General features: G+C 44.5%; 3 protein-coding genes across 4 annotated transcripts; 2 read left to right on the top strand and 1 right to left on the bottom strand.

The window, feature by feature from the left end:
* The first annotated feature begins 7,717 nt into the window (after nucleotides 1–7,717).
* Nucleotides 7,718–11,945, top strand: FABP1 (fatty acid binding protein 1, liver). The gene is made up of 4 exons (XM_010184037.1): nucleotides 7,718–7,815; nucleotides 8,728–8,900; nucleotides 11,112–11,204; nucleotides 11,790–11,945. The coding sequence occupies exons 1-4, from the start codon at nucleotides 7,749–7,751 to the stop codon at nucleotides 11,838–11,840; spliced, it is 384 nt and encodes a 127-aa protein (XP_010182339.1). The 5' UTR covers nucleotides 7,718–7,748; the 3' UTR covers nucleotides 11,841–11,945.
* A 1,382-nt stretch (nucleotides 11,946–13,327) lies between these two features.
* SMYD1 (SET and MYND domain containing 1) lies at nucleotides 13,328–38,168 on the bottom strand. Of its 2 annotated transcripts, XM_010184033.1 has the most exons (10): nucleotides 38,027–38,168; nucleotides 27,667–27,843; nucleotides 26,768–26,981; nucleotides 25,398–25,528; nucleotides 23,260–23,298; nucleotides 20,407–20,599; nucleotides 17,840–17,932; nucleotides 16,507–16,670; nucleotides 15,050–15,218; nucleotides 13,328–13,855 (listed from the first exon to the last, which is right to left on the bottom strand). In XM_010184033.1, exons 1-10 carry the CDS (start codon nucleotides 38,161–38,163, stop codon nucleotides 13,697–13,699), a joined length of 1,476 nt encoding a protein of 491 aa, XP_010182335.1. In that variant the 5' UTR covers nucleotides 38,164–38,168; the 3' UTR covers nucleotides 13,328–13,696. The 2 variants fall into 2 exon arrangements, with proteins under 2 accessions (XP_010182335.1, XP_010182338.1); XM_010184036.1 differs by lacking the exon at nucleotides 23,260–23,298.
* A 3,576-nt stretch (nucleotides 38,169–41,744) lies between these two features.
* On the top strand, nucleotides 41,745–59,290 carry LOC104540270 (zinc finger matrin-type protein 1-like). Its single transcript, XM_010184039.1, has 7 exons — nucleotides 41,745–41,811; nucleotides 52,443–52,549; nucleotides 54,043–54,147; nucleotides 54,238–54,412; nucleotides 55,155–55,400; nucleotides 56,916–57,030; nucleotides 58,504–59,290. The coding sequence occupies exons 1-7, from the start codon at nucleotides 41,745–41,747 to the stop codon at nucleotides 59,288–59,290; spliced, it is 1,602 nt and encodes a 533-aa protein (XP_010182341.1).
* The last annotated feature ends 11,372 nt before the right edge of the window (nucleotides 59,291–70,662 follow it).

The raw sequence follows: 70,662 nt of genomic DNA, 5'->3' as shown, positions 1-70,662 counted from the left end.
GCCATTTATTTAATGGTATTTTAAATTTTAGAAGAAAGGAGAGGAAGAGCATGCCTGTGCTGCTGCACACTAGCCCACCAGGGCTTACTCACTGCAGCAACAGACCAAGAGCTGGAAAATGCAACTGCTTTTAATTAACCTGGTCTTATCCCGTGCCTCCATATTCCTGCTTGGATTTGCACTTCCACTTTAGACCTTATCTGCCCTGAGCAGCTCATGCTCTTTGAACTCCCCTGTCAGAAATCAGCTGTATTTGCAAACCCCAGCTGAGGCGGCTGTCAGACATTTCCAACTTTTTTCTGTCCTGCATCGTTTTTCATCCCTCCAGACAGAATTTCCTCAGCCTCTCCACCCACCAAAGCACGGTGAGAAACAAGGAAGCAGAAGAGCACACACAGCAGTTGAGAGGCCAATTTTTTCCTCCACAAGTCCCCTCAGAATTTCAAATCTCACCTCAGAGCATCTTAGCACTCTGAGGAAAGCACCGCACCACTCTCAGCTTCATCTTTGCTGGGCAGCTTTCCATCCTCTCCATCACTGGGCCCTTCTGTGTGTCCCAAACACAAGCAAGGCGTTGGGTTTGGGTCCCCTTTCCATACACTTAAGGAGCATTCAGGTTCTGCCAGAGCCACCAGTGAGCCCTCATGTCACTAGATGGCGGCAGTGCCTCGCATCCAGGGAGGAGACGCAGGACAGCAGCCTCGGAGGAGCCTTGTCCTGCTTGCAGCCAGCCTTTCCCACCCTCCGGGCCACGGACACGCAGCCTTCCCGTCCCGCAGGGATCTGAAGGAACAGCCAGGAAACACCTCTCCAAAAATCTCATTAATGCTGATGAATATCTAAAGGGTGGGTGTCAAGAGGATGGAATCAAACTCTTCTCGGTTGTGTCCAGCGACAGGACAAGGGACAATGGTCACAAGGTAGTACACAGGAGGTTCAACTTAAACATCAGGAAAAACTTTACTGTGAGGGTACCAGAGCACTGGACCAGGCTGCCCAGAGAGGTTGTGGAGTCTCCTCTGGAACCATTCAAAACCCACCTGGATAAAAGTACAAAAATCTCCCCCTAGTCTCCCAGTGCTGCCTCTGCCTGTGATATGGCTGGTGTCTGCAAACCACACACAGAAAAAAAGCTTTCAGACCTGTAAGTGACCCAGGCCACACCAGGCAGGTCCAGAAGCATGAACTTTCACAGAGAAAACAGGGAAGTTCCAGGTAAAAACTGTAAGGTTTTGCACAGAAATCGAATTATTTTAGTTCTGCCTTTCTCAGAGGCAGACCCACACATGGGTGAGATTCAGGGACTCATAGCAGGAAGGAGCCTAGGAAGCGTGCAAAGAGGGTCTGCAGCTGCACAGGCAAATGCACACCCACAATAATTTTGTTCTCCATGTCCAGGAGATATAAGGCAGAAGTGTACAGTCATAAATGAATCAAAGTACATGAAGCTGCCTCTTTATTATGGCAATGTAGCTCTTCTCCTCTCTTTCTAAATCTGATATAAATTGCAGGTATCTCAGGTGACATGAGGTAGGACTTCCATGTGAGTGAACACCTCTTCTCACCTACAGATGTGCACAGACACGCAGTTTCCCATCTCCACCTCTGGTGACTTTGCCGGGCAAGGAGCTGCCAGCACATCAGCCCTTTCCCCATGGCTGGTTGCAGCGCTCTTTCCTCACCGTGTGGTGTTTCACAATAGGCTCAAGGACATCCGTGTTGTGGTTTGGGTCTCGTAAACCAAAGTGCAGGACCTGCTCATAAAGGCAGAGCAGAAAAGGAGAGTGAGGATGTGATTGTGCAATGCTGGCTCCCACGGTGGGACCTTTAAGATGCTGTCACCTGGAGAAGATTGTGTAATCTGGTCCTACTAAACCAAATATTATATTAAATCCCAGGGCCAAATTTTACCTCAGAATCTGCAACCCAGAAGGATATGGGCTCCATGGCTACCTACAAGTGACTTGACAAGGAAGATGTGGAGGCTGAGCAGTTACAGCACATTTGCTTTACCAGCTTCTCCAGATGGCTTTGGAAAGGTCACTCAGTCTCTGTGCACTCCATCATGTACAAAATGGGGATACCTGTGCACACAGAGGTACCATGGCAAACATGGCAGCACCAAGCAGTGCATCCACAGGGCAACCCTGGACTTTGTCCACAGCTCTGGCCTGGCTGGCACTGTGGTCATTTCCCATGGAGCATCTCACTGGCCATGAACCTGGTGAAAACTCAGGTGCTCTCAGATCCCATGCAGCCTCTCACTCTGTCCTCATCATGACAGTGCTCTGTCTCACCACTAAGAAACTAGTTTGTGCATCACTCTTGTGTCATTGCTTTCCTTGGCTGAGGAGCACCACCTGCTAAGGAAGGTCATCATAGGGGCTTTTGTTTGGACTTTCATTTATATTTAATACAAACTGCAGTTGTATATTTGACTCAGACAGGAACACTGGTCTTTGACATAGCACATCTGCACGTTCCCTCTGGAGTGGTGAAGATACCAGGGTGATTGTCACCACAGAGCATGAGGCTCTGTTAGATATCAAGGGTGTGGGACACCAAGTCAACTGCTTTTACAGTGTTATTATATTTATGAAAAGCCGTTTCATGAAACAGGACATTCATATGGTGCATCGGTGTGGTAAGATGGGTAGTACATCCAAACTCACATGCAAATTGTAGGGCACGCAGATGCACAGACTCCTCCTCATGCCAGTATGGGCCTGAGTACCTCTCTTTGACTAATTAGATGCGACCCACTGTGAGCAGTCATTAAGCGAACCACTGTGCTTGATGAATCAGGATGGAGGAGAGCACAGACCACCTGGAGCAGTGAACACAGGCCCAGAACAACAGCCAGGTGTCCCTCCAGGGCTGGAGTTTATCTGGCCACCTGAAGGCACTTGGAGGCTGCTGCTTTTTGCATCCCAACATACAAGTTTCCACCTACTCAGATGAAGGTTTTGTTACCCCTACTGTGTCTCAGGGGATCTCCATGCAGATGGAGACATCTGCACCACAGTAAGGCAAGACCCCAGCAGCAAAGGTCAGCTCTTCTGTAAGCTCTGCTCCCCGGGTGATCATTGGCAAGCAAAGCTAAGCCAAAGCAGTGGTAGGTCTCATGCTATCAATCAGGGAAACTGCTGCCTTGCCCTTGGAGAAGCAATACTGAGCCTTTGCTCCCATTGAGACCTTCGTAATAAGATGACAAGTCCTGGAGGCTGCCCTTTGCTGAATTTCTGCATTAATGAGAAGGTTTATCAAGCGGCAGCAGTCTGTACAAGCTGTTGCTTTTGGCAGTCTTATCAAGCCTCTGATAATGGCATATCTAATCTAAATACGAACGGCGCTTGCATGTCTATGGCTTCGAAGTTACGGCTTGGAGGCAGCCAGCCTCCAGGAGACTGCCATGGTTGTTTTAAAAAGAGTAAAAGCTGGGAAAGGTGCTGTATTTAATCTCAGCGCTGTCTTGGTAATGCGGCAGAACAAAAATCCCGTGGAAACTGAGAGAGGCAGAGAGTTCACAGCAGCAGCAGCATCTTTCCCATCTCATCCAACCCTTCAAAGCAATGCAGCTGTGTGGCCTGCTGAAGAAACCTTTGTTCCTCAAGGTTAAAAATAATCAGAACAAAGATGTGAAAACTGGGTAGCAGATCAAGTTCCCAGGTACAAGCACAGCAGAAATGGGAATGACCCAAGCAATAATATGGGTTGAGACAGACAGAAGGCCACCTGGGGATCTGTGATTGGCAAGCTTGAGACCAGGCTCTTTAAAACATGGCTAGAGGTTTTGGGGTGTCCAACTGAACCTGCACTGGAGAAATCCATGTGGAATCAGCAAAAGCCCTGGCTTGTAGCCTTTCACATTTGGGCTAAGAAAATCCTAGTGTAGAGCCCAGTCCCATCTTCCCAAAGCACTGAGGTGAAACCAAAGGCTTTCACAAAGTCTGCGGATGGATAAGAAGAGCAAGAGAGGAGATAGAGGCAAGGCGCATGAAGACATTCCCAGGCCTCCACAAGGCTGCCACGTACCCCATCGTGGGCTATGGCAAAGTGCCTCTCCCTGCACAGTGCTCTGGCTGTAAAGTCCTTTTTGGAGTCCAGAGCTTGAATAAGAGTTTTAGTTCAAACTGGAGGAGGCAGAGAAGCATTTTTGCTGCAGGAGCCCTGAGACTCAAAATCCTGTTCCCCACCATAGCGTTCAAATCATCAAGAAGCAGTGCATGTAGGAGGATGCTTTCCCAGTGCCCTGGTAGACATTGAGTGAAAGAGATGAATTCATGGGATCCAGGACTAGGAATCACAGTGAAGGGTTGAGGGAAAGTGATAAGAGACTGCAGCTGCTCCATGAGCAGTTCCAGATATGATGGGCCAAACACTTCTTGGTTATGGCAGATGTTATAACATGCAGCACTGTCCACAAATTGCGTTTTGGGAGGTATGGGATGAGCACCTCTTCCTCGAGAGGTGGGTGGTGCAGCCCCAGGATAGGTACCCAGAGAGGCGAAGGAGGTTTTTGAGACTTGGCCAAAGTCATGGCTGAGTTGATCTATTGCTGGTGATGTTCTTGCTTTGAGCAGGACATTGAACCAGAGACCTTCAGAGGTCCCTCCCAACTGACTTTTCTCTAATGCATCACCTTGGGACACAGGGCACTTGGATACCTCCATGGCTAGGAGTGAGCTGAGAAGTTTTGCATATCCATACCTTCGCTTCAGGTGCAAGAGGCAGAAATGAGACACTTGTGTCTTTTTTTTTGACAAGCTTCTAAGATCCTACACTTTGTTTTCAAAGCAACTTAAACACAAAAGTACCTGCTGGCTTCCCACAAGATGTAGTCCCCTCAGTAATTTTTGAAAATGATCCATGTCTTTTCTATTTCTACAAACCAGGTCTAGGTTTTGGGTATGGATTTAGTTTTAATCAAATGGTCAACTGACTTGGCCTCATGTTAAGGCAATTCAGGTGCACTTTCTTGTCCCTGGAAAGTTAAAGTGTTTTAAAACATGTTTTAAAAACATCCGGTATTCTGGTGGGGAGATGTACAAGTGTTCTGAACTTTGCTATTGAGATTAAGTTTATCTCACCTGCCGTTTGCTCAGCAGGCCTAGCTAGATAATAATTACCCTGGCCAAATTTCATTCTGTAAGGATTTCTTCTTTCTTTACAGTAACTTTTCTTTACTAGGTGAAATAAAAGAACACAAGTCCAACAGAACCCTTGCAGGGAAAACAAAGAGATTTTCTTTTTAATCACTGATCAAAAATCAGTTGACTGCATTTCCAAGCTTGCCATCAGTGATCCATAGTTCACATTATCCAGTGGAAGTTGTGAGCATAAATATATTATATCTATCCACAGAAAGTGAGAAAAGAAGAGGACACCTGCAGAAAGCAACTTGGGTCTGAAGTGAGATGAATACTCTTTTGAGTTACCCATTTCTGCCAGCTACTAATTGAGTCCTGAACAATTATGTTTTCCTCTTAGCATTTGGTGGGTCACATCCAGAATTTAGGAGCCTTGTCTGCCCAGGTGGAGTTCTCACCCTGCATCTCATTTCAAGCTGGTATGGGTCTCTCAGGCATAGCATGGGCCTGGGAAGTCTGCAGTGGCTGAGATGTCAGCCTTCCTCAGAAGCCAGGGAAAATGAAGTGCTCCTTCAAGCACCTAAGATTGGGTTAATCTTGGCTAATAAGAAATGTTTATAAATGCCCTAGACATGTAAGCTTCTTTTGGAAAGGCTGGAGGGGGATAGGCATCCTGAGACACTACTGGTGATGTGTTTCTCCTATTTCTCTCCTTCAGCTCATCTAGACATCAGCTCAGAGGTCACCATTGCACTGGAGGTGGCTGGGGTTACCTGAAAAAGGTCTCTCAATACTGACTTAGCGACCACCCCCTCTTCCTAGCCTGCTTGAGGAAATGGGTGAGAACTGGACTTCCATCCCAGCAGTGAGATGTGGTCAGACGTGGCTGGTCCATGAGTGCATCTCAACTCCAGGCTGCTCCAGTCAATGACAGAGGGGTAAAAGTGAGCTCTGCAGAGCAGGACCTTTCCCATGGTGATCAACCCATGGTGCTTTGGAAGTACTGGGCTCCAAAATGTGTTGGATAGAAAAATATTCAGGTGCATTTTCAAGTCTGAATCTCTCTCCCCATCACACAAAGAGAGGGGATGTGAATTGCCTGGAGGAGCAGCCAGAGGTCCAGGGCATGAATAGGTGTGAGGCACACATGTGCCTACAGGTGGCCACGGGCAGAGGACATTACCTGGTGGGACACAGGGAGCTGCCAGCTCCAGCTGCTGCCAGGACCCCTCTGGAGAGGTCAGTCACCACTGTCCCCATGGAGAAGACACTGAAAAGGGACACGTGGCAGTGCAGTGTGACCTCGGGTATTCACCTGAGGTGGGGGAAGAAATGAAATGCAGTTCCTAAGGTGATGTCTTTCCTGTTGGGAAGCCCAGGATAAAAAAGAAAAAAGCTGAGAAGCTGTTTGGGGAAATTGCTGAATCAACCCACCCCCTGTGAGTGCTCTCTGAACCTGCCTGGCTGCCTCTGAGGTGCAGAGGGGTGATGTCCCCTACGGACACCCACCCCCAGCCAACTTCACCTACTGCCTGCCCCACCAGCAGAGGTTTTCCCTTCCTGCCTCATCAGGCAGACACTGCCTGTACTAATTAACCAGAAACAGAGGCTGAATTTGGCCTGGGAAGTGTCACTGTGCACCACTGCAGCGCAGAGAGCAGAGGCAGGCAGCAGCCCTGGGCTGAGCCTGCAGTGTCTCCAGATTGGGAGACAGGGTTTATTTCACACTGAGACATGATCTCACTTGAAAAATGGTCAAAGATGATGACAAGGAAGAATGGAAGCATTCTGAAGAGGATAATTGCAAAGAGAAGGCGGCATGTGAGTAAAAAGAGGGAAAATCCCTCAGCTTGTGGCTTTGGGAGCGAGCAGGAATTCATTGGGGATGAGATGGAAGCAAGAAGCTGAGCCTGGGAGCCCAGATCCAGAGGATGAATGCTCAGATGCTGTGCAGTAACCTGGGATGCTCAGCCAAGGGGATCACACTGGGAGTGGAGTCTGAATTAAACTGCAGTTTTCAGAGTGGGCCAGTTCAAGGTCAAGATTTGATTTTGAATTGCATTCTTTCCTTAGAGGACGATGATGATTTTGTGACCACTGCTACATCTGACTTATGCCAAAACCAACCATCACAGAGGACCCTGAGGCATCTACAGGAGCGAGCAAGTTAGACACTGGCAGTGTGCAGCCACCACTCTTCACACTAGTGCAAATAAACCAGCATGCACACATCAGTGAGTAGAAGCCCCATCGGTGTCAGCTCCAGGGGACACCATAATCTTTCACCACTTTCTCCTCTTCCAGATGTGCACTTCCAGACTGCAAGCTGATTGGATGATTTGACTTGTTCCTCTGATAATTAATCTCTTTGTACAATTATTTTTTTATCATTTTGTTTATGGATGCCACGTTGCTACCTCCATAAAATGGGTTTATGGGATTTTCCCTGCCCCCACGTTGTAAATTGAGGTCCGTAAAATAGAGTAATTTATCACTGACCATTGCCCAGTTTTATGTTAATGTTTGAACATGGCTATAAAAGAATTACATCATCTTACCTCTGACCAACTTTTAAGGCAGCAGGACCTTATAAAACCAAGCTCTGCTTACCAGCAAGACACCTTCTCTTGTGGTGGGAGCACAGAGAGCCTTTCCATCATGAGCTTCACTGGAAAGTACGAGCTCCAGTCCCACGAAAATTTTGAGCCTTTTATGAAAGCCCTTGGTAAGTGTCTGCATGCGCTTTGTGCTGCTTTTTCTCCTCTACTTGATATTTGGGAGTCCAGCGGTGCTGATGTACTGATGATGTAGATTGAAAACATCTCTCAGATTTCCTATTTCTGTCTGTCATCTTGCAAGTGTTGGGGTTTTTTAAATGCACGTGTATGGAGATGTGGTATCAAAACAGAAGTGGAAGCATCTCTTTGGATGGTCAAGGAAAATGGTCCCAGCAGGCTTTGCAGCCACAGGTCAGCGCAGCAGAGTGCTGCACACGTGCTAAACCAGTGGGACCTTGGTGACATCGGGCAACCACAGATCTGCTCCGTCAGGCTGTGAAATTGGAGGGTGGGCAGGACTTCTCTCATCCCACCATGCTGCTGCTTGGTGATGCTGAAAAGCCCCAGATTCCACCATTCATCAGAAAAATAGTCAGGGTTGTCAGCCCTGCCAGAGGGGCTCTGCCTGTCAGATCAGCTTCAGGCTTTGGGGGAAGACTTTAGCAAGACAGTCCTGAGGGACTCTGAATCTCATTGAAAAACCCACTTGGTTCCCTCCTTCTGCCTCGATTTATTCTATCTCTCCACTTGCCTCTCAGGGAGGGAAGGAAAACAGGGTTTCTTCTTTCCCTCTGAGGGTTGACCATGGACATAGCTGTTCTGCTCTCAGTCAGGTTGGTGGGACAAGGGAGAATTCTAGTTCCCATAAAAACCCAGGATGACAGTATTTGTTATCCTTCCTGCCCAGTAGACTCAGGACTGTGTTGCCCTTGAGGAACCATCATCCTTGCGAGCCTTTTCCACACTAGAATAGAAATCCTCCCAGCTGTGGGTCCCCAAATCCCACCACATTCATTTGGCAGCAGCGATCTGCCCACCAATGTCTCCAAGGTCTACCTAAAGCTCTTGTTCCTGGGCAGGGCTTCCTGATGAACAGATTCAGAAGGGCAAGGACATCAAGAGCATCTCGGAAATTGTGCAGGATGGGAAAAAGTTCAAGATTACTGTGACCACTGGCACCAAAGTGCTGCACAATGAGTTCACCGTCGGGGAGGAGTGCGAGATGGAGACGCTGTTGGGAGAGAAAGTCAAGGTGAGTGATCAGCTCCTCCTCTGCCAGGGCTGCAGATACTCAGGGACATTAAATTTCCTTTCCAGCCATTCCCTTTGCGCTTGAGCTGAGGAGGGAAAAGCTGACACAGGGAAAAGACGTGTGTAATTCTCCAGCCTGGTTCTGTCTCTCACAATTTACATGCATGGTTTAATATAATGAGAAGGGGCTAATTGCTGAAAGCAAGTCTGCAGATGTGACTTTACTGCCCTGCTCTCTGCAGATCCTCAGCAAGTCCCATAGGGACACATTTCGAAAAATTACCCTCCATTTCTGAGCCACCTTCCTGAGAAACTCAGAGCCCAAGACTCTGAAGTTCCCACCTTCCCTTACTGCTTTTACAAACCAAGCACTTCTGCAGATGAAGCCTTGCATTTCTAAAGCTACTTTAATAACCGGTTTGGAGAACACTGGAAGCCAGTGTTTTAATAGCCCATTTGGAAAAGGTGTATAGAGATGCTTTGGTAAGTTTTTTCTGACAGCAAAAGGTCTTAAAGATTTGAGGTGGAAAAGGGTTGACTTTTTGTCATGTTTCAACATGAACCATACCCCCATCTTCGTTTTGTTGACTTAAAGGTAGTGCAGGAAAGTCAGCCAATGAATCATAAACCAATAAATCTCTCCTTTTAAGTCCCAGTGGCTGTTACCTTCTCTGCTAACCTTTTCCACTGCTTCTGTTTACGCTGGGTGAGATGATTTGGCAAGGGGAAGATTTATCACCCTTGAAATTGGGTCAGCTCCCGTTCCCGGTCATTAGTTTACAATGGTTCATGAAATGTCAAGGCAGCGCCACTGGCAGATATTGCCTCTCACTTCTACTTCAGGAGAAGATGATATTGAAGGGACCTTCAAAAGCAGGAGGGATGACCACCAAAGAAATGCCCCAGTGAATCAGGCTCTAAGAGCTGTAACTGCTGTATCACGATTTCCAGCATCCCTGAAGTCCCTTGCGCGCCACTGGCAGATATTGCCTCTCACTTCTACCTCAGGAGAAGATGATCTTGCAGGGACCTTCAAAAGCAAGAGGGATGATCACCAAGGAAATGCCCCAGTGAATCAGGCTATAAGAGCCGTACCTGCTGTATCACGATTTCCAGCATCCCTGAAATCCCTTGCACATAAAGTAGGGGGAAATGGCTATTAGAATAGTTTTACCCTTCATAAATTGGCAAGTAGAGGGCAGAAGAACATGTCTTATAGGTGGACAGACAGACGCAAGTAGAGGGCAGAAGAACATGTCTTATAGCTGAACAGACAGATGAACAGAGATGTTTTTAGCTGGGTTCTTTCTTTGAGTAATTTCAATGATCAGTGATAGCTGCCCTGGAGGTGTTGGTGCTGTCTAGAGCCTTTTTAGATGTGCAGCTCCGTAGGGGGTCAGAGACTCAGCAGATGTGCACACCCCCCTGAGAGCTTTCCAGTCATGACGTAGGGGGTCAGAGACTCAGCAGATGTGCACATCCCCCTGAGAGTTTTCCGGCCATGATTGAGTTTTTGAAAGCTCCATAAAGAGTTTTCCACCTTGACCAAGACTCCCCCCTAGCCCCACACTGTTGCCCAGCTCCCCATGGTCCCATCCCATAGGAAGTTGCTACAGCAAAGTGCAATAGGTAGGTTGTGGAGAGGACACAATGTACCACGTCTTGGCCCAGCTCAGGTAGCTCTACAGTCCTCTCTTTGGAGGTCTGCAGGTCCTCTTGGTCTGGGTGCTGCATGAGGAGCCTCAGAGCTGCACAGAGAGGTGGGGTGAAGAGCCTTCCTTCTTCTCCCCCAAAACTCATGTTGGTGTCATGCCAAGGAGCCCTGCTCTCATGTCTAACAGTGCAGGAGCTGTGAACGAGTCTTAATTTGGAGGGGAGAGAGGGTAGCTAGGCCAGCAAACCTGCCCCCCTGTAGAGCCAAAAGTAAACATTCATACCCTTGCCATGTTGTAGTCACCACCTCTCTCTCCTCCACCTCCCAGGAAAGCCAAAATCACTGGGGGAGCAGCTTTCTCCCTTGCAGAGGGAACAGTGGCAACTCAGTCCAGAAGGGGAAGGACAAAATGCAGGGTTTGATATGTTCTCCAGTGATAATATGCATTTGCAGAGGGAACAGTGGCAACTCAGTCCAGAAAGGGAGGAACAAAATGCAGAGGATGATATGGTCTCCAGTGATAATATGAATGCCTCTGTCTTCTCCCCTCTCTACCAGGCTATTGTTCATCTGGAGGGTAACAACAAACTGGTCGCAAACCTGAAAGGGCTGAAATCCGTCACCGAACTCAACGGAGACATCATCACCAACGTAAGTGCAGATGAGAGGGCCAATGGCTGGAGTAACAGTGCATACAGCTGACTTCAGGGTTCTGGCTCTACAAAGCCTGCAGGATGCTGGGGACCTTAGAGGGGTGCTGGAGATGAGCACATACTCACACTCAGGCTCTGCTACAAAGCCTGCAGGATGCTGGGGACCTTAGAAGGGTGCTGGAGACGAGCACATACTCACACTCAGGCTCTGTAGCCAAACCTGGTCAGTTGGCTGGGCACTGAACACAGCTTTTTGTTATAGTCTGATCCAAAAAGTATTTGAAACCCCAGTAGGCACTTCTGATCAACATTTCATACAACCAGGGCATGTTCTCACCCACCTAGATGTATGTCCTGGCATTTTTAAAGATGAGAGGTGCAGCAGACTGATCCCAATTGAGGGATGAGAGATTATCCCTACCTACTTTGGGGTATTCATGAAGACATTCAACGCCTTAATGATTCAGTTTATAGGAGACAGACTGGTGACCAGTCCTGTTTTGATTTGCAAGATCAGATGCTTTCCAGGTAGCATTTGTAGCCCAGTCTCATGAAAAGCTACTGCTTTCCATTTGTTTTTCAGACGATGACACTGGGAGACCTCACCTACAAGAGAATCAGCAAGAGAATCTAGAGACCCTGCACACGCCAATCATTTTACTGTGTAAAATGTGTCCATTAAAGTAAAATTTGTATTAAATGCCTCTTCATTATTATCATCAACTTCTTCATTGTTGCTATAAAGAGATGTAAGCCTCCAAAACCCATGCAAGCCCTGGTAGAAACTGGGCAACAGACTGAGCCAAGGCTGTGCTATCTCAGTGAACGGAGCCAGGCCACGGTGCAGGCTCAGAGCCATGGAGTGACCCTCTGTGATGTGCTCCATGCCAGTGAGGCCTCTTCCAGCCCCTTCCTGGGGACAGGTGCCAGCATCCTGCTGGGGATGTCCCAGCCATGCACCCACAGCTGCCCTGACTGGGTGGATGGAGGAGCACTGGGCAGGGAAAGGGCTCTGTTCCCTTTCCTTACAAACATGGCCAAAATGACCACAAGGTGACTGGCAGGGCCAAAGGATGGGGAGGTTTAGGTGCGCTCAAGGAAATGGCAGTGATCCTGCCTAGGATGCTACCTTGGGTGAACAACCAGCATTGGGGGCAGTTTGAGTGTCCCAGTTGCCATCCCCATCCTCACATCTCTGCAACAGGATTCAGCCCTACAGGCTCTGGCCACCCCATTCCCATCTCCTCTCCATCCCTTCCCACCAGCAGGAGGCTCCCAGAGAGTCTGCAGGTGTCCAGTGTGTTTCATCCTGAACTGCGCCTGCTAAATTGGGTTGAACTGGAATTGAACCCTCCTTCCAGGGTGAAATACAGGTTCAGGTTTTCTCTCCTGCCAGGTCATGGACACTGGCTGTTCACAATGTAGACACAGAAGGAGCACCACAGTAATCTCCCATGCTCTTGCTTGGTGCTGCAGGCTGGATGGGTTTTTGGACACACACAGGAGAGGAAACTTCTTAGCTGCCTTTTCTACCTTTTTGTGGGATTTTGAGATAGATGGGCAGACAGCAAAGACCTTTTTTTTTTAAATCAAGAAATCCAACCACTGCCTTTAGACTTTTCATTGGCTCTGTTAGCTGCCCACTGGCATGTGATCCATTGTCTATCCCTTTTTTGCTCAGTCCAAAATTGATTAAGCACCTGTCTAAGCTGAAAGGCAGATGCTGAAAGGCATCAGATTCCCCAGCTCACCCTGACACAACCAGTGTACCTCACCAGTGTAACTGGCTTCTGGCACAGCATCATCTCATATCCATCTGCTGCCATCACTGCAGGCATGTTCTGATTTTTAACTAAGGAGCCTAATTTACCCTAATTAATGTATAACTATGTAGGAACTCCACTTAATCTCATCTGCAAAGTGCCCACTGTCATCTGCAGAATAATTTTTCATCAGTTTTTCATCAGCAAAATGCCACTTTACACAAAACACCACCTTTGGGTCTTATTCAGTTAGCAGTCAATGCCCACAGGCACACATGACACTTTTTGGAATCAGCTTCCCACTTCTGCTGTCCCTTGGTCAACCACTTACAGGCATCATTGGAAAGAAATCATGATGACAAGGAGTGAAGGGAAAAAACACTTAGGAAAGAATCAGTTAAAATTTAACCAAGGACTTCAGGATCAGGACTCGAGTAGACACAAACAGGCTTCCAATAAGAATGTAAATCATTTTATAACACGTTTTTTTGCTTTGATTTTTAATCATAGTGGTAGAAAAAAGGATGTTGCTTCTGCCAAGATCTCCTCTGCTTTCAGCCTTCAGAAGATTTTTCAGGACTCTTCCTCCTCAGGTCCATGCTGTCAGCCTGGTGCCACTGGAAACAATCTTTATGGATATATCACATTCCTATATCACATTTCCCATGTTTGGAGGTGCCACAGGTGATGTTATCCCATAAGCATGAATTTGTGTCAAGCTCGGGGTTTATTCCTTCTTGTGGAAGAGGCTTGGTGCGGCCTCATTGCTGGGTTCAGGCATGACTTGAATCTTTTGGTTTTTGAGGGCGGCTTCCCTCATCTTGTAATACATTAATTCATTCTGCTGGAACATGCGCAGCTCCATCTCCGTCTGGACACGCATGACCTGAGGGACACAACAGGTATGAAGCGGTGATGCAGGGGGTCTTTAAGCAAGTGAATAAAGCAGGGACACCCTGAGCCTGACCTTTGCTGTGACCCATCACCAGGGTGGGGGTCACCTCAGTGGGTGGAGGCAGGAGAGGAGGAGGGGGATGCTCAGCCCCTCTTTGACCAAATCACAGTTGCACCCCTGCATCTCAGGATGCACCACAAGCAGAGTCATTCCCAGGGTTGCACTATGGCAGAAGCTCAGAAGGGATTTTAGGAAATCTTTTCAGACCCATCTGTGAGTTTCTGCAACCCCTGGCTTAGGAACACAGAGATAAGCATGTGCCATATATCCACTGTTTTTCTCCTGAAGTGGGAAGGGAGATACAGAAATGGAGGTACTGGGGCCTCACCCCCTGCTATATGTAGGCAAACAGTCAATAGATAGGTTGGCTATAGGTACTAGATACTAATTTTTCTGATAAAACATTGTACTAATAAAGGTTATAACTCTATAACAGGGACTAAGACATCAATAAAGAATTCAATTTCACATGTAATTTTTTTGGCTAATAAAGGAGGATACTGTAAAGCCAACAGGCCACATCAGGTGAGTTAAAGGTGAAAGAAATTGTAGAACCCCAGCTGCAATTGTAAATAGTTCAACACAGCCGAGCAGATGTAATTCTCTGGGATCTGTAGCTCTTGACCCTAAACTAGGAAATACACCTATCAGGCATTTGGGAAAAAATACATTGCAGCTCAGAAGGACTGGGGAGTAGTAAATAAAGAAGAATGAACACCAATAAAGGAAATGGGTTGGTAAATTGGGAACATCTGCCATGTATAATGTGATATAGTCAAATTGTAATGCCATTCATCTGAAAGCAGCGAAATCAGGTTTTGGGAGGAATGAGAGGCTCTGTCCTTGGGCACAGTGATTTCAAATAAGATTCAGGGACTCAGTTGCCATTTTTAGTGGATGTCCTGGTGCAGAATAAAAGCTATTTTTTCAGGGATGAAAATTTCCCATAGGAAGGGACATGCATTTCCCAGAAGACTGTAAAATAATCTAGATAAAACCATGGCACTAGTAAGAAGCAGTCAGTACTTGATCCACCTCTCAGCTGTTATGGATGGATTATTTCTACAGCTTGAATGTAATTTTGCCCTGAGAGGCAGCAAAGACAACACAGGAGATGACCCCTACCTCCAGGTCTTTGGTAATTGGGTGGGAAGGTCCATGGGTTATCAGGAGAATGGCATAGGCTTTACAGATCAAGCCATGCCCAGCCTCGATGAGACCAGCATGCCAGTGAGTCACTCCTGCCCGCATCACGGCCATCCCCAGCTGTGCGTTGTTGGGATGGTATATTTTCCTGGGAAAAAACATTGAGTAATTTTAGCTCAGGAAAGATCAGACTTCCCAAATGTTTGTCAGTGACGTGATATGTTTGCCAAAAAGCAGACTGTTTACTCAAGTGAAGATCCTATCGCATTCAGTGCAGTAAAACGTGCAGCCCTGCTTAGAAAACAGCAAGTGTGAGTTACACGAGGACATGAGTTATACAAGGACATGACCTAGTCTAGGTGATCCTGCTCTGGCAGGGGGATTGGACTGGATGATCTTTCGAGATCCCTTCCAACTCCTAATATTCTATGATTCTGTGATTCTGTGATGAGCTGCTGGAAAAGAGGATGAACAACCTGCGAAAGGGGAAGGTTGGACACCTGGGCTGGAGAACACCAAGTTTTGTCATTCCACATTACTTTGGCACAAAAAGAACTCAGATGGCACCAACTTAACCTCAGATACGTAAATGAAGTGCCTAAATTGAGAATGCACCACCAGCTTCTCATTCAAAGTGGGAGAAGAAACAGGTGGTTCCAGAAACTCCAGAAACGTTCATCTCATCCCCTGGAGACTGTCAGATCACTCCCCTATGCTCAGTGCCCAAGGTGAGAAAAAGGAAACCTGGCCTCTGCATCCAACTTTTGAAGTCAAGGTAGAGTTAGAAGCTGCTTGCACTTAACTGAAAACCTGCTGTTAAGGGCTTATTTGGCATATTGAATTGGCAAGTCTTAAAGCAAGGAAGGAAATGACTGCAGTCCTCGCTCTGGACTGAGAAGCTGAGGAACAAGGAGGGGAAGCAATTTCCTCTATGTCATTCAATTAGCTCAGTGGCAGGGTTGGGACATGAAGTGGCTTTTCAGGCCTGCAAGCCAGGGAGGTTCCCTCTAGACTCTGTCACTCCTTTGAAAAAGAACAAAATATCACAGGCCTTTGGGACAGAACTGACCAAAAAGGCAAGGCAAGGAAATGTGAATGGGATGCTCTCAGCAGAAGGGTGAACGAGATGACAAGATAGGCTGTCCTGCACCCAGGCTCTGTGTCTTGCTACCAGGGCAGCCCTGAGATGCTTCTGAGACAAAACGAAGAGGCTAATGAAAGATGTACCCAAATTAGTAATTACAGTTAAGTAAATCAAGGTGTTTGGAAGCTCTTGTGCATTTAGGAAGGGGCACATCTCTGGTGGTATAATCAGGTCTCAATCTGAATGCCACACCACTGTCCTGATGGGAGCAAACTAAGAAAATTATTGCTATAACCCACTGTCTAACATTGTGTAATCACAGAGAGCTCTCAGAAATAGGGGGCAGACATACATGTAGCCGTCCACCATCCTCTTGGCATACTCAGCTGCTTCCTCAAACATCTGGAGGTAGGAGAGCACCTCGGAGGCAATGCTGAGGATCCTCAGGAGGTAGATGTTCGTGTCCCCCAGCACAGGCTCCTGTTTCTTCAGGCACTCGCGGCACAGCTTCACGACCTGCACCCAGGGGAAGCAGGGGGAGGAAGGGAAAGTCAGAGCACCTTTGGCCCCAAAGCTGCCACACCAAAACCCTGTGGGTCGCATGGTCCATACCAGTCCTAGAAGCCAAGTCAGCCTCCATAAAGGTTGAGGAAGATAGGATATGCCTTTATTTGTAGAAAAATATTGGTCTATCAAAATGATTGGTGCTCAGATCTTCCTCTATCAGGGTTACATTCATAGAAATGGTAAGGAAGAAGTGGTGCCTGACATTCACGAGAGGAAAGACCCCAGCAGGTTGGGTTTTATCGGAGACCAAGTGTCTTCAGGACTCTTAAACCCCAGTGCCATCCACCCAACCTCCTACAAGCACTTGATGCAATGAATGCTCTTCATGACCCCATGAGGGTGCAGACACGGAGCTGCACTGTCCCATGCCTGTCTGCTCAGCTGTGTCCCACTGCACCTCACCATGACCCAACATCCAGATCTCTGCTCTAGGGGCTTTACCCTTTTCCCAGAGTAAGGTCAAACCCAAAGGCTGTTGCTTAACTGGAGTGTTTTCCTGGAGCTGTTACACTCTGAAAAGAACAATTAAATATTTCCTGGGTCAGCAAAAAGGGAGAAAGGAAGAAGTAACTTGAGCTTTCTCCTTTTTCACCTGTGCTTCAGGTGGAATATGGGTCTCCCATATCACACACCCATCCTCGGAACCTGATAAATGACCAACATGCAGGAGCCAGGAAGTGAAAAGGAGACACAGGCAAACATAGCCCACAGCTTAATGTGACAAGTCCCCTGACTGCCATGTCCCTCTCCTAAATCCACTGAGGCTACCTGGCAGAACTGACTCATTGCACTTGCCCTGCAACTCATGTTTTTTGCCCAGGAGGCCCTTGGTTCAGCACCTGTGTCAATCAGAGATGCTGGAAGCCACTTACATCTCCTAGTATCATCACAACAAAAGAGACCAGGCTGTGATGTCTCAAACACGGTCATGCTTTACAGAGAGGAAAACCCAGTGTCAGCTTTTGCAATTTGAGCTGCCGAGAGGGCAGGAAACACATGGGGATATTCAGGTTGCAGCAACAGGGGTTTGTTTCATCCTTAAATCATTGATGTAGAGACAAGACCTGCTTTTCCTGGCAGCGCATGTACAGCAAGAGAGCAAAAGCAGCAGGACTCACTTCATGGTAAAGTCCTTCCATGCGGGCCTTGCTGATCTTCTCCAGGGTGTCCTTGGAGAACTGGACAACCTCCTTCACTGTCTCTGCAGAAGGCTGGGGAAAACATTAGGAAAATGTGAGGAATATGCGCTGTCTGACACATGCCAAAATATCCTGGTTGAATGGATGCTTGTTCCACAGTCTGGGAACCCAAATCAGCTCAGCGAGATCCCACATAATTCGTTACCTTCCTACCACAGGCTGTATATCCCAGCATGCCTTCTCAGACCTGCCCAAGACTGGGCTGAAATCGTCCTGGTACCAAGTTGAGAGGCGAAGCTCCTGCTAACTTCAGCAACAGCACCATTCATCAAGGTTGTGGCCATGCACATCTGGCATACATAACTGGGTTCCTTAACTCTTCCCTCTCACTTCTCTCCTCTGGAAGAGAGACAGAACTGACCCTGCAACTGGGATGTCTCATGAGACACCAAAGAGGCTGTGGAAGCCATCTGTCACCGTGTATCAGGTACTCTAAGTGCAGCTGCTTGAGAGAAATGTTACCCACTCTGAGAAATGCTGTCCTTAGGTACAAACACCATATGATGGTTGACCTCAGGTTTTAGCTGCACCCAGAGAGTGAAATGTGTTTTCCCACACATCTCAAAGAAGATTGGATTTCACTGTGTATTTGAAGGTGTGATGCACATCTAGGTATGCCTGGCAAAACACTAACCAGCTCCTAATTAGCTGCCTCCTCTCCCTTCATTTAACGCTGAAATATAACATTTAATGCTGAACTATAACATCATGATATCCAGCACCACCGTTTATCTTCCACTTTTATGAGCCTTTCCAATTTGCATTTTCAAACTATTCCAGCTATCATGACCTTCCTTTTCATAAATGGGAAATGTGAAATGAGCCCACAATTGTGTGACTCCTGGAGCTTGCAGGAAGAGCCTGGTCTGGAGACACACGATAGAGCCAGAGCACAGGCATGTGCCCAGCAGCCAGGCAGAACCTCTGGGTGTGGATCAAAAGCAGAGACCCAACGTTGCAATGAAGAACACAAAGATTCAGTGTCAGGACCATGGGAATGTCCCATTGTCTTTTTCCCACACCTGCTCAATCAGATTTTTGAGGAACCTGTGAAATTCAGCTAGTTGGGAAAAGCTCCTGAAAGCTTAGTATGGAATGAAAAATGGTAGCTTTTCAGAGCCACATAGGCCCACCTGTTTATGGATACATATGTATGTGTTATGATTTATTATTCTATATTATTAGACTGAAGCTATCACAGCTAACCAGATTTTGGCAGGTGTTTGAGCAGCACGCAGGGTGTCCTAGCACACAGAGCACATTCAAAGGCAGTGCTAACGTCAGTGCAAATCACATCGCTACGCTGTCTGAGTAAAGCCTCCCGGAATAGGTTCTTTAACCAGCACTTCACAGCAGCTTTGTCTAATAAAAACCCTCTCCTGCATTTACGAGACCACTAAGCCCGTTGCCATTATAAACAATGAGAACTTTGCTACTGTTTGGAAGGGGTGAAGGACTGGAGGTCGGAGCGGCTGTTGAGGATGTAAGCTGTCAATCCAGCGTATATTCATAGCTCTTTTTCCACGCAGCTGTGAGCATTGCCACTCTCAGACAAGTGAGCCTGAATTCAGAAAATGCGATACAGCTGGTGGTGAGCAGACGTGCTCTGCGGGTGAGGTCAGTCTGGATACTTATTGTCTGTGGATGGAGGGTATTTTTAATAGGTGAAATCATGCACCTTGCATAGTTACAGGCTTTTCTATGCAAGCACTTCAAATTGTGGAGAACATTTACTCAAAAGCGTGTGTCTTCCCTCTGCGTGCTGCAGAGCACCTCTAATGCTCATGAAAAGGGGATGGTGCCTCTCACTGCTTGGTCAGGGCTCGATAGCAGAAGTTGAATGAGAGCTGCTGAGATTTCTTTTATGCCATCCACTGGAGCAGGAGTTCAAAAGTATTTCTACAGAAAGTCAGATAAAAATGCTTCCGCATCAGAGGACTGAACTCTGGGACAACTTTACATTAGAAGTATGCCAGTGTGATGGCACACAGTTTGCAGACCTACAGCATCAGCAGCGCTGGTGAGTCCTGTCACGACGAATCACCTGCAACACATTTTCCTTTCTGCTGTTCAAAACTTGAATTCCCTTTCAGTTCCTCTAAAAACATCACAATCTAAATGCCAGCATTTTTCTCAGCTCTAGACCTAACTTTCTCGTATTTTAGCTTTCTGCCTGTTGATGGACTTTCAGGTTATAGTTAAAGGCAACTTTTTTGTGGACTTTTTAAAATTAAAAACTGCACTTATGCCACATAATAGGGATTAAACTGGCCTTGCATGGTGGGCTTGAATTGGTGGTGTGCTCAATCAAGGTTCAGTTCTGTTCCCATTTCTCACATTGGCCAGTCAGGTTTCTGCCAAAATCTGACTATGTGGTTATTGAGAGAGTCCTCAGGCTGAGCAACCACAGTCGCAGAGACACATAGATGCCTCGGTGGAAGTGACACAGCCGCCTCTGGGTTTGGACACAGCAGGACAAACTATACCTTGCTCTCCCCCTCCTTCACCGCCAGCATCAGGTCATCCTTGATCTGTTTCTTGCAGTGCTCGCAGGTGCAGTCAAAGTAATATTGTTTCTTCAGCTGCTTTCGCCGCTCCTCACTCAGGTTGAGGAAATCCACGTAGGAAACGGTCAGCTCGTCCCCTGGAGCAATCTTGGTCAGTGCCCGCAGTTCGATCCTGGGTGCAAAGGAGATGAGATGTGGATTTGGTGAAGTAGCAGAAGCAAAGATGCAACCATAAAGCCATAAGGGACAAATCCTGTGCCCTGCCCCTGCCTCGCAGAGGTGAGCCCTTGCTCCAAGATACTGCATTAGCTCTGCAGGGAGGCAACGCAGAGACCAGTAGCAGTGAGGTTAACTGTATACAGAGTAAAAACATGGCCACACCAGTTTCTCCTGCTCCTCTGCAAGTCCCTAGGAGGCATAGGTAAGGGTTTGGGCTATAAATAGATTATGGCTCCATCACTTTATCCAGACGGGGGCTGAACCTAAACATAAAATTTTATTATGTTGCAGGAGATCTCGCCAGAAGAAACCCTGAGATCAGAAACAACCAACAAGCCTTGCAAAATGCTGAGTTTGGACTTTGGGTCTTTTTTTAAGCACTGCTTTGCATGCTACCCACACATCTCTGGCTAGACTCCCAGATCCTGAGCTGTGCTGCTTTCGATATCGTTTTCACTCTGGAAAGTTAAGACACATTCCCTCAGGGTGGTGGGTAAGAGATGCCCCCACCCTGTTCATGCAACTCTACATAAAGGATTAAAAACAATTCTCTGTAAATAGTTTATTTTTCATATAGCCCATTTGTTCTGATATTGCTAATGCAAAACACAAGGAAATCGCCTATCAGTAGACAAAAATCCACAGCAAACCTTTGATGATGGGCTTTTGGAAAGCCAGATCTTTGCACCTGCCTTTCTCTCACGTCTTCCCCTGCAAAAGGTCTTAAATAACAAGAAAACTCAAAACCATTCCCTTACCTGTGACCTTGGGCTCTCTGCTCAGACCAGTTAGTTGCTTAAACATATTTTTCCAGCTAGGCGTACTTACGGGTTATCAAAATGAAGCCAGTCCCACGGTCTGAGCACCCACCCTACCGTCACACCATGGTGTGGTACATCAGTCCTGGGACTCCCTCACCGTGGGTAGCGTGCCTTGGTTGTCCTCCTGCTGAGCTCAACAGCATTTGACACACATGCCTGCTACAAGATGGACCTGGGGGAGACCTGCTGGCTCCCACCTGAACATGAGGGGCTTCAGGTATGACTGACTGAAGGCATAGGTGGCATAGGAGCCAAAGGTCTCACCAGGTGCATTAAAAGTAAGTATTTTGAGAAGGACATGACCTTTTCTGTGTGCTTATATTTCTGCAAATGGATTGTAATTCCCTTGTAATTCTCATTACAAGCTCAGCACCAAGGCTCTGAGCCTTTCAGCTGTGCTAAAGCTGCCGTGCAAACTACTTCCCAATGCTAGTCTTGACCTCCTCTGGGTGTTAGATCTTCTCAACAGCATATTTCATACAAAATCTGTCACTAAACATACCATCATCATGAAGAGCAGCTATTACCTATGTCACAACCACAGGAAAATGCCAGCCAGAGAAAGGTACAACCTGCTACTCCAGGAAAAAGTGGATGAAAAAGAGCAATTCCCATCAGAAAGTCTTACACTTACAAACATTCCTGTTCACGCTTAGCGGGATCCTCGTTAAAGTGAGTCATGCAACTAGAGAAGCAAAATCAAGCCTCTGACTTTTATGATGCCCCTGATAGCCTAAGCACCTTAGGTATATTTTAAGCAGACACTCCTTGTGTGGAGGGGATTGATAACGTTTGGGATAAGCCTGGAAACACATGGCGTATTTTAAACGCTGCAGTTAAAGAGACACTGTCAGCTGAGAGCTTGTCCTGTGCTCCTTCCCCAGTGTCTGCCCCAAGCACCAAGGACCTTGAAAGATGCAGGCAAGCGCCCAAGAGTGCAGAACTCAAATTGCCCCAAAATACCAGCTCTAATCAGAAGTGAAACTCATTTGCCCATTTTTATGGTCCCATCTATAATGTACTGAGTAAGTGCTAATGGTAAAGAAGAGCACTTCAAAAGCATTTCACATCTTATTTGAGTAAATTGCTTGAAATTAAAGTTTAAAGACAACAGTGTCCCTTTAACAGGACTGACTATAATATACCAAGTGCAGTCAGCTCAGTAGAGAACTGGTTTTTTTGCATATATATTCATGATTTCTTTAGTTTGGATCAGGTAACAGTGGCATCATTAAAAGCTAAAACATTAATCAGGTATTATGATAAAAAAGGATGAAACCTACATGTCACGGTGTCACTACTGGAGTCAACGCATTCAACGGGCACTGTTTGTCACAGAAGAAACGTGGACTATTTAGTATGTCAGTAATGCAATCATTTCTCATCTCCTAATACGCAAGGTTTTATTTTGGGCTGTACAAGATTAGCGAGACCTTGTTCTGACTTTCATGCTCTTGTGTAGTCAGGGGAGGAGAAATAAGAAGTGGAGAGAGGAAACTGTGACAAGGAGGAAGCCAAGGGAGAGGGTGGGAAGGCAGAGAGGAAATTTGCAATGGGGGAGACAGTCACAGTATTACAACTATTGTTTTAATTTACTACAAAATGCAGAGTTAAGTGAGGTTTGGGTTTAGTGGGGCTTTACTCAGGGGAGGAGGAGAAGTTCAGAAAACGGGGAAAGTAATTTTTTTTGCAAACAGAGGGAGCCCCTCGGGCTGTTTGCAGCTTTTCCATTAACACGGGATATGGGGGGTACAGGGCAAGGGGAAGGACGATGCTTTCAAGACCAACCCACCTCATCTGTGTGTGGAACATTGATCTTACAGCCTCATGACTGAAAGACAAAACAAACATCTGCAGTTTACACACGTTACAAGTACAATGAAAAAAAATGGGTACACGGCGTAGAGCACTGGGACATTGTCCTGAAGGAAGGTAAAGGTATTCCCAGCACCCAGCTCACGTCTTACTGCATGTAGAGCTCTGCTTTTACTTTGCAACCAAATTGCCCATCACTGGACTGTGGAGGATTTGGGGGAGAGCAGTCCTGGCACTGTGATTTTAGGAGTGCTCTCAGCCATGGGGTTAGCAAAACCTGCTGCTGACATTTGGGAGGCACAAGGAAGCAAGTTCTCTGCACAGAAGTGTCTCCACTGACATCAGGAGCCATGCTCTCTAAAACAGCTTGAAAGGGAAGTCAAGACTGGGATATCAGAAACAAGGACTCTGCTCTGCGTGATGAGTTTAGTGGGTCCTCAAGTCTGGTATTGTGCCTTGAGTGCTGATAGAGAGCTCTGTTCCCACAACAGGGGCTTAGCATCAGGTTTCCACAGAAAGACAAGAAACCTTCATAATTTACCTGAACAATAACCAGATGGTCAAAGTTTAAAGTCAGTAACAGGATACATGTGGGAGCTTCAACAAGCTGCCAGGCAAACAAAATGCCATTCCTCTACTTACTGGCCAGAAACTCAGAATTGAGGGTTGCTGTCACTGGTAGTTACCTCCTCCATTTCCCAGGCTGGTTGGAGAGGCTCTCCATCACCCCACTAGGGATCTGACCCAGGGCAACCGGACATCAGAACATAGACTCCAGTCTGACTTCAGATCAGACCCTATTTCCCACCAAAGTAATCATCCTCATGCAGTTTTGTTTTCTTTTTGTGCATTTACCAGCTGCTTGATAAACACTGGTATAGTTTTATCAGGTGAAACCAGCAGTTAGAACTGGAGTGCATAAGCAATGTGTTAGTTAAAGAAGGGGAGCCTGAGGGGTTAACTAAGAGCACTAAAGTTTTGTGAGCACAGGAATTTGTAAAATCTTAGTGGAAGTCAAAACCAATACGAGTTCGGTCAGAGATGATGGTGTGGGACTCCCAGTGCTCCAGCATGGGTCACTTCTGTAGGGTCTTCTGGGCTTCTTCAAAGAGCCCCGGGCGGTGGATGATGAACCTGTTCCCAAGGAAGGAGGTGGCCTGGCGGTTGAGGACACCACTGGGCAGGAGGTGGAAGTCATACTCAGAAAAATTGGATTAAATACTGCTGCTGTGCAGCTTTTGGCAAGCAGCTTCCCATAGCTAATGTCTTGCACACGATGCAACTTGCTGGATCAGCAGTTTTGCCTGTTCTGGCCTGGGAGGAGACTGGGAAGGGCAGAGCATCCCTCCCATGGGCTGCCTCAAGTGCTGCCAGCAGCAGCCTCCGCTCTCAGCTCTGCTGAATCATCCCTGCATTTCCCACTTAATCTCTTTCCATCTCACATGTCCCACACAAGTTTTCTTATTGGACTTGGGCGGGAACAGGGAATGCCCAGAGGCTTAGGGCATCCTGTACTCATACGTGACTCCGTTTGCAGATAACAGTCATCAAGATCCCATTGCTAAAGGGTTAATTAGTGATTAATAGAGATGGCACACTCTCACAAAGATGAGGGTTTGTGTTAGGGATGGTAATAAACACATCAGCAGACAGCGATACACAGCTGATTGCAAGCTTCAGTTATGAGAAACTCTTGGACTGTGGACTCGGTACAACCTTTAATAATTTAATAACTGTAATTGTTCCTTAGCTTCAATAAATAAAGCTTCAATATAAGAGGTGATCTAAGCAGCTACTTCATACTTTATCTGCCTATTATGAGTCTGGTTTCAAACTCATAGAAACTGGGGAAAATTCTCTGCTGGTTCATTGGATTTGAGATCAAACCTTGTGCATTTGTTTAGTGCATCAGACAATAATTTAAAAAATAACAATAATGACAGAGAAAACAGTTCCTCTTTAGAAAGAAAAACCTGATTATTTTTTTCTGAGCTAGAGAAGGAAACAAGAATTTATTTTCTGGGGCAGGAATCTGACACTGTGGGGTTAGCAGAACCTGCTGAGTTGCCCATTAGGATGCACCCCTGCCGTGCCCAAGGAAAGAAATCCACTCACTTGCCGTTGTTGAAGATGACGGTGCAGTTGGGCCAGCAGTCGTGGTTGGTCTGGCAGAGGTTGGGGAAGATTCCCACACCAACAGCCTGCAGTCCTCTTTGGTCACTGAGGGTAAAGCCATTGCAGCTGATCTAGTCCCAAAACACAGGCAGGAAGAAGCATTAAAGGAGAAAAAGCTGAAGTCAGCTACATTTAGGATTTCTCAATTCCTACTGATGCTTTAGAAAAGGTATATCTCCATCATCCCATCTCCAAATTTTAAGGAGAAAGGCGTGCCTAGGAGATCAATGCAGGAGGAAGTTGTAGAAACAACAGCTTTAGCTGGGATAAAGCAACAGAAGAGAAGCAATGCAGGACTCATGCAGATGGACCAACTCAGAGCAGGGCTGAGGAAATGCTGCAAATTATTTGCTGTTAATACTCATTTGGGATGTCTAAGATAAATTTGATCTGGCCATGCATTGGTTTCCTTATATTCACTTCCTGCAAATAACTCAGGAAAAGGTCACAGGAAAATAAATTTAAAGCAATTCAAGCAGACCATCGGCAGAAAGCAAAGTTCATGCTTATTAAAACAGGTATCAGTTAGAAATTAACCTTGAGAGCTGCATTCAACCTGGTCATGTTTGCTGGGTGGCCCACAAAGCTTATAAAAAAATTACTACTGTTTGTTATGAGTCCCAGACAATTTTCAGAATGACTATTTTGGCTTGACATATATACCAAGAATTAATTATTGTACTTTTCTATGTGGTACGGTATTAACACATACAAATAGAACAGTTTGTTTGTTGAGAACAAAAAAGCTGTAGTCAACAAGTTCATAAAGTATATTATTGAATATATTTAGCATATTTTACCTATTTTTCTTATATATATAACAAATATATATTTGTAATATAAATGCAAAAATCTAATGCACACAATATATAATTAATGTGTATACTAAAACACAACTGCTATAATCAAATATATTCTATGTATATGTCCTAAAAATATATTTCAATCCGTTTTCTTAGCTTCCCCCTGGTGCAGCGAGTTGCCCAGTGGCACTTGTGATGACAAGGCAGCACCGGTGGCTGAGTAAGCCACTTGCCTGCATGTTTAGACAGACAAAAAGCTTCAGACCTTGCCCTTTCAATGCCTGGGTTTCCCAGTGCCGATGCAGAAGCGGTGCAGACGGGGAATGCGGCAGCATTCAAACTGCCTGCAGCAAACAGCTGTCTCGGCTATCCCAGCCGCTGTGGCCTCTTAAGGGCAAGAGAGGGATGAACTTGGTAATCCTCAACTCAGGTCAGTTGGTGATTTTCTCTGGGAAGCTGGCAATAAAAGCAGTCCCCCCCGTTTGCTCCCCCACCCCTCCAACATACCACTCCGAATATGTGGGAGATGTACTGCATGCCAAACTGCTGGCTCTGGGGTGGCCAAAACTCAAGGAAGTTCTCCATATCGACACGGAGCTCCTTCTTCTCCTCCTCGCCAAAGCTGTCCACGTGGTTTTGCAGGTCATCGATGGAGACCAGGCAGCCCTCTGACAGCCCGCTGCCTTCCCTCTCTATCTTCCACATGATGCGGGCAGCCAGCCTGGCCAGGAGAGAGCCCAGATGTTAGCACCACCACCCAGTGCAAGGAGAGGGACCAAAGGACCATTGAAATTCATTTCATGGATAAGAAGTTGTGTGCAGACAGACCAAGACAGGCTCACCATCAGATGGCTGATGGCTGGTCACCACCCACTGGCTTTTGAATGAAAGGGAGACAGATGCAAGGTTTTGCCCCAGCATCTGTTCTCATCTGTGAGAAGTGCTACAGATCCCCAGGTTGACATCCCTCCACAACAGCTCTCATCTCCTTGGAGATTCCTCTCATTTTCTTCTGACAGATGCAGGATATGAATCCAAATCGATATATACTGTAGACAAATCAGGGAAGAGCCCGTCTCCTCTTCCATTATTCCACCTACTCCCCACTTTCCCACACCTTCTAAACCACCTCATGTGGGTTTCCCTTCCCACATTCAGCTGTAGTAGAGTTTTTGGGGTCCAGCACCAAAAGAAAAGCTGAAGTACAACCCCCTCACAAACCAGATGCTCCTCCAAGTCCCAATTACATCAGCTAACAGATGCTTCTGGCCTTTCCCAAACCAGCTCCCACCTCCACCCTGTCCAAATCAGGCCACCCAGCTCTTGCTCAACACACTTCAGAGGGAAGCTCTGTCTTCTCCCATCATGCCCAGGCTGCTGGCTCAGTCTCTGGGGCCAACCCTCACCTGATGTTTTCGGTGGGTGCTTTGCCGTGCCTCTTGATGGCGGAGCACTCATTTTTGTGGTTCAGCCAAGCAGCTCTCTGGCAGGTCCGGTCACAGTAGTAGGCGAACTTGCACTGGCCACAGCGGTGGAGCCTCTCCTGTCGTTTGAAGCAGGTGTGACAGATGAGGTGCGTCAGGCTGGAAGGACAGAAGGACCCGTTGGCTTGGACTTCAGTGAAGGGCCAGCTCCACCCAGTGAGGGTCCTTCCAGCTTTGCATCCCTGAGCTCCTCACACCCACTAAGGACAGAACCCCCAAGATTTTTTGGGAGGATGAAGAAACATCCCACCCAGCTTAATCCTTGTGTGCTTGCCCAGTGCTGTACCTATTCTGTTTGGCTATGCCAAAGAGACAAATATTTTGTTTAAATGAGGACAGCAATAAAGCATTCCCCAGCTCTCAGCCCTCTTGTCTGCAGCTCATCTGCTCCTCCTCAGCTGTTAACAGGACTTTCAGTCTGGTTTTGTTTTCTGTTTGGCCTGTACTGAAGCACCAGCCATCCATTTGCTGAGCAGAAAGCAGAAGCCTGATGAGTCTGTGGCTCAGGCAAGCACTAAGAACAACATGAAGGCAAAGAGCCACCTGAGAGCTTAATCTACCTGCAGAGCCTCTGAATTTGGCCGAATTGAAACACACGGAGGCTTTCCTGGGCCCTGCATGGGCCAGGTCACAAATTGGGGCAGTGGCCACCACCACGCCCAAGAGATTAAGGAAAACATTGAGTGAGAGGGACCAAACAGGATCATGGCTCTGAGCCACCTCAGCCACTTTCCTAAGCTTTCTTTAGGCACAGGCATGCTGAGGAGATAAAAATATACATCAGAAATGCTCTGCTAGTGCGCAGACCAGAGTTGTATCACAATGACGAAGAGTGATAGATCAAAGTGGTTGCATAGGGAAACCTTGTATTTGTGCTGCTTGAAAGAAAACAAGATACATTTCCATGGATTAAAATGCAGATTTGTTTGTCACTTCTTTTTGCCACCAGGCCAAAGGTGTAGCTGTACTGGTGGCATTGCAGCCAAGTGTGCAGTTCCAACTGTGTTGGAAATTACATGAGGAAATCAAGAGAACAGCCTCCTTCAAGGTAGATGTTCTCATCACAGAGTGGTTTATGTCTTCTTCTTTCGGTTGTAACACACATCTCCTGGCTCTCCATCATCAGAAGCCAGCACCACATAGCCCCAGACCAGGTGGTTTGGGGCTCTCCTGGTCTCATGACTCCAGACAGACACATAGCATGGATTAGAGAAGGTCTGAGGGATCAGGGCAGGCTCCTGGATGTTCAGCAGACCCCCAAGCACGAGTGCTGAAGGACAAGTGGATTTTCAGCTGCCCAGGGATAGACAAGCAACACCAAACAGCTGAAGACAGAGGAAAGATGAACTCTCAAGAGCTCGCAGGAGCACTGGCTGGAGTAGGACCTGGGGTAAGCTGGCAGTAATGCCAAGTTTAGGGAGCAGTATTTGCATTTATGACCACCATAAGATTGTACTAAGAAATCCAGGGGATCTTTCATTTTCACAAGGCTGGTGTGTGACTGCGAACATCAATGATTTAGTACTGGTCACTGGCCCAGAATATGCCACTCATGAGGGTGTTGTTAAACATTTAAGACAGTGAGCACATGTTAGGATGTGCTCTGCCTCCCCCATGTGCCCCTTTCACATGTCCAGCTGTTGCTCCTAGGACTTAATTAATTGGAAAGGAGGGGGATACAATTTGGTCTCCTGCCCAAACAGCTTTGGGACTTTTCACTAGCTGCTAGAGAAGGCTTTTCACTGCCTGATTGGTGTCTCGGGCTGTCTGCTGTTCCAGGGAACTGCCCACCTTATCTCTGACTCCAGCTAGGCTTGACAGCATGGGAGGATTTGAATTCCTGTCACTTAGATGCTGCTGGCCCCAGGAGGAAGGTTCTCATTGCAAAAAGCTCACTGACTACAGAGGCTTCATTATCAAGGGAACATTATCATCATCCACAGCCCATAGTGAGGAAGCTGAGGCACAAAGAAATAAAAAATGTATTGATGATAACACAAGAAGGCTGTGCCACAGGCAGGCATCGAAACCCCAGCCCCAGAGTCCAAAATCCCAGGGCTGTCCTGCCTCTCCACTATACAGATATATATAAAAACATAGGTATGTATATTTGTTTCTATCACAATACACTTAAAATGCATTTTCATTCCTCTGGCACTATTGCATGAGCTGCTGACACAAGCCACCCTGTACCTCAGCTCTTGCAGGATGAAAAGGATCATTGATTTAAAGCAGAGGGCCACTGATTTAAAGCAGAGGGCCATTGATTTAAAGCAGGACAACCTGCAGCAGACAAAACCAAGTGTGAAAACGAGGTTTGGAAAATGACAGTGAGCAGTGCTGGCACATGAGGGGAGCCTGACGCAAGGTAAGCACCCGGGATGGGGCAGGGGGAGCGTGGATCCAAGAAGGGAGATGCAGCCAACTCCATTACGTCAAATGGAAGAGCTGGGAGCTGGTGAGAAATGCGAGGCTGTGCTCTGTCAGCTGTCAAGTCAGGGGGGCAGAGAGGTGCAAGAGAGATCACACTCCTTGTAAGGCAAAGGAGAGCCAGAGAGCTGATAAAACCTGCATGGTTATGTGGTGCCAGGAAGTACGGGGAGTTATCTCACACGGGGAATGGGGCTCCCTCCTGCCACCCACGTTCTGAGGGCAGCCAGAAAGCGAAAAGGCAGTTAAAGAAGTTTCCTTGCAGAGAGGAATTACACGTTGGAGGGAAATACAGTGCAGTGAAATGTGAGTCCTCCAACAGAGGCTTATTTTCCCCCAGCTCGCTCTCTGAGAACAGAATAATACTGAAATGTTTGCTTTGTATTTTGCAATAAATATACAATATGTATTTGTATCCAATAGGCTGTCCACAGTTTCCAAACCAAACCCCACTAGTGGAACTTACCGCCAGGCCTGGAAAGCCCTCATTTCTAAGGAGATGCAGAAATGCACAAAAAAGTTATATGAGACTTCCCGAGGAGGTAAAGGAACAGCTCATGTGGTGTTGAAACTGCAGACACAATTACTCACAGGTAATCTGACTGGTAGGTATTAGAAATACCACATCTTTCACAAAACCTTCACAGGATCCTCTGTGCTCAGAAATGGTTTAAAGGAAGAGTGGATTTATTGATAATGTGCATTACCAGGACTCCAGAGGCCTGGGCTCACCTCCTGGCTCAGTAAAAAAAGCAGGAGACACAAGTATTTGAGCTCCATCGCCTAAATCTTCCAGAAATATTGCTGCAGTGCTGCCTGACCCTGCAAGCACCTAAATCATGCAGGTGCCGTCAGGCAAACTCCTGTGGTCCCAGAGCTGCTCCGAGGTGGACACCCTGAATGGGGATGGCAAAGTGGGGCTCTCCCTTGGCCTCAGGGCTGGACCTGATACCATCTGTCCTGGAGGCAGACAACACCAAGGACACCAAGGGCTTGCAGTGATCCACAGCCTCCACTGTCATCTGCTCTGCAATGGTTAACATCCCCTAAGGACAGCGGGAGCAGACTGAGGTTAAACCCAAGTCTTTCAGCCTGTGGAAATCACTGATCTATAAAGCCTTCTCTGTCTGGCCTAGAAAGTGTTTATCACAACCCGAAATGGCTCCAGGTGGCTTGGATGGAGCTGCTTCTCCCTGTGAGAGAGCAGTCCATGCCATGCTGCAAGGCCAGGCAGCACCGAAGGGTTTTAGGGAGATGTATGGCACCTAACCAGAAGTCTGGAGGTTTGAACCCTCAGAGACTCAGTGCTCAGCTTCCCTTGCTGAAGAGGCCAATACAAATGCTTTCTGCTGTGTCTATGTACACCATGGCCTCTGGGGTGATCTCTGGCCATTCATTCACTGCCATCTTCCCCACATAGTGAGAACGTCTATCTTTCACCCTGCCTCAAAGCAGGATCTTCACGAGCACAGGGATTTCTCCAGCCCGTCCAAGCCTTGCCAGGTCAGGGATTTAGCACTGACTTGGAGGGCAGGTGCTCAGGACTGACTCAATAAATTACTTTCATGGGCACCTCAGGTTTCCTTGGCCTCTCATCCAAGCGTCAACCAAGCTCAGCTCTCAGGGGCTCATGAGCTCTGATGTTACGTATATCAGATGCACAACTACTACTAATCCTGGACGTGGCTACAGTCACAAAAGCAATTTTTCAGTGTGCCAGCCAACAAATGCAAGAGGTGACAGAGCACTGACAACTAAACCACGGCTCCCGCAAGCGTGGCTCTCAGTGAAAGCAGAAGAAACAAATAGCTCTTGTGACTGCTTGGATTGGATTCAGATGGATTAAGATCTGTTGGACCTGCCAGGACAGAGGGCTGAGCACTGCCACAGGAAATATATTAACCTCATCTCTGAGACATGCACAACCTAAATATCTGCTAATCATTTCCCATCCAGCACCCACAGCATCTCATTCACTGATCTGCAAAAGAGATGTGAGATGACTGTAGTGGAAATGAATAAAAGGAGAATTTCATTGAATAGCTAATGCACATGGTGAGAAGCTCACAAACCATTTAATGTGAGTTTGTGTTATTCTGTACATGGCAGATGACACTCACAGACAACCCAACATGCACCTAGGTCCACGTCCTTCATATTTATTATTGGCTGGCTAGGTATCTCTCTCCTCAACGTCCTACAGAGGACAGCCTAAGAATAGCCTAAGATGTAGGCAAAGTCCACTTGGCTTTCTAAGCAAAGGCTGTAGCACTTCACTAAACACAACAGCCTAAGGAAATGCACCTACTCTTTCAGCAGTGAAAGAAAAAGGGAGGCATTCAATAGCAGTTGGAATTTAGTACTTTTATCTTTAAAATGTCAGGGATGACACATCCTAGTTTGTCTTTTTTGAGTGGAGGATTTATTTTAGACTAATTTTAGACTGTTTAACATGTAGTCTTTCTCTTAGCCTCTTTTTAAAGCTGTGTGAGTGTGGTTTCCTTTTAAAAAGCTAGGTTTTCTCACCTAGAGTTTTATTTAAGCTTTTGAACAAATGAGACAAAAATAAAAAATCAAACCCCATAAAACTGTGAACAATGTGAGTATGATCTCATTATCTCTCAGTTTTTATTGGTATCAACTCAAAGACTTTGCTTCTATAATCTTTTCAGAGTCATACTATTATGGAAAATTTTACAATTCTTATAGCCCTAGGTCATCCCAGCTACAGCGATGGAGTTCCCCACATTTCCCTTGGAAAATGTTTTGAGTCTGCTTCACACCTGAAAAAGGAGTGCAGAAACTGCACAATCTCAAGTTTTTAGCAATTCGCAGATCACTCATCAAGCAGATCTTCAGGTGATCTTGGTGTTCCACCACATGACACTGTTTGCCTTGACTACTGTCTCTCAGACTCCACTGGTTAAAGAGCAAAGCTTCTCTTGATGAAGGTTGACAGAGATATATCGGGCATCCCCATGCCCGTACGAAATGTAAACTCTTACAGGCTTGAGAGCCAACCGACATGCCAGAGGAGAAGGTCACATACTGTACATTGAGCCCAGGCGATGGGAATGCCACCATCCTGAAGGTGGCTGTGAGGAAAGGAGATCTGGGACCTTCAAAGAGAAAGTGAAGAGGGAGGGAAGGATGAAATCCCAGCATGTAAGCAGAGCACTAGAAAAAGCTTCAGTGAGAGGTAATGCCAATGGGGAATGCACGGGGGCTTTATAGGTAACAAAAATTACCCCAACAAAGGCAAAAAATTCCTTGAGAAGATATATTTTCAACCTTCTGCATCTTAGGGTAAAGCAGGCCTGACACTGCTGTTTTCTGAGTGCTATTTCAGCTGATAACAGCAAGGCTGATTCAAACACGGATCAGAGAGTGTCTCTGCACTTTATCCAAACAATAAGATACCGGAGATCACACTGAGATCTGCACCCTCTTTCAATCAATATTCGCCATCTCTTTAAACAGCCTGCTCTAGTTCAGGCAGAATTAATGGGCTTGGTGGAGAAGTCAAGGCCAGGTAACCACTGTGTTAAGCACAAGGTTATAGAGTCATAGAATGGGTTGGGTTGGAAGGGACATTTAAAGGTCGTCTAGTCCAACCCCCCTGCAATGAGCAGGGTTAGCCTTCTGAGTCATATCCTGGCCTTAAAAGCTAAGAAACTATGAGCTGGTTGATGCCTGTAGGAGCCTTCTTTAGCTTCACTTTGAGTTTTATGTGCTTCTGGACTAAAAGTCTGTGGCAGCAGGGAAGAAACTGCTGCTCAGATGACCATCATTGGTTTGAGGAGTACCAGCCCTCACCAGCCGTAATGACTTCAGGAACCTTCAGCGTCCCTGCGACCTTCAGGGGCTTCCAGGAGGGATGCAGTCTGCAGATTTAGACACCCAGATGTGCTCATCTGCAGCCTCAGTGTCTAGAGATCCCATCAAAACACACCATGGGGTCTGGAAAGACATTCAGCTCAAAGCAGGTATCAGTGTTCAGTGCAAATTATAGTGCTTCATTGATTATAACAGACACTTAGGGCTGGTTTCACCTGCCTGGATATAGGAGCCTAGTGTTATTTTAGGCTTTGCAGGGACACCCATCTGGCCTGAGAGGCGTCCTGATTCTCATAAATCCTGTTTTGTACCTGTCAGCCATAAGAGGATGTCTCAGACACCCCGAGTCACCTCAAATGACACTAAACACCTACGATAACTGAATCCTGCACTTAGCTCTATGCAGACACATATCACAGACCTTAATTTTGGGTGTCTTAATTTGGAGGCTGAGTCCTGAAGCATATTGCTGGAAAAGCCATCACATCTCATCCAGTTAAACTGATGGGCCTCATTTGCTTCATAGAGTTTTATCAAAGAAAACTTTTCTCCTTTTCCTGGAAAAATAAAATTCTCAACACCTCCTGAAACTCAGCCTCTCCTGAAAGACAGACATTCATAGAGTGCAGGTGGGTGACAGCCTTAGGTCCAAATTACTTCAGCAGTTCCTCACATCAATAGAGAAGGGCCTTTGCATCATTTAAGCACCAAATGTAGCATATCCACACTTTCTGCTGTGAGCACCTAACACCAGGTGCCAAAATTAGCTGTTCAGGCTCCCTAGATCCCTATACAGTCAGGGCACAGAGGTTTATTCTTCCAAAAGTTTCTCAGAGTATGAAAGGCTGGTTTCTGCTACACAACTGCCCTATGGGAAGGTTTCTTGCTTACTCACCTGAAGTTAAACACCTACAGCAGATAATGCAAATTTTTCATTATATTTATGTTCTACACCAGGTCAAAGGATGATCAGGTTTTATGGGGCTACTGTTTCTGAACAGTTACACCTCCAATCTCTCTTGAAAGCCTTGTGCCCAGGCACAAACACAAGCTGCTTTCCATCCTGTAGTATGGCCACACCATGGAAATTAGGTTTGTATCTACAAAAAGCTGCTCCTACTAATCTGAAAAAGAGGCCTGCACTTCACCTGCTGAGTTCCCACATCACACGTAGTCACACAGAAGACTGCACTGTGGCCACTGTAGTATGATGGACATCCATACAGCAGTTGGTTTCAACAGTAAAATCAGAAGCAGGATTTTAGGGGCTCAGTATACACAGGGGGATTAGACTTCCCAAAGAAATACTCTCCTCAAAGGGCTGCAAAGTCCAGACCAGCTTTCCCAAGTACTCTGCACTCTATTGCTTCCATGGTGGCCTTTATAGACAAAGAAAGCAGAGCTCTGTGGAAAACCTGTTCACCTATTTGGTAGGACCTGAGCTGCAAAATTAAGACTACCAGGCACTCATATTGTAATTCTCTTTCCATAGTACACATATACGTTGCCTTCAGCAAGAGATGAAGGTGCTGAGTGGAATTAGGATGATGGACTCTGGACTTTGGATTTCCTAATGCAGAGTGAGATCCGGTTTAATAGTGTAGGCTCAACACTAATTTTAGGACCTATAAATGCTTGTTTGTGGGCATGGAAAAACACATGCCTCTTCACTGGGCCATTCATCAAAAATCAGCCATCATAGCCTAGTGTGGACTTATTCTTGCAAGTCCTTCAAGGATGCAGGCTACCCTTCTTTGACAGTAATCAGTTCAACAGGCATTATATGCAATTTAATACTCTGGGATAGCGGTAGAAAGTACCTTCAAAACCAAAGCCCTGTGTTTGTGTGAAAAATGTCAGAGAAGTTTTCACAAGAAAAATGCATGTTTCCACTCCATCTCAGGCCCAGGATGTTTTCTGCCAAGCACTGACTAACAGGCATTTAGTTGGCACTACCTGCTTCGGAGATTATTGTACATGAGGGTGAGAGTCTGTTTACTACTGCACAGGAGCATGAAGAAGCATAGAGACAAGAAGGACGAAGCCATCCCCACCCTCTGCAGTCACAGAGAAGGGATGTGGCTACCTCGCCCCATTGCTGCTCAGTGTCTGGACCTGCCCTCTGAAGCTAAACTAACACAGCCTGGGGAGGAGGGAAACACATCTCTCCCCATCCAAGGTTTTCTGTTGGAAACCGAAGCCTAAGACTCAGCCTGCAGGCTAAGACCTGATGTGGTGATAGTTCCTCCCCTTATCTCACACAAGTGACATTTGGCAATGCAGGGAAGTTGTAGCTCTTCAACATGGGCAGCTCTACTCCATGCATGATGCTCACGATGTTTCGCATAAAAGGAAAAAAATTCTCAACCAGCAATCAAAAAGCAAAATATTTTCATGGTGTAAAAGGTAATTAGTATTTTTAATAAGGCATATGGGAGAAATAACTGTCCACAGGCACTTCCAATGCAAACTTAGTATCACAATGAGATTCCAGCCAGTGACACAAGTTAAACTGAAGTACAAGAGCTAAAAGGACAGGTCAAGGACAGGTGGCTTTGTCACTACCTAGTGTAATTGAACTCAGGGTTAAGAATTCAAGAACCTAATACTTTAAAATTAAAAAATGGCATTTTAAACATGAGCTTTTCTAATGACATATTAAAATTACAAGTATGACTGCTGTTATTATAAAAATTCATAAATATGTTCACCCACTGACAGTATAAGGGCAAGGAAAAAGTGAATGAACGACACACAAACCTTATTTCCTGCTCTGTCCATTTAACCCCCAATTCCCTGATATTGTCAGATCACACAGTTGCACAAACCAGCTTCAGCTACAAGACGACTGGGATTAAAACAGCAGGCATGAGCTCTGCTTGCATTCCTGACTTGGTTTGCAGAGCTGATCCAATCTGGGAAAGCTCTGCTGGGCAGAATCACTCACCACTCTGCTCAGCATGCAGAGCATTCACTGAAACCACTGGCAGTGTGGGGCAAAAAGCTCAGCCTCAGAACTCACCATGATGCCCTTGAAGAATGCTCACAAATTTCCTAAGCCCTGAATGAAACCTTTAGCTGACATCTAGCTCCTCGGTTAAAAAGTTTGGGCCAAATTCTGTTCTCAGTAAGCATATCATAAGGCTGAACAGATTCCATTCATGTCTGAGGAATTCTAAATTCACCCCTTGGGGGATTAACATAGAAATTGGTTCTTTGTGCCTTTTAACTTTCAGGATATTTAGGTGACTCTTCCACTGACTGAAGGGCAGAAGTGGGCACCTACGAGCAACACTGTCAGTGCATGTAGATGAATATTTGTCCTTGAAACAAGCAGCAGAAAAGAAAAATGCATTTGCATTTGCACCAGAACTCAGTTTATGGCTACAACAGCATGAACCAGAATTTAAAACCAGTCTTGTGCAAGAGTGACAGCAGAAACTTGTCTCCAGTTAACTCAGCTAGCTATAAATATAAAATCACTTTAACAGAAACAATATAATTTGCAGATCCCCACTAGCTTCTAGTTTGAAGGCAGCAGGCAATGAAGCTGCAGGTACAGTTGGGAGGTGGTACACATGAGCAGAGCACAATGTAACTCACTTTTATCACACATGAGACATCGGAGACTTCAGCAAAGTCAGTCTGAGATTGCTGTACCTGAGTTACACCCACTCCTGGCACCACACCAGAGTGTAACACAGGTCTGAGCTTGTGAGGCGCTGAATACACACAACTTTCACTGCATTTGGTAAAAGCTGATGGCATCAAGCACCTTGCAAGATCACATCCTGGGAACAGACTGCACCATATTAGAAGTAAAAAGGCTGATCTGAGCCCTGAGCAGCACATTCACTATAAGCTGTGAATGTGTCTGTACAAAGTGCTTCTGACTTCCCTTTGCACCCTTCTCTGATGCTGTCCAGATGCTTGCAAGCTTTTACCCACCCGGCCAGATGAAATTTTTGCATCAAGACAACTTTCAGTCTGTGTTTCACAAGTGCTTTTTTCTTACCTATCAAACACCACGGCCGCGTAGGCTGGCTCTGCAAAGATGACATCCCCAGGCAAGAATTCCTTCTGCGCTTTCAAGCCCCTGCCTTTGCCTTCAGAATTGAACACTTCGACTGACTCCATTCCCCCTTTGGTCATCCCAAAGGACCCCAAGGCTTGGTGGGTGTGGGTATCTCAGAGCAAAAAACCTCCCGTCACTCCTGTCAACTTTGACTTGCCGCAAGACCACGCTTATAAAAGGGCTGGGCCCCCCCCACCCCCAGCCGCACCGTTTCCCATAGGAGGGCGAGGGGGTGGGAACAGGAGAGGCAGGAGGTGAAGATCCTCCACACAATATTGCCGACCTATGCTGGGGAGGCACAGGGCTGGGGCTTCTGCTTCATCAGGAAACCCCCTCCGAAAACCACGTTTGGAATTGTTTCTCCCAGCCACAAGCAGTTGTATATGTTACAACTCAGAGTAATTTATACTCTCTCATTGGAAAGAGAATGTATTCTCTGTGCAGGGTATTTTTAGCAGCCACATGCTTCTGTCTCTCAGGAAGCAACAGCTGAGACAGTGGCACAGGGAGTGCTGGTATGTGTACTTCTGACCCTTTCCACTGTCATCTGGCTTTTTCCAGAAATTAAACAATGCTCCTTTATTTTTACCCACTACAAGATGGATGGCGTGTTTAGAGGCAGGGATAACAGAAAAACACGTGCCTTGAAATTCTTGGCATCCTCTGTTGCCACCGGAGCCTCGAAAAGGGGAGTCACTTCCCAAATGCCAGCGGCGGCAGGCACACGGAGCAGCATGGAAGGACAGCAGTGGTTCAGCGTGGGCTGCAGAAGCAAAGCAGGACATCTTAGATACTGACACAATTTTGGAGGCACTGAACCTTTTTCAAACAGCACTGCATTTGAGGGTTCTCCCCACCTCCAGATATCAGCCACAGAAGAGATGGGAGAATTTGAGCCACTTGAGTGGAAAACAAGAGTGCACCAGTGAGACCAAACCCATGAGAAGCCAGGTCCTGGCTTTGCTCTCTGTCTCCAGCAGCCAATGCAAGTTTGGGGTGTCGCAAGGGAAGGCCTCATTTCACCAGCGAAATTGAACCCAGCCCAGATTATTGTTCAGCATTTTTTTACCATTCAATAGTACTTCACAGGGCTGATTAATTTCCTGCTAATTTCATGCTCCCACCTCGAGGAAATCTGATGTTATTTCCTCTTGGATCTCTAAGCACCACACAGCTACCAATCTTTGCAAACCTCTTTCCACACCTTCGTGCTGCACAGAAAAACCTGTCTAATTATCAGGGAAAATAAGGTGCAGAGAAATAAAGAAGGTGATCCTCATGCATCCCATGACTATAAAATAAATGTTTTACCTTGCCAAGGCAGTGGGAAGCTTTTCCGTGCTCTTCAGGACAGTCACAGAACTGCTCAGCACCTTCTCCTAAAAGCTTCTGGCAATTTTCCTTGCCTCCGAATGAAATATGGTATCACACTTCACCAGAAGTATCCTCTGTTATAGTTTGCCTGTGTGTGCCAAGCACAAACAATACCAATCCACGACTCCATAAATTCAGAGTGATCCAGTTTTTCATGTGATTATAAGCAATCATCCCCAAACAGCCAGACTGCTCCACTCGTACTGTGGAGAGCCAGAGCCATCACAGAATCATCAGTGCCAACCTCCCCGTGTTTAAGCTGCACAGCATAGAAAAGTCACTACAGGCAATTAGCCCCTAAAAGCAACTACATTTTTAATTGCAATGCTTTACTTGTGTGACAAGTGATGTCAGGATTCTCTGGTCTCATCTGTTAGCCGTGTTTAATTCCCCTGGGTATAAGCACCTTTTATATACATACGTTTGCCAGCAATGCTTTATCGCCTCAAAATCAGATGCTGATTTTCCCCCTCTTCCAAAACCCCCACCGTCTGGATTGTGGCTATATTGAACCCAGTCATTAATCACACTAAACACTGTTTCTGATTCCCAAATAACAAAGAATATAGAATGGAATCGAATGGAATCGAATATAATACAATACAATGCAATACAATACAATAACAAATACTGCAATTATAACAAAGAATAGATCCTTTCAAAGTAGTCAAATAACATCAACAGATCAAAGTCCTAGGAGAGAGTTACAGGAGATCAGGTCTCTGCATGGGCAGACAACTGTGGTGCACCCAGTACAATGCACCCCTCACCCCTTCAGATCACAAAAGAGAAAAACATTTTTGGCTGGGACAGAGTAAAAAAAGTCTCATTTCTCCTCTTCCAGCCCGGTGAATGCCATGGTGGTGTGTGCTCAGCTGCGTTGTACAGGAGAACATTGGCGACCCAGCTGCACATCACACCCCCTGGTGCCACTGGGCCACAGTTTCTGACCCAGCTGTGTTCAAAAATACAGTGACAAAACTGTCAATCTGAAGAGAAAACACCAGGAAACTTGAAAAGGGCCACGAGAGGCTGGGTAACAGGGGCTCCCACTTAAATTCCTATTTGGAGCAGTGACCCTACTTTCAACTCCTTGGAAACATACTGAATTTCAAAGCCAGCCAGAGAGCACACAGATTTTGGGGTGCTGAGCAAGGCCAATCCTTTGGCAGTGGGTTATTCTGTGCTTTGGGTCTGTCTGGATGTTGGGCTGGAGGGGTGAAGCAGCCCTGTCCTCCCAACAGGAGAACAAACAGCACCCTCTACTGCCCTCTAAAATTTCATCCAAAGCACAATTATCAAATATAATCATTGCAGCTTTGGATTGCACTGAACAGTACTCAGGGAAATTGTGAATTACAGGGAAAAAAAGAAAAAAATAGTGGGGATAAAACCTGTCCAGATGCTCCTCAGACTCATCTTGTCATTATAATTTAGCTTTAAATGTTAAATGTAATCACCTACAGAGCAAGGGTGGGCCCTGTGCCTCTATGAAACCCCCTTTTGGAGTGACAGTGGGGAAAATTTGGGGGAAATTAGACTGCCTGTTCTCCTGGGGGTTGGTGTAACAGGGGAATTTGGCCTTGAAGAGGGATGGATCAATGGGGTGATCCAGGGGAGGTCTGGCTGGTGGATCATCAGCAATTTAGGGCATTTTAGGGGTGTTTTGGGTGCCAAATGCAGAGGAGCCACCCAAAGTTGAGGGAGAGGCCTGCAGTTACCAGTGGTTGCTAGACAGATATTAGGCAGTTACTAGTAGTTACTAGGCAATTAAAAGGCAGCTACTAGTAGTTACTATGTGATTATTGCAATGTCACTAGACTCTTACTAGCAGTCATTAGGTTGTTACTAGACTTACTAGTAGCTATTAGGCAGTTATTAGACAGGTACTAGCACTGAGGCAGTTACTAGTAGTTGCAAAGGAGATACTAGGCTGATACTAGTAGTGCCCAGTCAGTTCAAAGGGCAGTGGACCCCTGAAGGAGAGGCCACGGCCCAGCGGGGCAGGGGGAGGCCGGCCTGGGCGCAAGGCAGGCCCACAACTGGCCAGACCAGCTTGGCGGGCTAGCGGTCATAAGGGATCCCTTTGGGGATTTAAGTGGACCCGAGGGGGTGGTGAGAGGTGAAGGGGGCTTGCAGGAGGAGCTCGTTACAGGAGAGGCAGCGGCTGGGGCCTATTAAGGTGTCCCGGCCCTGAATTCTTCTCCTAGGGCGGCCTGGCCCCGCAGCGGTGCGGTGTCCCTTAAGGGCAGTGGCTGCTCCTTCTTCTCTCAGTGCTGGGGCCATGGCGGCGGCGGGACGGGGTAGGAAGCGGGCCCCGCGGGCTCAGCTTGCTGCCCCGCCCCGCGAAGGTGAGTGGGGCCCGGCCCATGGAGCCATGCGGCGGCGTGAGGGGGGAGGTGAGGGCGGGAGTGTCGGAGTATGGCAGAGGCACGGTAGTGCTGTTCCCTCTGTGGAAAATATGTGTGTGTTTGTGGTGCTGGTATTGAGGGAGTAATAGGTGTTTCATGGCAAAGGCAAAAACTAATGAGGAGCAAAACGCAGGGAGAATCTGTGTTTTGTATGTGGAAGGAGCAGGTAGGGTATCTGAAATTGGTCCAAGCTGTCTGATAATGTAGCTTGTAAAATGTAGTGTTATATTTCTTTACTGCAGAGATCTTAGTCTAGCTGCATAAACTCGTGCTTTTGGGACAGTAAGATGACAAACAGGTTACTTTTATACACCAGACCTGGAACTGAATCTTAAGGTTGTGGCTGAGAAATTATAGGAGACCTCTATGCCATCTTTTTCCCAGGTAATCTCTCCCAAGAGACATCACCCTGCTGAAATCTAGCAAATAGCACCCCAAAAAAAAGTGTTGGGCTTCTAGGAACACAAAGCTATTCAAAGTGGGTATAAAATGCTCCCATGTTGAAAGGCTTTGGTTTATAAGCATTGACTGTTCAAGTTGGGTTTTTTTTTTTCAAAAAGATCCACATGCTTAGCAATATATAAACATGGGCTTTTGTTAACTATGTGAAACATCCCCTAACAGCAGATCTCCCCATTGTCTGTTAAATTTAGTAGTACTCTCGGACAGAAATAACTCTGGTGGAATTAAACTGTTTAAAAAGCTAACAGCTATTTTAAGCAGGCAGCTTACTGGAGGAAAAAAACGCATGTATGCTCTTCAAAGGAATATACTTGGAGAAAGGAATGTGGTCTTGCTACGTGTAGGTTTAAATTCCATTTTCATATGTATTTCTTGAGCTGAAATGTCATATTCCTGAACTCTGCTTTAAAAGTACTTTGATATCCTGATAATTTCAAGGGATTTTCTGGGTCTGAAGGTTGGTTTTTTTAAATTCTCAGTGTTTAGAGGTAGCTCACACACTAATTTTTAGTGCTTAGCTGATACAGGCTTTGTTGTCAGCTAGACACAGCATGGACTGCTGGTTGTGCTTGTCAGTTCATACCTGTGCCACACAGAGCTGTGGAGCTGAATATTATGAGTAAATTCTGGTTTGATAGCTTGTTGAGGAGAGGGAATGTCCTTTTCTTAAATTCAAAATTTGCAATAACTTCTGACTTTGGAAACTTTCTGTGGCAACAGGTCTTGCTAATTTCTTGACACACACACACATACACACACACACACACACACACTCACTGTCCTTGGGGTTTTTTGTTTGTTTTAGCCTAAGGGGTTTCCTGTGATTTGGTGGCAACAATATAAAAACCGTTGGTACCTGTAACTGTGAGTTAATTACACTCTTACAACCATATACTCTTATTCAAAGCTCAGTATGTACCTCTCCCATATTATAAATAATTTTGCCCTCTCCCTCCTTTTCTACACATTTTCAGTTACTGGATGGGGGGAAAAAAAGAGTTGGGTTCCACTTAATTGTTTGTGTTTGTCGCCCAGCAGACCACAAGTCCTAAATAGCACTGAGAGTAGTCTGAGAAATAACATTGCACAGACTACTGTAATACAATTGTCCAGGAGCATTTGTATGTCAGAAGGGCAAGTAACTTGTCTTAACCTGCCTCAGAGTTTACAAAGTGTGCTGGGAGGTGTATTTCTTATGTCTTCTTAAGACCCAGGGAGGGTTAAACCATGACAGAGTGGAAAGGAGAAAGGGTCTGTTATCCTAAGGAAATAACTTAGTGCCTGGCAAGGAAACTTAACAGCTTATCCTGCAATGTTAAAGAAGTCTGATGCATTAGATTCTTCTTCAGAAGGAGCCAACCACCCAGTGTAGACTTAACCAGCCTTCTGTTGCACCGTGTTCACATTTTGACAGTGTTTCAAGAGGTAAAGTGCAGCTGGATCAAACCATGCTCACAGAAATTTAAAAATATCAAAGACTTACTTTCAGAAATACTGAGCAATTTATTGCAGTAAAAATTATTTCACACTTAAAAAAAATGAAAATTGCAATACAGATCCATCTGACCATCAAGGCTTTTAGCACTGTTTTGGTTTAGTTTGTACGCTGGAAAAGATTTGGGCAGCGCTAGGTTTAACCCCTGTTTTGGTAGTGTAGCTGTATGCTTCAAAGGTCTTATGCGTGTGTACAGGCTTGGCCGTGTGTCTTAGTCAAGTCTGTGAAAGTGTAGTATTAAGAAATGGATATAAATGCTTGTAAGTGAACTTGTTATCATGTTCTGTGGAGAAATCTTACCGTTTGAGAGATGAGACTAGTTTATAAAAGCATGCAGTGCTGGTATTAACAGAATTTGAGTACAGTTTGGCATTTCACTTTTTTACAATCACCTGAGCTTCAAATATAAAACAAGGAAATAATTCAAAAGGATATTCAGTTACTAAACTCGTGGGGAAAATGAAAATTTAGTGGTACTACACCACTGTTTCCATGGAGAAATGTCTTTCACCTGACTACAGAAATCAGAATGTCTGGTTTAGCCTCCCTTCCTTGTATAGGAATACGGTGCTGTAATACCACCTCAGTATACCTGATAAGGGTTTTCAAGTGTGTTATCTTTGTCTGCCCTGAGTTGGATATCTTGGGATATTGAATTTATTTCTAAGATTGCTTTCTGACTCCTACTGTATAGTGACCACGCTTACCAAAGCCAAAAGTGATTGGATTTGAATGATGCTGTTTGCCTGCTGTTTTGAAAGGCTGATACTCCAAGCATTCAAGCTTTTGTTCATCTTTTATCCTGTTATGGAGTAAGAATACAATTACCTGATTTCAAGCAATAGGGTTTGCACATCATGTAAAGTTGCTGCCAGTCAGCTGAGATGAGATGAGATGAGCTGACCGCCTGCAGGCTCCTGCCTTCCTTGCTTGCAGAGTAAAGCAAATTAATTAGTGCTGTAAATTAACCTGTTTTACTTTGCAGCTGAGACAGGCTTCAGCAGGCGCACTCGGTTCCTGCGAGGCTGACAGGTGGCAGCCTGGTAAGATGGTCCGAGTCCATTGCTTAAACTGGTCCAGATGTGCCTTGGAGATGGCCATGAGAAAGGGCTTGTAAAATGAGAAAATGTGTGGGTCAGTATTTGCTCTTGAGGACTTGCACTTGTGAAACTTGATTCATGTATTTCCATCTAATTCTCATTAAAATGCTCCGTTTGCTGCTGGCTTTTGAGGGCAGAATTTGGCTATGTCATTTTGTGGGTTGAGTACCTTGAACTTGAAACTTTATTCCTCTGCCTTAAGGGGTTTGTCTTGCCTAGACTTTTCCTTTACTACATTGTTCTGCTTTCTGTCTTCTCTACCCTCAAGAAATGGGAAAGAAAAGTTAATAATAGAGTAAAGCTGGGAGCATTTAGTTTTTAATCAAGTGGTAGAAAATCCTGGGCTGAACAGACTTTTTTAAATTACCTGGTTTCTGATGCTTTAATTAACATTAGTATGTTTCCTACCACATTTACATTGCCCTGAGGGAACAACTTCTTTTATCCCCCCTCTGCCTTTCCTATGTGACATGCCACAAAGGTTCCTCTGCAATTAACCTAATGGAAGTAAGGCAAGAGATAGGAAAGGTTTAAAGTTGTAAAGACATCCTCGAGCTTCTCTCAAGTAGTAAAATATACAAGCACGATAATGCTGAAATGTCCTTGAGCCTTTTCACATCAGTGTTTTATTACCTTTATTGAATTGCTCTTCCATTGAAGAAGATTTCAAACAAAAGAAATAAATTTTAAAAATAATGGGTCTGCTTCTACAATTGTAACTGAGAATTTAGAAACAGTAAGCAAATAATTATCTTTCAATTCATACACTAAGAGTCTGACTTACAGGCCACGTGTTTGGTTCCAGATTTCCAAAATCCACCTCTGTTACTTTGATTTTATTTTTTTAAAATTATTAAAATTATTTCAGTTTTCATGTTAAGAGCGATGTTGAGCACCTGCAGTTCCCATTGCCCTCTCAGTGCCCATACTTTGGTGTTTGAACATCAAAACAATCAAGTTGTTCACGTTCTAAGAAAGTGTTCCTCATTGCCTATTGATTGCGCCTCATTGTCTGTTGATTTAGGCTGGATTTATTCTCTGCATTAAAGGAATAACTTTATAAAACACATCTCTGGAATAGTAATTATGTAAATGCTAAATGAATGAGCAAGAATGTAAGTATATTGGATATTACCTGGATATTCAGGTGACTCTTGATGTTTTCTGTCTTGACTTATGTTATTCCCTACTGAGTCAGACCGCTTTTAATTTCAATTTATATGAAATATTTAGCTTCTGTGTTTTCTGAATGCACTCAGAAGAATCCAGTCAGAAAACTATACCAGTAAAAAGTATGCTGGGTTTTAAGCATACATTTTTTGTTATGATCTACCTCTGCTTTAGTAATGGATTTTTCTGTTTACTCGGACATATTTATAAGTCGCATTGGAGAGAAGAATGAGAACTCAAATGAGGGTGAAAGTGGATGTGCTTAGGAAACTTTTCGTGTACCAGTCATTTTCATACTTCATAAATCTTAAGTGATTCATGGTTTGACTTAATGATAGAGGACTTGCAAGAGTGAAACCAACTCAATAAAACACTGAGATGTTACCTCATTTGATTCAAAACTAATCTCGAGCTTGGAAGGTGACATCATAAAGACAAGTGCTTTTCAAAAGGTAACTTGTGAAATGCAGCTTAGGTGGGAAGGAGGAGTTGTGTCCTTTTCTGATACTTTCTACTTACTTCATACTTAAATAGCACGATGTTAGCATCTGGAGTCACTCACAAAAGTACTTGGTTTGAAACACTTGTTTTCTAAGAAAATCAAGGTTTTTAAACCAAGATTGTTCATACCCTAACTGAAAACAGTACTTTAAACTGAAAATAATATTTTAAAGTGACACTGTTCATGTCAATTCTCTTGTTTAGGATAATATTGAAAGGACTTGGACTTTAAGCTCTTGAATCATAATAAGAGCCTGAAGTAATCACAAGAAATATTACAGTGACTGCTGAGAATTAGTAGTCAAAAGAATAAAAAATATTTTATTCCTTTCTTTGAAAAGAAAATTGGAAACTTCACCTGTTTTTTCTAGTTTCCCTTTTGTGTCTATGCTGATTCTAATGGGCTGTCACTAAGGGCAGCAGTTGTCTCCAGGGTCTGCTTTCTTCAGCCTTGACAGTCCAACTACAGTAATATTTTCTCTGTGTAAATATCTGGTTTTTTTGAGGACAGCTTGTAAGTAGTAAATTCATGTAAGTCTAGACTGTCACATTTCCTTTCTGGGCATGCAAGTGAAACATGATGAAGCAGGAAGATACTACCTGGCTTATCAGATTGATTTTTCCCTTTATGCCATGAGTGCTCATTTCCCATTCTATCTAATCAGTCAGCTTGGACAGGTACATTTCTCAGCCCAGTTCCCTTTGAAAAGAAGTAATTTTTTAAGAGCTTAGGGAAGATAGTGTGAGCAGCCTTCCAGTACCTGAAGGGGGCCTACAAGAAAGCTGAGGAGGGACTTCTTACAAGGACATGTAGTGATTGGACAAGGGGTAATGGCTTTAAACTGAAAGAGGGATTTAGATGAGATATTAGGAAGAAATTCTTTACTGTGAGAGTGGTGAGGCCCTGGCCCAGGTTGCCCAGAGAACCTGGGGATGCCCCCTCCTTGGCAGTGTTCAAGGCCAGGTTGGACGGGGCTTTGGGCAACCTGGTCTGGTGGGAGGTGTCCCTGCCCATGGCAGGGGTTGGACTGGATGAGCTTTAAGGTCCCTTCCAACCCAAACCATTCCATGATTCTATAATGGGGCAAAGCAAATGGTGCACGTGAGACAGGTGGTGTGTTGGTGAGCTGATGATTGTTTGCTTGAAATAAGAAGTCTGTAACTACACATGGTTAATACCACACCTCATGTTTCTGTAATTGTCTGTTGTCATCCTGACTCCTTCCCATTTGTGTGCATTCTTTTGCCGTGGTCAGTGCCACCTTACATTGGAGCAGAAGCTCCTTTTTTATGCTTGTACTATACCCAGTAGAGATGGACTTTAATCCTTCTTGGTGCTTTGAGACATTTGCAAATCAAGAATTGCACTCTTGTTTTCAGCCCTGTGTGGTCACATATCTTCATGTAAATAGAGTACCTTCAAGACTACTGAAGCCCCAAAGTTATTTTAGTCTACCATACGAGACCCTGTATCCTTTAGTGATGTCCTTACCTGATGTTAGCAGTTATCTTTTATTAGAAATACAGGACATGAGATTATTTTTTTAAAAACATTTTTATTCTTATCCTTTTATTAAGGAGCAGTCCCTTTGTGGCAAACAGTACTTGGTTTGTTCTGCAGTGAATCATTTCTTAATGCCAAAAAGCTGATCTGAACAGGTGCTCCAAATTCATGACACCGGTGTCTTTAGTTAAACATTTTGGAGGCAGGGAAATGACAAGGTCAGTATGGCAGCTTTGCAAGGCTACTGCTTTTGATTGATTCTGTGAAAAGTTTGTGCTGACGTGGTTGCAAACTGTAAGATAAGCTATCTTAAAAAATAATTTAGTTGTCAGGAGAGATAGCTTGTGAATCTGAAAGCTGAAGACCTCAAGTTCAGCTTAATATTTATAGAACTGGTTGCACACAGGCAGCGGTAGTGTAGAGCACCCCGTGCTCTGTCATTTTTGCGTCTCACGAATGGTCTTGAGGCACAGTTAAAAGGAGAAAGGGCTGACTTGTTCATGACCCCTCTCTGGAAGTGAGCAGAGACGTGTCATTTAGCAGAGAGGGCTGTTGATGTGCGTGGTTGCCATTGGGAAGGGGTCTGCAGTCACCCAGACCGAACTGAAGACCAATTCCAACTTACTGCCCATTGGGATTTAAGTGAGAGACACCTCAGTGTGTTCCTGAATTTGCCTCCATGCAGTTCATCAGAAGACCACATAGAAATATGTTAGTCGAGGCATATCTATTTGGCTAAGAATCAGCTAGCTATACAGAAATAAAAAGGCTATGTTTATATGTATGGGTTTTCATGGGGTTTGAAGCTGAAATTATCAGATGAGTTTTTAGAAGTGTCCACCCAGCATTTTCAGAAGTGATGGGTCACACAGGTTTGGGAACCCTACCTGTTTCATGTGATATTTGTTAATAGTCACCTTCTGTCCATGCAGAAAAACAGAATAGAGCAGCTCTTTAAGGTTCCAAAATCAAGGCAAATCTTGCGAACTGTGACTTTGTTTTTGTATCTCTCTCTCCTGGGGGAAACTGGTTCTTGGGTTTAGCATTGAGGTCAGAGACTTCACTGGGATTTTTTTGTAGCTCTGCATTCATCACTGCTGACTTGGCTGTGGGTGCATAACCTTATCTCGAGAAAAGGTAGAGCTAAACCAGAAGGCCAACAGTGTTATGTGGAAAATGGAAAGGCTTAGTGAGAAATAAAAAATACAGTGCTATAAAGAGAAAAGAGAACTAGGAAGATGTGATAAATTTATCAAGAAGGAAAATTCTGAGTAAGTCAAGTCCTGTCGACCTTTTTACATTATTGAAGAATGAAAACTACTTGTAACAATGAAGAGCAATATTTAAAACTGTCCCTAGAATTATATATTAATGCAATCCATCAGTTATTGCACAGTGCCATTGAGGACAAGGACACGACGGGGTTCAGGACGGCTCCAAGAGGCGCAATAGGAGTTATTTGGAAAACTGGACTTCTGGTCCCTGTAATCCAATCTCTTCATTGCAGTGGTCAGCCAAGAAGAGGATGAATCAGAAACCCAATTTTAATTTCACATTACAATGGTTTTTAGGTGGTTTTTTGTAGCATGCGCTTGGTTGGTGTTTGTCTGCCAAGAAGGCTGTGCAGTTCACTGCTAGGTCAGGGAAAATATGCATAGTGTCCTTAACTAATATAAAGAAGTCTGTCTTTGAAACAAAGATCCATTATCCAGTGAGGTTATGCAAATTGATATATACCAAGTACTGCCCATGCAAACAAAGATCCATTATCCAGTGAGGTTATGCATATTGATATATAGCAAGTACTGCCCATGCTGGTAGTATTTCATAGATTTCTATCTAATTGCATTGCAGTTTTTTTGTTGTTTGAGGTTGTGGGTTTTCTTAAACAGCAAATACTGTTCCATTTCTCTTTCTCTAGGTAGCTGTGTTTCTACAGCTCAATACACTTGAGCAAACTGGTGCAATTTTCTTCTGTAAGTGGCTTTTTGTGCTGCAAACACTGGCAGTTCATGTGTTTCAGGTGCAAGATGGGCTTTCATCTAATGCCCAGGGTTACATCATTGGATTTTCTTGTGTGGATCAACTCAAGTGTTTATTGTGTCCATCTTTTACTCCTCTGCTCGAAGCACCTAAGCTATAGGAATCGGTAACTGTAGAATATTGAACGTTTCTGGATGACTTGTACTACAGAATACAAAAGCTCTGGCCATTGTACCTTGTGAAAATAAAGATTTTTATTAGAAAATGAACTCCTGTATCAGGGACTGGTGGCAAACCATGTCAGACAGCAGCATTTTGATACCCAGTCCTCGTTGCAGTCTCAGCCAAAAGCATCATCAGAGCCAGCTTTATTAAGATGTGAATATTAAACAGTTCAGGAGTGCTGCTTTGGGAAGGTGGAGGGGGTTTAGCCATAACCACAGCCTGAGGAAGGTCTCTGCAGCTGCATTACTTGGGTTTTGTCAGTGCCCATGAAGCTGCTGGTGGATTTTCCCCTGGTTGCACATGTTGATGTTGGTTTGGCATTCCTTGTTTCAGGCTTCCGCTGGAGCCACATTCTTGGGGTGATATTGGTTAAAATATGGCATACAGCTTGTGCGGAAATTCATATTCTGGTTTTAAGGGTTTTGGGGTTTTTTAACCTGTGCGTGCAGCTGGGACTGGCTCAACCTTAGTCCTTCCTTAATAAGACAAGAGGTAATGGCCTCAAGTTTTATCAGAGAAGGTTGAGGTTGGATATTAGGAGGACTTTCTTTACTGTAAGAGTTGTCAAGCACTGGAAGGGGCTGCCCAGGGAGGTGGTGGAGTCACCATCCCTGGAGGTGTTTAAAATATGAGTAGATGTTGTGCTTAGGGACATGGTCTAGTGGCGGACTTAGGGCTGGTTCAATGGTTGGACTCTGATCTTAAAGGTCTTCTCCAACCAAAACCATTCTATGGTTCTAATAATCTGTGGACTGGTCATCCCACAGCTTAGCACCATTATTTAGAATTACAGGGGACAGTACGCAGTATTTAATTCTGCTTTTTCGTGTTCCCTTGGAGTTTGCTTTCCTTTGGCAAGGGACTGAGAGCAGTCTTTAGAAATAACAGTAAAGGGTGATTGCCTTTATGGGTTTCTGGATGCCTTTTGGCACCGAGCCTTGAGACCACAGTCTTCTACAAGCCTTTCTTGCCCGTGAACTGCTCCGCATGTGGCTCCCAGGATGAACCATTGAGTAAACCCAGTTAAAACATCACATTTCTCCAGTATTTTCCCTTTAACCTCAGCCTCATTTGAAGAGTAGGGTTTAGTTGAACTGTCTCATTATGCAGTTTCCTTTATTTTTGCTCTAAACTGGCTTAACTTTGGCTTATTTTTAAGAGCAGGGCCTGCCAAAAAGTGAAATTGTAGCTTGGTTCAAATTAAAGTGTGAGCCACTGGGGATGAAAAAGAAACGGGTAGTTTTAGAATTTGTCAGCACATAAAGATTTGGAGATATAGCAGCATGGGTAAACTTGCTCCCTGAAAGCATAGCCTGTACTAGAGAAGTGTTTCAAGCAATGTGACTTAAGCTGGTTTCTCTAATTTAAAATGTATTAAGAGGAGAAAGAACGGGGTGGTGATAGTTTTATCTTTGGGGGAGTTTTGCTCTGGCACAGCTATGCTCTTCTGAAGGCTGTGTTTAATTCTCTTAATTTACATGATGTTGGCACTACATTAGAGTGTCCTCCACCCAGCTCAAATGTGCCTGCACATACAATTACTCAGGAATAGCTTCAAGTCTGGGCCAATTTTAGCGTGAATTAAAGTGTATGTAGAGCAGTTTTCCCTCATGTAACTAAATTGGTTAAATTGATTTATGGGACACGGGTACAACCTCCCCAGGCCAGGAGGTCTCAGGAGCTTTTTTCATATACTGAGCTGCTTCCAGACTTTCTTTAAATCTTTTACTTAAGGAGTATTCCTGTATTTAACTGTGTGATCTTCTCCAGTTAAAATCCTCTTTTTTTAGACCATTAGTCAGGTATTTCTGACACTGTGCCATATTTCAAATGCACTGAAAACCCAGTGAAGAGTCTCTGTCATCTTTGTTTTTAAAGTCTAGGTACTCTTATATGAACTTTGTAAGTTCATGAGAGCAATACTTCTGTAAGTGGGAATGTTTAGGTGGCTTTACAGCATTGCACCGTGCCTCACTATAGACTGAAAGCAATTCAGTGAAGGAACATTGGTTCCTTCATCCTGTGCTGCGTGTGAATATTAAAGCGATTGCATGTCTTTACTTACACAAAACATCAAATATATCTTGTCCTAACTACTGGCTGGTTTTTGTCTCTTGCTGTTTCCATTTAGATGATGCTTTAGATGAGGCCACAAGGAAAGACCTTTTCACTGACACTTTCTGTAAGCTTTGCGGAGCGGTGCTGCAGTCCGAGTCTCAAAGGACATCACACTATGAGGTAGGATGGAGGGGAGGATTTCTTCTAGCAAGTACTGGAACTTTGGTTTGTTTGTTTGCGGTTTCTACATGGTGTTATAAAAGGCCACTTAAGACTTTTTATAGTGTGTTTCCCAAGGCTTATGCAAGGCTTAGACATTAACCAGACTTGAATGTGAAAGCTGTGGGTTCGCTATAGTAAAAAGCAATGACCTGAATATTGCGGTATGAATTTAGAAGGAACTGAGCAGGTTCAGGGTGTGCTGTACATGGGATTGAATCAGATCTGCACCATATGAGCCAGAACACATGTATGGCAGGGGCAGTGCTAGCTAGAGAGGATCGAGATCATACCTTCTGATGCTTCACCCAGTGATACATGTGCTGCACCTGTGTCTTTTTGAGGCAGGTTGTATGAATGATACTGAAGGCATTTCCTGGAACAACTGTGAGCCTTGAAGTATTGCTGTATATGTGGGAAAGCATGCTTTATTTGGAAACTTGATCTTGAGGGTGTGCAGGTTTGCAGGCACAGACATTTGTCTTTTTCTTTCTTGTGAAAGTTAAAAATGTCAGTTGCTGTCAGGAGTCTTTCTTGCTATTCACATTATTAAGACTCGGGTCTTGCAAGGTGTTGTATTTTCTTACTCTGATTTAACTTAAGCAGCAGTTGTACTGTCAGAACATCAGAGTTCAGACCCTCAGTTTGGTTTTTCTCTTTCTTGGACCAAAATCCAGTTGAGGATTAAAGAGGCAATTGGGAAGTTACCTGACTTCATCATTGCAAAACGAATTGATGGAAATAACTCTTTCTTATCTGTTGCACTTGTATTGTCTAGCCAGGTATTATAGGTTATCTTTCTCTTCGATAATACTGTTATAATAGCCTGCACTGCTCCTCAGAATCCTTAAGAGACATCTGAAGAACATCAGGCCAGAGAAGGCAAGGTACTTGTTTTACTTTATAGGTTACCACTGTATAGTGTGGCTTATGGGTAAGTACATTACAAGTGCAAGAGTTTAAAGGTTATGGGCTCAGAGAGCATCTAAGAATTAAAAAATAATTACTTCCAAGGGAAGTATATGTTAACACCCAGTTCTAGTTACCTGGACTATTCTATCCTCAGTAGAAAGGTGCAGAAATCTCCATAGGGTGGCTCCAAGCTGGAGATACTTTAACTCAGCTTCCCGGGAAAACTCTTTCTCTCCACTGACTGCATGGGGAGACTGGACTTGTGCTGCCTGTCATTCTTCTGTGCCTTGACGTCAAGTCCCCAGGCTTGGTGGTAAAGGAGCACAGCAGACTTGCTCTGTGGCATGGCTGCGTTTCTTTCCTTACCTATTTTAGCATCTCAGTTTGTAAAGGGAGATGTCAGGTTTTTTGGTTCCCCAAAGAGCTGAGAGTATGTGACTCCAACGGTTTTTGATGAATGATGTCCCAGTCACTGGATATTTCACTGCTTGGATCCTTGTTACTGAAAAAGGAATTATTCTACTTTTCTACTTTCTTCCCAGGGCAAAAAGCATGCTCAGAAACTTCGTGTTTACATCCAAATGCATGGTAAGAAAGATGAGAGGCAGAAGCACAGCAAACGGAAAAGAGATTGTGTCTATTTTCAGGTGACTATTCCTCTTCATCGCTAAATAAAATGTTTCCTTGTTTACTTGAGTGAATGCTTGTAACTGAGCTTGCCACTGCCTTGGTTTAAGGTGGATGAGAGTGGAGTACTGGACCAACAAAATTACTGCAATCTTTGCAACATGATTTTAACTTCGCCGGTTGTTGCTTTGTCTCACTACTTGGGGAAGATCCACACTAAAAAGCTGAAGCAATTATCAAGAGGTCAAGCCCATGTGCCAGCACAGAGCATGCAGCCTGTTTCTGGTAAAAACTAAATTGTTTTGTATGTGTTTTCCTGTCAGTCTCTGAAACAAATATAGAGAAGTATATTCCTCAGCTTGCCATGTCTCTGTGCCTTTCTATTCTGCTGAAATCATGGAGCTGTTTTGTGGTAACTCCTCAGGTAAATAAACAAAGATACTACCTTGTGCAACTCTGAAACCATACAAGCTTGCTTTCAAACTCCTTGTCTTTCGTTGACTGAAACTAAAGGCAAATACTTCTGATTTCTTATTAATGAAGGGTGTCTATTGTTGTTTTGAGAACTCACTGCAGTCTCAACAAGATGTTACTCTAAATTAATATGACAAGAAGTTAAAAAACAATTAGTCCACAGGCAACGCTTAAATGGTGTTAGTCCTGTACAAGTTACTGAACTGTATTTAAAGATGGAGCATAGTGTGTGTGTGCACTCTGAATCACCCTCTGCAGGGTAAATCTCTCTTCTTGGACTGTATAAGGACCTTGGAGTGAGCAGCCATCAAACACAGCTGATTCTCAGGTATCTAATGGTGGAGTTTGAGTATTCCAGGGTTATCAGTCTGTACTTTCGTATCCTTGCAAGGCCTAAGATATTTTATAGTCTCTTGCAAGTAGTTCAGCCCCAGCAAACTGGTCTCCTTTCCAGCTCTGTACTTCTGCAGTCACTTGTTTTGCTCCCTGGAGTTTTTCTAACCTTTCCCTTGCTGTGTTGTAAGCAGATTTATGCTCTACTTCACGTCTCCAGCTTTACAGAAGCCATCGGCTGAGATGTCCTTGCTGCCTTCAAATGCTGAAGAGACTTCATCCTCTAACAAAAGGTTGAAGTTAAATGATTCGGACAAGTACTGCAAGCTCTGCTGTGCTCCCTTCAATAATCCACTTGCAGCCCAGGAGCATTATACTGGGAAGAAGCACAGAAGAAATGAAGCACGGAAAAAGATCCTGGAGGAGCTAGGAGACACAGCTGTCCCTGTAGAGTTCCGCACATGTGGTAAGCAGACCATGAGCAAGTGTTACAATCTGAGTGTAGCTCGAGTGCTCGGTTTGGATTGCTTCAAGGAACTGTTCTGCTGTGTGCAAGGGAATGATAGCCTTTTCCTGCATTACAGAACAAGGTCATTTCTTCCTTTCTGTTTGGTCTATGAACTGCTGAAGTTCTGTCTCTGACAGCTGTAAGTTGGAAAATACTTCTTTTTGACTTGCAGACCCAAATCCAGTCCTCTCTGAGTCCTGCAGTCAAATTCAAAGGATAGTAGAAAATAGCCCAATCTCTGAATTCCAAGGCCAGGATCAGTTTTATCTGTGTCATTCTTGAAATTTCATCCTCCTTTTTCAGCTGGAAACGCTGACCTCCATAAGGAATATCTCCCAGGACTTCTTGATCTTTACCTTCTCAGTCTTAAAACCTTCTACTGACATTGAACTCGATGCTCTCTACCACAATGTGTTTCTTCACTGTGCACAGAACAGGAGGCAGACACAAGAATTGAATCATTTGTTTCCTTTTTGTTGCTGTTTTAAAATAATTGGAATCTGGTGTCATGTCTTCCCTTAATCTTTTATTCATGAAACTGGTTGCTCTAATTACTTCAATCTCCCCACATAAGGAAATTAATTTCCAGAATAGTCGTTGTCTCCAGCTTGAGCACTGTGTCCAAAGCCAAGGGCCCCATTGCTGTGCAACTCCCATTAATCTGGGGAGGGGCATCATTTGGTCCTGTCAATCTCTTGTTTAGTAAGGAATTACAAGTCCCAGCTGATAGTCAAAAGTCATTGTTGGTGTGAAACAGCTCTCACTAAGTCACAGTATAATTTAAACAAAATAATACATTTTGATGCAAAGCAATAGCCCATTGGAATTAATGCTGCATTTCCCTAATGGATGAGGCTCTTGGGTTTGCATGGGAAAAAGGTTACTCACTGGTTTCAGAGTACTTAGGTCTGTGGATGACATAGCTTGTAGGAGAGGAGAAAACGACAACCTAAAAAAATAAGGGTTTCCCTCATCTGACCTTACCTTCTATTTGCCTCAGGGTACCATATACATAACATACTGTACTGACAATTCCCTCAGCATCTTCACAGGGTTGACCAACCATAAAAATTTGAGCACGTAATGTTTAAACTGATCTCACTTTAATCAAATCTGGACTGACTGGATTGGTATCTGTTGGTGCTTGCTTTGGGTCAGGTATTTACGATAGTATTTAATTTTTTAGTACAGTCCAGTCTCATCAGCACATGACAACAGGTTACTGGAATTATCTTGGATCACTTCAGTCATCAGAAATGCTCTTTGATAATGTTTAAACCATGGTTGCACAGCAACTGTACACTTCACCAGCTGCTTTTGTAGACATTATTCTAGTGCAAAACTGTAGCAGAGACTTTGTAACTGTCTACAATCACTGCTCATGGGAACATTATGTTAAGGATCTTGCATGGAATGGAATCATAGTTTAGTTTGAGTTTTGCCTTTCCCTTTTGCAGTCTCCCTAACCTACAGGTTTCTTCTTTTCAGCAGTTGGAGTTGGTTATTACGTGTGCGGCGTATGTAACATTGCACTTACATCTATAGAAACGTACAAGTTCCATGTGCAAGGAAATAAGCACCGGAATAAGTAAGTCAGTAAGTCTCTTGTTACTATTCCTTTGTAGTTTAATGAGCCCTGTTGTCTGTTGTTAAGTGACTTGACTAGTGTTAGGGTTTTTTGTTTGGGGTTTTTTGTTGTTTGGTTTACTGGTTTTAAGGGGCACTGTCCATGTAAACATCATACTTGTGACTGAAATTCAGTCTTAAACTTTCCACACTTGCATCTTCAATAACAACCCCCAGGAAAGCTCTTGAAACCTTTACAGTTTTCCCCCTTATTTTGCTCTCTGGGGATAGCACCACCTATTTTGGTATAGCACCTTCAGTGCTCAGTCTAGAAGGAAATGGTCTGAACTTCTTCACCCTGTCAATAGGAATCTTTAGAAGACCTGAATCTCCAAAAGTACCAAGTCCCCACCGGTTGTGTTGCTTTCAGGGTTCATCAACACGCATCTTACATCTGGTGTAAGATCATTTATGGGATAGACGATAGCTCTTGTATTTTCCCTTTTACCCAAAAGAGGGCTTGTAGACTGTGTTAATTGCAGGATATTGTGGTGATTTGAGGTATACATCTAAGATTGCTGAGCGAGTAGGTTAAATATCAATATTGCTTACACGTTAGGCATTTTGATAAGACAGTTTTTAAGGGAAGGTGCAATAATAATCATAGAATGCTTTGGGTTGGAAGGGACCTTGGAGATCATCTAGCAAGAAACTGATATGATTTTAAATGTTTGTTTAGTCAACAGAATTAGAGTCCCCAGAAACAGGAGTGTGAGGAATTGCTGCAAGCCTATCTATAGTTTATCAAAACGAATGTATATAGCTGGTGGATTAAGGCAGAACAAGATACATTTAAGGGATGGGTCTTTGGAGCTGCCCAGTCCCGCAGGGGATATCTTAGTCATCTAACTGCTTTATCTTCCAGCCTGAGAAAAGGGAGAGTGGAGTATAAACTGAAAGGTAGTTTTGCCTTGGCAGGACATTAATCTTGTTTGGGTTTTTTGGCAGTCCAGGATGGTTGGTTTTGTTCTGTTTCTGCTGTGGAGTCACACAGTTTGCCTGAAATAACTATACTGCAACTGTTCAACAGAATGAATCTCAAAGAAATTAGTAACTGTATTACTTGATAGTATATAATGTAATTGCTTCTTATCTGCAGCTAATTAGGGTTTAGTTAATAAGAGAGGATCTTAAAGTTTTTAAAATATATGCAGTCATTTTAAAGGCATCTTTAAAAAAAAACCAGAAACCTTGTTTGGTCATCATGAAGCTATTCTGGATTTTCAGTTTTCACAAAGAGTAGAATCTGTTTCTTGTAACTTCAGCTTTACAGATAATGACTGTGTGTAACAAGGTCCACGTAGTTACATAGAACAAATGGACATATTTTGGAATATGTTCTTTTTCTAACTCTAGAAATAAGACTTTTAACTCAACACATGCTAAACAAATTAGTCAGTATTAATGACTAAGACTTTCTGTCCAATTTATGCAGAGAAACAGCACTTAACAAGCTAACGAAGAAATCAAAGAAAACACATGTTTCCTTTCAAGGTGAATTTATGGATTGCATTCAAGTTCAGGAAGCTCGAAGTCTAGAGCAAAGAAGCTATTTAAGAAAAGCGGAAGAGTTTCAAGATAAAAACATTGGAGGAGGCAGTGACCTCTGTGAAGTTATATCTTCAAAGTTTAAGTGTGAACAAGGCCAGCGTTCCAGCCTTTTCTCAAAAACCCAGTTACCTGCAAATACTGGGGAAAACAGATTGCCAGGCTGGCCATCAGTTTCTGAGCATGTGCTAGAAAAGAAACCCAGTTGTCACTATAACAAGGTATGCTGTAAAGAAGAGCAAGCATCTGAAGTGTTCACCATCAGAGAGAGCTTCAGCCTGTCGGTTGCAGAATCTAAAAACCTCTACAAACCTATGCTTGCTGAAACTTCTACCAGCTCCTACAGAGAACAGAAATTTCAGGTAAAACATTTTGAGGTGCAAAAATACCTCTGTGAAGAGCTGAAGTATGAGACAGAAGCCGCAAAGCAGAAAAGAAAGAAGAAAAATAGTGAAGGTACAGATTTTAGAAAAGAAAATGAGAAGCAGAAGAGAATTAAATTAGAGACAGATGTCATAAATGAGAAGAAGTCAGTGCCCTGTAAAGGCAAAAGACTTAAAGAAAACCCTGCTAAGAAAGAGAGAAAAAAGAACAACAAGGATAAGAAGCCACAAACGGATGGCAAAATTGAAGAGGAGATACTTTGGGATGAATCTATCTTGAGATATTTCTAAAAGTTTTGCTTAGCTTTATGAAGTTGATTCTGTTTGTAGATTCACTTAACCATGTTGTACTCTACTATGACTTTTTTCGTTTGTTGTTTCAATCTGGAAGCAAGAAAAGGCCTGTCTTCCAAAGTTTTTGGCCAATAGGTAGGCATCAGGTTTTTTTAATCATCCTATACATACACCATTGCAGTGATGCAAGTTCGAAAGTCTGTAATCTTTGATGGAATATAACATAAATACGGGTCCGTAGCTTACAGAATACTGTTGGTATTTCACCAAAATTATAGCTTCTTTCTGATGTTAATGGTGTCTACTATTGAGATTTCTATTCTTTTTCTAGGAAAGCACATAAATTCATAAGATAAATAAGGGCACTACAGTGTTCCCAGCCATGTCTGTAACCATTTCTTGGACAGATTTAAAATGGAGAATGTGAAAGGCTTTTGATTCCACATCTCATTTGCTGTTGGAGTTTTTTATGTTTTGTCTTGTTTTATTTGCCACCCTATTCTGAGTGGAAAATGAGTCTATTAGAGGTGCAGCTTGTTGTCAGATATACATTGTCTAGTAGATTTTTCTCATTGTAATACTGATTTTTAGTTTAATGTAGGAAATGCAGAAAAGGGGCAATATGCAAAACTAATTGCTACCATGAGGCTCATTTCTGCGTTGTTCACTCAAACTAATGTACAGAAGAACTGTTAAGATGAAGCTAGATTTGTGATCCAAACAATACCCTGAAAAAATCAGCTTTACACTTCCATTTGATATGCCATGTCACCAGACCTTCATTTGCAATATGGATTTACGTTATTGTGGCGTGAGCACTGATGTCCTATGTATGTGCAGTTAACTCAGAAACTCAGATGATGGCGTTCAAGCTCTTGTGCTGCTCCCAGGACTTGTGCAGGCCATGAACACTGGAAATGCTCCATTCTCCACAGGGCCTGGGGAAAGGGAAGGTGCCAGAGAGGATGAGGGGGTTGTGTGGAGGGTTTGAAGGGTGTGTGATGTCTTACTGAATGCTGCTGGATTGAGTAAATACAATTAAGCTCTGAAAAGTGCTCATTTAAAAGCAAAGATGCAAGACAACATTTAGCATCTCTTATTGCTTTCAGGTTGCAAGAAAGCTTTTGTTTCTTTCTGAGCCTTGATGTGGGATCTGAAAGCCATCAAGCTGTTGAGTTGCACTACATGGACTGCGCTTTCCACGGAGTTGGTTTGTTTGTAGAGGCACCTGTGCAGAGCTCCTGCTCTGGGTAAATCTGCCCAACTGAAACTTTCTGTTGTGTGTTGTTGTGGTGTGGGGTGGAGTAGAGACCAGGGCCCTTAAGCCTTGAATTCTGTCTGACTTGTCTTAGTTTTTGTTTTGCAGGCATAAGAAGTAGGTTGAAAAGCCCTGAAAATAATGTAGTCTGCTTTATTTTTTTAAGGATTTGTTTTGTGGTTGATTGCAATCTTGGATTTAGATGTTTCTTGCTGCTAATAAAGTTATAAATCTGAGTAGTTAACATCTGAGCTGTCAAGTAACTTAGTCTATCCTCTAACAGACAGGCTTAACGAGATCCATGTACAACTGAAAATTGAGCAGGAGCACGTAGGTGCCAATAACAATTCCCTGATCAGGAGTCTCAAACCTGAACTCAGAGGTCCACTGGGATTCAGCTTGAAGTTCAAAGTGTCCTTGTCCTGTTCCCCTCTTCTAATCTCCCCTGGTTTTTGTTTCAGGTTGATAATGCCTCCACTTTCTTCAGTGGCTCTTTTTCTTCACTCAGGAGTTAATGCTTTTCTGTGTCTTTGCAAGGACTGTTTCCCTGGCTTTCCTTAGCCCCTGCTGGTCTGATGAGGTAGCCTCAAGTCTCACATTAATAATTGATTAATAACATTAATAAGTAATAATTAATTGTTTTTCTCTTTATTTACTTGGAAGGAGAGCTAATTCAATCATAACTTACTGATGCTAACTGTTGATAAGTTATGAGCTGTTACAAGCTGCCAACTGCAGGCTGCTTGTGTTGTCCTGCAGTGTAACTGGGAAGGTTTTTAAGCCCTCTCTCCTCTGTATACTCTGCTGTGAAAATAATGTGGGCAACACTGCAGCTTGTCTCCCATGTAAGACAAATAATGACTTTCTCTTCTGCCAGGACACCTATTTTGACAAACCCTGGGGCATTGTAAGATATCTTTGATATTTCTGCCACTCTGTCAGATAGGACTGTACAAATATTCCCAGTGTCTTTCACAGTTATCAGTAGGGAACCCTTGCTCCATATGGTTGCATACATCTCCTTTCCTTAGGAAATATAAGACAACAGTCACCTCCAGCAAACTGAGAGGCCACAGTGTAGTACTCTGCTTGTGCAGAAGGAACAAACTAATTGCAGGGAAATCAGTGCCAATTTACTTTCTCTTGAAATAAGAGTTGCACTTTGGAAGTCAGGAGAAGGAAATTAACAGCTCTGAAACTACAGTAAAAGCATGAGTTGGCAGAACAAGGAGATGGTTTTGTTTTATTCATTGATCGTTCCTAAATCTGTATTTGAACTCCATACCCTCCTCGCCCACTCACTGGAAAGTGGCTGCAAAAACTATGTGAAGTAGCTCTAAACAAAGTTTCTTGGCATCAAACATGAAAGATAAAATCCCAGAAGAGGTGTTCTTGCCACATTTTTGGTTAATGAATGATAAATCTGATATAAATGCTGGAAATGAGACATAGCAGGTTGTCTCATCTGGCAGAAGTGACTTACAGCTCTAATACAGAGAAATGATTTCCAGTTTTCTAGGGTCATAAGTAATGATTGTTGTTCGTGTGTTTCCCAGCTACCTTGTTCCTACCCTTTCACACTTGTGCCATTACTTATCTGCATGTTAGACATCTTAAAATACTAGGCATGGAGATTAATGACACTTATTTACCCTTTACTGTAAATACATGTTTTTGGGTTTCTTAATAGCAAAGGAATCCACACTGACTGTAATGAAAACTGATTCTGCTCATCTATTCTTGCCATTAAAACTACCAAAGCACTACAATTCTGATTTGAGAACAAATTAAGGCGCAGATCTTTCTGTCACATCTGAGGAGAGAGATTTGCAGAGCTGACTGGAGACCTCTTGGTGTCAAAGGTGTTTTGTGTAGTTACAAGGGTTTTTATGTAAAAGCCCAATGGCAGCAAATTTCATCTGTCTCCTCTTTTGGAGAAGCTGTGTGCTGCTTGGCTTGTGTACGTGTAGCTGAGCAAAAAACAAGGCTAAAACTTCTGTTTAAAACTGAGCTTAAAAGCAGATTCCTGCATTTCAATTTTGCCTCTGCCCCTGGTTCACCACATCACCTGGATCAAGTACTTAATTCTTCCAAGACCTTTTTTATCTACAGATGGTATGGGACTCTGACATATTTGTTTAATGAACATTTAGTAGAGCCTTGATGCTCACCTCTGAAAGAAGCTCTCACATTCAGTGTCCTCCAAAGAGTGGCATGAATGTGGTGTTCTGCAAAATACCGCCACTTTTTAGAGTTTGTTTTCCATTTTTATGATGAAAGGCAGAACCCCTGAGACACCTTGCATGCCCTGAACTCAGGCTGTGGTTTTGGTGAGGCACACCTGGCAAGTTAACCCTACCATTGGCCTATGAGACATACCCTCATCCTACCTATCCTGCTAACTTGTCTAAGCATATTGCGATAAAGATTGAGAGGCATTCAACTGGAATCTGTGTAAGTTGCTGAATGCAGTGCCTTGAGCCACATCTCAGATGTTTCTGTGGGATCAGATTATGGTGTAAAACTGTTGTTTGAGCTAGTTAGAGGACTCTTACGGTTTAATTTAAAGTATGCTTTTCAGCATAGAGCTCTTGGCCACCACTGCCATTCAATGATGCAGAAGCTGATACTATTCTTAATGGCTGTGTTTATCAGCCAGGACACTGAGACAAAAGCACCAGGGTAAGGAGTGGGAGCTTTGGATTCCAGCCTTTCCACAAGCTTCACCTGTGATTTACGACTTGCCAGCAGTGTGGTGCCAGATGAGATCTTCCAGCTGCAGCTTTTTTAACCTTAACATGTTACAGCTGCTGGTTCTTCTTCACATGCACTGGTGGAAATAACCCAAGGGAGGAGGTTAACAGCCCTGTCAGATCTGCTGGTGTCTTTCCAGCTGCACCTGTTTCTTATCCTGCTTATATTTTCAGAGTGAGGTGGTGAGTAGCTAAGCACAATCTTTTTAACCCTGACCGTTCTTAGCTACACCCTTAAATCGGTGATCAGTGCAGGTGTCACAAAAAATGAGTCAATAGGAAACCATGAATAGGTACAGCATCATAAAGCTTTGGAAAAAGAGCAAGAGTATTCCTTATCTCCAGATATGCTACTGCCCTTTATTTCAGAGAGCTCAATTTAGAGTTGAAAGCAATGAAATGCTGTATCAACCAGTTATTTCTGATGGAGCAAAGGTTTAAGCATCGATTCCTATTGAACATTAAGAAAATTTTGGTTTTATTTTGGAGAGCTACAGCAAACTACCTGCCCAGCTTTGTTCCCAGATATGCACTGGCGATCACTCCTGCTCTGTAAACCTCATTTTCCACAAGTGACCAACACTTCCACAAGTCCCGAATGCCTGCAGGAGCTTATCTTGCACAGTGTGCTGAGTACCACTTGTACCACGGTTGGGCTTCATCGACACTTCAATTCATTGACACTCAACACCACCAGACAAAACCACAGACCTTCAGGTTGCAAACCTTTTCTTCTTGCATTGACAGGCTCGGGCCATTGGTATTTCCCTACTTAAGAAATGAAAGTTTGAAATAAAACCAGAATCTCAATATGGGGAATGAGAAAAGTGGTACATTGTATTTTTTTTCTTTTTTCCTCTGAGAGCTGTGGGGAAAACTGAAAATCTCTGTGTGTGGGAGGGAGGAGAGAGTTAAAAGAAACCTTTAAAATTAAGTAGGATTTCTTAGAATTAACAATGAAACTGCTCACTGCAATGTTCTTAGCACTAACCTAACAAACAGTTGAAATAAAGTTGTTTTCTTCAAAGCTAAGTGCTAAGTGTTTCCAAACCATCTGCATTATGAATCCAAGCTCCACAAGCTGAACCACAGTCACTGATAATATCATACTGTATGAGAAATACATGGACCGTGATGCCTCTTGCTCATGGTTAAGCCTTTTCCCTCAAAGTGTCTTTTTTTGGAACTGCATTATATCAGTCTCTATTGATGCTATTTCTGAGGCACAGAGGCAAAACCTTCCCTTTTGTAGTCAGCAAAAATGATTATTTCTGTTTCTCTCCGCTTCCCTCACTGTAAATGATATATTACCACATAATTACCGCAGTGGAGTGCCATGGTATATCTGCAGGTTCTCCTCGAAGTGTTAATCAAAAATCTGAAGTCAGTATCCTTACATTCATTTAGCTTCATGTGCAAATGAAGTCCATACCTCGAGAGGGTGATAGGAGAGGCTTTCAGCACTTTCTGCGTCAGCTCAGTTCTCTCCTACCCTGCCTTCAGCCTTCCTCAAATCCACCTCTCGTGCTTAAAAAAAATCACTCTGCCTTGCTCAGCATCACCCCAGTAACGCTCCCTCCCTTGCTTGGTGCTTATCATGGTGCTGTGACACCAGGAGAGCAGTTTCATGGCTGCCTGGTCAAATGAGTCACCTGAGCAAGGTGATGTGTGACCACTGAGATGTCAGACTTCCCAGCAGCTTGCAAGATTTGACTCCTTTCCTCACTTCTTAGAGGTCAATAGAAGTTTTGGTGCTGTAGCTTCATACAAGTCCTGATCAAGGGACCATGCAGGATGCACTCAGCAAGTGTGGGTTTCTCTCAGACAGCACCTGGGCTTGGCTTCAGCAGCAACATCTGTGCATGCACCAAAGTTCCTGGGCCAAATAACTTGTGTCAGTGGTGCAAAGGCCTCGGGGCCCCTTGAGAAGGCACCTTTTTCCTTTTTTGAATTTGGATGTGCATCAGCAATGCCTTCATACATGAGCTCCTTTCCTGTTCCACACTGCTCAGGGTGGAAGAGGATACCTAGGAAGCCAATGTGAAATCAAGGCCATGATAGTGGAGGTGCATCCTCCAAAGCCAACAGCAGATGTAAAGCCTACCTCATCAGGTGTATATTAAATCTGGAGTTTGAGACCCTCTGTCAATGGTCAGCAGTCAGCATTGCCAGCAGTTGTGTCTGTTTAAGGGCTTTCAGATTTGGGATGGTTCTTCAGTACTCTCAGGATGAGTGTCTCTTCCCTGCTAACTTATTTCATGTGGGGGTATCTCCACTCACAGCATAAAGCGAGCAAGTGTTACATACTCATTTCCTTAAAATTGCCCTCAAAATGAGAGGATTGTAAGGATGGAGTTTTGTTTTAAGAAAAAACCCTCTCAAACCTGAGGGAGAAGGTGATGCCAGCTGCTTCGCTCCCTGCCTTCTGCTTTGTTTACATCTCTTTTTATTATTTTTATTTTTTTTCTAGCTCGGCAAATGAAGAAATCAGACCACACGCACCAGCCGTGCTTGTTCCGAAGTGCCGGTGTTGCCGACCCCATGCTGTGCCTGTGGTGAAGGTGTTGTGTCACCCCCCCGAGCAGAGCCTGCACGCAGCTGCAAACGGGGTCTTGCTGAGCACAGGGTACATACGCCAGTGCACAGTTGGCCTTTCATCTTTCTGCTCCACACTCTAAACAGCAAGAAGCACCAGTTGGTGAAGAAGAGGAGGTGGAGACAGCACCCACAAGCTGGTGTCCATCTCATTTTCCACTGTGTAGCTTATCTGCTCTCCAGCGCTCATCTCAGAGCTATGTCATCTTTCATTATGATTTTACTGCTCTGCGTTAACCCTGGCAATTGACTGAGTCCAGATTATGGGTCAGGTCTATGAGCAAGTGTGAAGGAAGTGAGGACAGACATACCACCACTGTCATGGCAGTATTTTCTTGTTCATTGGTGAATGTGCTGTTGAGGCAAATAAATCTTTGCTTTTTTTATTTTTTAGCAATGTTTTATAGAGTATTCTGATGCTGTTTGCTTAGGCAAACATAGGCAAGCAGGTATCTTCGCAGCATTACTGCAGCGTTTGCTAATGAACAGCAAGGATAATGCAGTGGGAGCCCCACAGTGGGGTGGATTTGTAGTGTTTATGCTTCTGATGTGCTCATGTGGCATTTGACAAATACAAGAGACAAATGGAAGCCTAGGCCAACGTTTTCTAAGCAGTCTTGAAATTGTTAATAAGTAAGTATCTGTATCTCCTTGTAAGCACCTCAAAAAGGGGTTTAGTTTTGAAAACAACTGACTACCTGCTGCTCAGTAACACTAAACATCAAAGATGGTCCAATGAACTGTCTAAAAAGAGATCTGGGTGCCCTGTATTAGGTCTCCAGGTTTGAAACTTCTGATCTTTAATCAATGTGGAAATGCCACAGTCATTTAACTGTCTGATGGTGCTTACCGTTTGTTTACTTTCCCAGGGGATCTGTAAAGGCCAGCACCTGCCCTCTCTCCCTTGGGAGCACTTTCTGCATAAGCCATGGTGTTTGTCCCCACAGAACAGCACTTGGCTCTGACAGCGTGGTGAGTCAGTCTTGGCTGCTTTCCTCTGTCCCCAGTAATGCCTGATCATATCTGGGTTTTTAAAAATATTTGTGTCAGTCCTGTATACAGAGCCAAGACACGTTTGTCTTACAGAAAATACACTAAGTGCAGAGAATATTGCTATGCATGCCTGTCTGTGTCCTTTGAATGTGTTTGGCAGGATGATACTAGAATAATTTGCAAGAATTGCATGAAAAAGCTAAACAAATTATTGTATTAAAGTACTGACTGCATATTGCCAATGATAGGGAATTATCACTCCCATTTTCCTTTCTTCCTGTGCTGGTATCAGCCAGGACCTTCATTATCATACTGGTCAAGCCTTCATCTGTTTGAGGGGTGGAAGGGTGGATGTGTGTACAGTGCAGGTGGCTCCAGCCATTACTTTTATCCCTGCTCTGTTGGGGACCATGCATGGACATACAGAAGACAGAGCGTATCTGGGCTCCCAGCTGGGAGAGCCAGGCCTGTACATCTGAGTCCAGCTGCACAAACAAGTTACCAGGAGACAAAACAGGGCGTGGGTTTGCTCCTGTCCCAGGACCAGTATGAGTAATGTACCTCAGTTTGACTGAGGGAGAAGTCACTCTGTGCACACACCTTGTCGCTCAAGCCTGGAAAGAGCATTTGCCATGAGCAGCCGATGTGCTGTATAGTCACACCATCTCTCAACTCGTAGACCCATGTCCTACAGCTGCTTCCTGCTCCCGGATCAGGTCAGATGGCATCTCCATCAACACTCGTGCAGATATCGCCAACTTCCCATGCCCCTTGATGGAATAAAGCCTTGCATTACTTCTAGAGATGCTGGGAAGAAAGGGAAATGTAGGCAAGACTTTAAGGGGGGTGTTTTTTCCTCATACCTCCTAGCCTGCACTGTTCCAAGTAACCTCATGTCTTTCTGTTCCATTTCCAGGTACCCGTGACTCTCGTCCACTGGTGAATCTGCTGAGAGCAGCTGGAGGAACGAGGATGTTTTGATTGCCCCATGCTGTAGAAGGCCTATTTCTTAACTGCACTGTCTTGTGTCAGCTTTGCCAAGCTCAGCAGTCATGCTAATGATAGATCTCTGTCAAAATTTGAAATTGTTTCTATTGTGTTTTATTTTTCAAGAAAATGAGTGAACCCATAAGAATTCCCTGCATTTCCCTCTGCAGGATATAACTTCAGTCATTTCACCACTCCTAAGAGTAAACTAACTCCCTGCTGGGTTATTTGTGACCCCTTCTCAGCCAGGCTGATGTATATCTGATCGCTTCCTGAAGCTGCTGTGAGGAATAAATCAAGCATCTCCCTTCATGCTGAGTGCTGGCACATCACAGGATTTCTCTGGTACTTCACAAAGCAGAAAAAAATCAACACAAGCCAGAATCTGCCCCACATCCCAATGAGCTACCCAGCTTTTAGCTCTCAAACCAGGTCTCATTGTGCCTCTGAGCCCTGATGCTCTTCCTTATTCCACCTCCTAAAACCTGTTTCTTCCATCCTGCCCATACATAATAAATTGTGATCAGCCAGGATATAGCATGCTGCACTGCATCACGATCTCATGGTACCACTGTGTCCCTAGGGCTTTCTTGCTCTTCCCATCTTCCTGCTCTGCTATGCTGGGTCGTGTTTGCAGTCAATTTAGAGACTGTAAATAGTTGGGTCTGGTATCCAGCTTCTCTGGTGTGTTCTGAGGTAGAGTAAAATGCTTGGGAGCAAAAGAACCTGGGGTGCAGCTTTCCCAGCCACTAAGTGGGGGTGATAGGAGTAAAACACTTGTTTTCAACCATAGAGATATATTATGGAGGGGTCACCACTGCAGAAGACAGTCGAGAGTGACTCGAGGTTGACTGCAATCTCTTGATTGCATCAAGATTGAACCCTCCAGTGTTTCAATCTGCCTGCTACTACTTTTTCTTTTATAGGATTCCTTTGATCCGCAGTGGCTTAACAAAATTCATGAGCTTTGAAGGGCATTGGCGCTGAGAGGTTCGAAGCCAGATGAATCCCCTCTCTGTGAATTTGCAGTCACCTTGTAAGCGCTGGGTGAAGGAAGAAAGCTCTGCAATGCCCTCCTCAAAGCAGGGGATGATCTTGAGGGACAATTATGCTCAAGAAGCAAGAAACTGATGTTAAGGAAGGTGGAAAGCAGTGGTGGAGGAAGGGGATAAAATTTAGAGGTGGTCAGGAGGTGGAAAGAGTACAAAAAGGAGAGCCATGGCCAAGCCCTGAGTCTGAAAGGCAAAGTTCCTGCTGGAGAGAGTTACTGGTCAAAATACTGACGGTGGGTTTGGGGCAGCAGCTCCAACAGAGAGCTCTGATGGACAGACAGGAATCTGCAGCCTTCTGCCTGGCACTGCCCAAGGAGGTACAAAATGAACCTTGGCAATGTTCAAGGCTTCAGAGGCAGAACCCCCAAAAAAATTCCAAGCTCTTTTGAATGTTTTCCTGAAAATACAGTGGTGCTAACCTGTCTGGGGCTGGGAAACCGCAGTCTGAGCTTTCTCTGAGCAACACGCTCCTCTTCGGGTTAGATTGTGTGTTTGGTACCTTCCTGTCCCTTGTGGGCTCTTTTTAGGCTCTCAAGAGGACCCCAGCATTTCTGCTCTCACCACCAGGGCTTATTTTTACATTGCTTGTTCTACTTGAGTCAAAATTTCACATCATGGCCCTTAGTTTTTAAAAAGTAAATCTGAATTACTACCACCAGGACTAGACCAGTGGGGCCAGTGACTCCATTGTGGTCAGACTTCTCTCTGCTCCAGAGCACAGAGGACAGGGGCAAAACCACCAGGGAATAAATACAATCCTCTTACCCATTTGGCTTGGAAAAAAAGGTGAATTTGGGTAAAATCTTTTATGGGATCTACAACTGGAAAAGCAGACAAAAACTCTGGCTCAAGGTGCTGCCCCCCAGGCTGCACTCAAAGTCTATCAGAGCCACAGCGATGCTGCTGCTACCATGAAAACAGCCCTCCTCGGTCTGTGGTGACGAACAAATGGCACTAAACGGGGGGAACTCCATAGTTTTGCAAACTTTCCAAGCCTACGTGCATGCGTGTGGTGGCTCTGCAGAGGGCAGCAGCTCATGCAAGGGTCTGCATTCAGCAATAACCTGCGTGTAGCTATAGGAACCCCTTTCCTTATGGCTATACCATCATCCTGGGGCAAACCCCTGTGGTGCCACACTGCCCCACTGCAAGTTTGGGACTGAAAAGTGGATAAGGTGAAATTTTGGTGGTTCCTTTTTCCCCTCCAGGCTCCCAAAACAGATTAGGGGGGGTAAAGGCTTTGTATAAAAAGGTAATTATTCACAGAGTAATGAATTTTCATGAAACACGTACAGTGTTAGCAAGTAAGAAAGGAACTTTAACCAAAGTAACCGTGTGTTTTCTGTGAGGTTTTGTAATGAGTAGAACAAAGGGAACAGCAGAGCGTGGAGGGCACCAGGTATCAGCCCTTTCATAGGGGGGTGGGAGGACGCCGAGGAGGTGGTGGGGGAGAGTGCAGCCTCCCCTCCCAAGGGTGAAGGGGATGTTTTTATGGTGTTTGGAGGGGGGAGAAGGATTTCTGTGATTTTAGACGGCGATGTGTTTATTCACTTTTTCATGAACTCGGTTATAATGTGTGCTTCTTAAGGAGAAGTGTCTTTAGCAATCCCATATATTGAATTTCCGCTTCTCTTTAAAGAAGGTTGCTGTGGCAATATGCTGTTTATTTGCACTTCCCAGCCTGGTGTTTGTGAAAAGTGGGGGTTTTCACTCATTTCTCAAGTTAGTCCA

The sequence above is a fragment of the Mesitornis unicolor genome, unplaced genomic scaffold (genome assembly GCF_000695765.1).
Source record: "Mesitornis unicolor isolate BGI_N332 unplaced genomic scaffold, ASM69576v1 scaffold715, whole genome shotgun sequence".
In the NCBI taxonomy this organism is placed as follows: domain Eukaryota; kingdom Metazoa; phylum Chordata; class Aves; order Mesitornithiformes; family Mesitornithidae; genus Mesitornis; species Mesitornis unicolor.
The sequence above is the reverse complement of the archived record's forward strand: the minus strand, read 5'-3'. Positions and strand labels throughout refer to the sequence as shown.

Coding starts and splice junctions, on each gene's coding strand:
- FABP1 (XM_010184037.1), top strand. CDS start 7,749: ATGAGCTTCACTGGAAAGTACGAGCTCCAGTCCCACGAAAATTTTGAG. Junction 8,901..11,111: donor TGTTGGGAGAGAAAGTCAAG/GTGAGTGATCAG, acceptor CCTCTCTACCAG/GCTATTGTTCATCTGGAGGG. Junction 11,205..11,789: donor ACGGAGACATCATCACCAAC/GTAAGTGCAGAT, acceptor TTTGTTTTTCAG/ACGATGACACTGGGAGACCT.
- SMYD1 (XM_010184033.1), bottom strand. CDS start 38,163: ATGACCAAAGGGGGAATGGAGTCAGTCGAAGTGTTCAATTCTGAAGGC. Junction 25,529..26,767: donor TCTCCCACATATTCGGAGTG/GTATGTTGGAGG, acceptor TTTTGGGACTAG/ATCAGCTGCAATGGCTTTAC. Junction 17,933..20,406: donor TGAAGGAGGGGGAGAGCAAG/GTATAGTTTGTC, acceptor TGTTTTCCCCAG/CCTTCTGCAGAGACAGTGAA.
- LOC104540270 (XM_010184039.1), top strand. CDS start 41,745: ATGGCGGCGGCGGGACGGGGTAGGAAGCGGGCCCCGCGGGCTCAGCTT. Junction 52,550..54,042: donor AAAGGACATCACACTATGAG/GTAGGATGGAGG, acceptor CTTTCTTCCCAG/GGCAAAAAGCATGCTCAGAA. Junction 57,031..58,503: donor GGAAATAAGCACCGGAATAA/GTAAGTCAGTAA, acceptor CAATTTATGCAG/AGAAACAGCACTTAACAAGC.